Source organism: Chelmon rostratus, chromosome 23 (assembly GCF_017976325.1).
Source record: "Chelmon rostratus isolate fCheRos1 chromosome 23, fCheRos1.pri, whole genome shotgun sequence".
Taxonomy (NCBI): domain Eukaryota; kingdom Metazoa; phylum Chordata; class Actinopteri; order Chaetodontiformes; family Chaetodontidae; genus Chelmon; species Chelmon rostratus.
Genome location: NC_055680.1, coordinates 18,117,447 through 18,184,867, shown reverse-complemented (window position 1 = coordinate 18,184,867; position 67,421 = coordinate 18,117,447). Strand labels below are relative to the sequence as shown.

Here is a 67,421-nt window from a genome sequence, read left to right as displayed (position 1 = left end):
TCTGTCATGCCCTCGACCTCTGGTTCCACCTAGTGGAGCATTCGTTACCCCGTCTCTACCTATTCTGATGAGCTGGAGACACACCTGTTCCTGATCCTGGATCAGCTGTTTACAGTTGCGGTTAGAAGTGGCCTTTCTTCATTCTCTCTTCAGTTTACTATTTAAGAAGCCAGCTGAACGTGACTCAACCGCGGATCGTGAAAGAACATCAGTTAGTCGGTCTGTTGTTTGATTGCACGTAGATTCTCTGGCTGATGAAAACTCTGTTCTAACTCTGGTTTGTTTGTGCTCTGGAAGTCCTCCTCGCTGCCTCGTCTCATCTGCCATTCCTCGACCTGTTCTGCTGCACCTACTGGCTCCATTCCACTATCACCCACCTTCACCCTCCACCATCCAGGAACCTTTCTGTCCTGCATCCAGTCTCTCATCTCCGGCTTTCTCTACTTTATCCTTGTGTTTGCATTTAGTATTTAGCTCGTCCTGTCCATAAAGCTAGGTAAGGTATTTTCTGTTCGTGATTAAAGTATTTTGGTTCTTGCTAAAGCATTTTTCATTAGGTAGTTCCTCCCTTGTATGTGAATATTCTCAGCTTTAGGGCATTCAATCGTTCGCAACTGGACCTCGTCAGTTTGTCTTAGAAGACGTTTCGCCTCTCATCCGAGCAGTAGAGCAATAGAGTGATACCATTCTTGATTTTGGGGGTTGGTCTCACTCAGGGGATAAATACTTGAACCTAACACCATTGCATTGGACTAGAGCTGTCCTATCTAGTCTGGTTGAACTGATGAAGCCTGCTCGGATGAGAGGCGAAACGTCTTCTAAGACAAACTGACGAGGTCCAGTTGCGAACGATTGAATGCCCTAAAGCTTCCTCCCTTGTAGTTTCTCCACCAGACCATTAGAGGACTGCATTGGTTTTCACTTGGTGTTATTCTTGGTTTAGTAGTAGTCTTTCCCCCATCCATTAGAGGGTGCTAATAGTTTGTCTAATTTGTTTTCTTCCTATAACCTGTCTGCATGGCATCTTCTGTTGAAAATCAGCCTATTTATTTTGCCCAACCTGTGTCTGCACCTGACCCTCTGAAACCTGCATTGTGACAACTTGATCAAATTGTCACAGCCTGTCACGTTCACTTGTCGTAACTTATCATGCAATTGTTGTTTAAATTAATGTTGAAGACGCTACATGCGAACAAGGAGAGCCGGGACTCAGTTGCAGAGACATTCAAAAAACTGTTTAATGGAACAAAAAAAATAATAACTTTGCAGGGGAAAAACTCACTCATCGTAGAAACAACAACAAAAATCACCACAGAGTGGAAAGTAGCAAAATAAAGAACAAACAAATCACCATATTGGGAAAAACTCCCTTGGGAACAAACCTAAAGTGTCCAGGAGAAAACTCACTGGCAAAAATGACAGCTAGGCAATGGGTACAAAGAGAGAGGCAAGCGATCACTCAGGAGCGAGACTGGTGAGGGCGGCAGCGTGGAGAATAATCAGTCAGATTGGTAATGGCTTAAGAAGCCGGGCTGATTACTCATGAGGAGCAGGTGAGTCTGGTGGGGTTCGCTCCTGAGGAGATCGGCCCCGCCTCTCTCTCACGCTCCACCTGCCGACTGAGGGGAAGGAGAGAAAACCCTGTCAGACAGGGATGAGGGAAAACACAAAAGGCAGAATCATGAAAGAAGATATTGTAAAAAGATGTAATGTAAAGAGTTGGCATCGTACGCTCCTACAAAACACAGACAGCTGAAATTAGTATGTTTCATACAGTATGTATCATGAAAACATTTCTACAGTAGGTTTCAAAGGGACTTTTCCATGTACTGGTAGCCTGAACTAAAAATCTGCTCATGCACTGATAAGAATTTACATTGTGTCCATTTCATGAAAGCCAAATTATCCAAAATATTTCCCAAATGAGATACGACTTGTGACAGACCTTCAAATCTCTGAGTGATGCTTCCAACACATGGATTGAACCAAATCCTGTTTTAGAGTAAAACCAGACTCTGCTGCCTGGTCTGTCGATATTTATTGTTCATGATCTTTATATGCTTGTTAACCTATTGTCTTAATTCAGTGGAGAACACACAACCCCCTCCTATTTTAGATGTGTTGTTGTGACCCTCCAGGGTCTGTAATATGTCAGCAGAATTAAAAGTTCCTTATGCAGAAATGTGTCCTCTGTGAGTCTGATGGTGCAGTTTGGTGTTTTTAATGGATTATATTTTACTGATTCCAGTCACGAGAGGTTCAGGCCAGTTTTGAGCCTCAGTGGCTCAACCAAGGCAAGATCTGAAAGTGAGTCCAACCATGAGAAATCCACACATGAATTTGTTTAAAATGATGCAATAATCACGTCAGCTCCTCTCGTTGTCACCATTCAAAAGCATCAGCCAGTTTACTGTTGAAAGTGTTTTTCTCTGGGAGGCAAAAACATGAGCGACACAACAAAACAGCCACTGTGACGTCATCCCTTGGTTTGTGGAGTTTTGAAGCCTCAAGTTTGGCTGCCACCATCTTGGTTGTTTGGAGCTTTATCGTGTCTTTCACTCTAAATGGACCACACATTACAAAATGAACATCATGCTTTATTGAAGAAGACTTGAAACTAGTGACTGAAACCAGAAACTAATCAGGAAACTGTTCACTGAGGTCAGAAATCAAGTCGGAAGTGGGGTCACTTTCTCATAAGCTTCCATACAATGGGACTTCTTACTGCAGCCAGTGGAGTCGCCCCCTGCTGACCATTAGAGAGAACGCAGATTTATTGGATTCATTTTTCAGAGGCTACATCCACTATTTATACTGTCTGCATCAAAATTAAATGTCATTCTGTGAGTCCTCTGAAATAAGGTGCTGATCACGACACATGTGCACACAGCAGCAGCATTGACGCAAATATTGCAGCACTAAGAAGCAACAAACCACATTTATTCACATTACAAGAAAGTCACATTTTTCAGCATGTTTAAATATCAGTAATATAACTTGTGCATACGTATCTTTTCCTTTCTATTTTCAAGCACTGTACTCGTCTACTTTTGAGTTGCAGTTGTTACAATAATGACAAAAGTCACATGAAAAACCATTTCTTTGAAAAGAAGCAGCCAAATCAGCAGCTGCAGCTGCAGCAAAGCTCCAGAGAGGAGACGCTGTGCAGCCAGCCGACACTCTGCTACTGATGGTTTACATGTAGCTCAGGTCTGTTTGAGGAGTGTCAGCTGATGGTCTGAGGGGCTAACAGTTGGTGAGCAGGACAAAAATGCACCAAATACACTGTAATTAAGATGACACCATTATTGGTTTTGGTCAAGATTAGGACTGTTGTCCCTCAGCATGGATTAAAAAAAAAGACGTATTTCTCAAATAAATCCTGTTTAAAGAAAGAAAACTGTCCCAAAGGAAACACTGAGTTCCTCACCTGGTGTCACATAGTTCAGTGGTGGCTCATTAAATGGGATCATAAAGTGAGTTTTTACCAAAAAATAAATCAAAATGGATTACAATAATCCAACAAACAGATCGTGATACAACTCAAGTGTGGAGAAAGAAAGCTTACAGAACAAAAAAGATTTAAGATTGCTTCTGTAAACGGTGTTCTCAGTTGGAGTTGAACATTATGCTGGTGTTGTTCTGTTACTGTGTCAGTGGAACTCGTCACACTTCATCCTGTGTTTTTTCCTGAGCTGAGAGTGCCACCTGCTGGACTGCTGAGGAATTTTCATCGACATGTTTTTCATTTCAGCTCTTTAGTTTCTTCAGTTTGAAGAATCAGAGCATGAGTTCCACCACTGCTGACCTTTGTTCCCTTTGAGGACAGACCTTATTGGCAATTAACAAATGAATCACAGTCATGATCTTAATGAATGAAAGATTTTTGTAATTTCTGAGATTGTTTCTTCTGAATCTTCTCTCTCTGTCACGCAGTCTCCTCCATTTGTTTCTCCACCTTGCTCTTCTTCTCTGTCATTCTTTTAATGTCATCACATGTCCTCTTCACTAGTTTGTTTGTATTCATTTGCAGTTGTTGAAGTTCTTTCTTTCTCTTCTCCCAGGTCCATTTGTCCTCTGTAATGATTTCTTTAATTTTTAAGTATCTCTGCTTCTCTGTTACTTCTTCACTCTCAGTTGATTTAACCTTCTTTTCATTCTCCTCCATCAGTCTTTCTCCCTCCTGTATTTGGAAAAAGAGTTTTTCGTTCTGCTCCTCCAGTCCATTCACCACTTCCTTCAGTGTCTCAATGACCGCTGTCATATATTTCTGTTCTTCCTCTATCTTCTCCTGAAGTTTTGCCTTTGTCTTTTCCATCTCCTCCTGAAGTTTCGCCTTTGTCTTTTCCAACTTCTCCTGAAGTTTTGCCTTTGTCTTTTCCAAATCTATGAGCGGCTGTCCTCTTCCTTCTCCTTCCTTCTCTTCGTGTTTAATGTTTTGTCTTCGTGTCCAGACCACAAGGACAGCCGTGAGAATGAGCATGAAGCCAAACAGCACACTCATGGCAATAGAAGCAGTACAAGTGGATGGAGTCATAAAGAAATCATCTGAATGAAGAAAAGAGAGAACAACACACATAAAAATGGACTTCATGTTTGACCCAAAACAAAAAGACGAAAAGAAATGAAACAGAGTATGACATCTGTGTGTGTTTCATGAGTTGGAAGCTGAAGCTTGTTGTTTTTATAACCTGGAACGTGGATGTGTGTCTCTGTGGTCTGGTTGATGTTCTTCTGGTGGACTCTGCAGGTGAAGCTGTTGCTGTGTCTCTTCTCCACAGTCACTCTGCTGCTGACAGTATAGAGACCATCAGGACCTCTGACTGCCTCTGCAGGTCCAGCAGGGAGGAGGTTTCCCTCAGAGTCCAGCCACAGCACCTCAGGCTGTGGATACCAGCCTTCAGACCTACAGTCTAACAGCACTCCACTGCCGTCCTGATGGACGCCTGCTAAGCTGATAGCAGGTGAGGAGACAGCACCTGATGATGAGGAGACATTTCAAACAGAGATTATTAGTCCAATCCTTGAATGATGTACAGCATCCCTTTTTAAAAAAAAAAAAAAAACTCAGTCAGGTCCATCTTCTTCCTGTGGCACATACAGGTGAGTGTACATAGTCAACAGCTAAACACTTTAGCACTACATTCACTCAGGACAAAATGCGAGGGAATAACTGGGATGAGGTCTTTTACTAACCTGACAGATAGCCCGCATAACTAAAAATCATTTCCAACCCTACAGTTCCTTATCTTTACAAAACAACAAGCTTTGGGGTAAGTTTTGTGCCGCTCAGAGGAATGCAAAGTCGGTCACGTGATGAAGCATTTTCACATCATGGATGCCGACTGCTCGACTGAGCTGTTTGTTAACTTTGCAGATTCATGTTTGCTGTTCTATCTTCTTGTCGACATGCTGAAGTCGCCCCCAAATTGTCAATGTACATGTGTGAGAATGGGCCAATGAGAGGCAAATTTTAAAGCAGGTAGGAAAGTTCTATGTGTACGACAGTGCTGTGAATTTACTTACCGACGAGAAGCTCAACAAAATATTCTTCCTGCCGTTTTGGAATGTAGCATCTGTACGTCCCGTTATCAGAGACGTTCACTTCGGAGAGTGTCAGTGAAAGGTCTCCATGCTTCAGCTTGTTGATGGACAATGATGCTCTTCCCTTGTAGGACTTGTTTTGGTCATCCAGAAGTTCCTGACCTCCATGCCACACATAGACAAATCTGGGGTCCAGGTCGGCCCTCCCCCACTCCATTGTCATGGAAGCAGCATCCACAGGAGGGACCAGCTGACACGGCAAAACAACGTCATCGCCGACCATAACCATGACTGGCTGAGGTGGATCAATCTGCTGCGAATGACCTGGACAAAAGTAGGTCTGTCTTAAATTCCTGACCTGTTGATAGCTTCTATTGTTTCTTTCGAGTTTTGAGCAAAATTTTCCTGTGTGTTTTAGAAACGGGAATAAGCTCTGTTAGAGCCATGATTAATATTTAAAATAATTAATAATATAAATGGCTCTAACAAGCTCATTTGATTCATTTGTGTGACGCAAAATCACCTCAGTTTTGATCGATGTTGACACAATTTAAGTGGTTCTAATGTTGCATCTGGGCCCTAAAATGCTGACGACAGTCCTCTTAACACGATCTAATCCAAAACAACGCATGTTCAAACATGTTCGAAGTGAAAATGTGATCAACAAGGACATGAAATATCATTATTATTACTAAAGTGATGAATTTCTACTGAAGGCACTCGCAGGAAGCAGAGTGAGCTAATAAACCAGATGCATGTGCTGGTTTTCATGCTTCAGCTCACTCCACTGTCACATCCCATGGTTTTAATGTTTCACAACTGTTGCAGTACAACTGGTTGCACATTTTTTTGGGATGTAAACCCAAATTACCTTTTATATTTACTGCTGACACAACAAGCCAAGCTCAAAGAAGTAGAACAGAAAAGAGAGACGGATCAAATGTTCAGTCCTGTGATGCCTTCAGTTACAGCTCCTGAAAACCTGCTTTTTATATGCATCCATTTAATATTCATGACTTGATATGACAGACAGAATTCAAGGTGGCAGCCTGACATACATATGACATGGTTTGTAATATTAATTTCTCTGATGATGACGGGCTTGATTCAAAATTACCTCCACAGAAGTGTGTTAGGAGGACGAAGGCAGCCAAACCACTCATGGCTCTGACAAGTCCATCCTGAATGTGAACCATGCTGGTGTGCTAAAAATTCCAATACACAGTTAGGAAATATAAATTAGTAGACCACCCACACAAGTAAATAAATAAGAATTGACGGCAACAAAAGTTTTCTTCTGCATTAGAGTTATCTAGTGATAGTACAAACAAGAACTGCTAATAGCTTTTAACCCTTAAAAGACCCTCGGGACATTTTTTGCCATTCTGTTTTTTATTTTCAAGTCTTTTTGGCTGTGTTGAATGAATATAGCTCATATTTGTCAGATGATATTCATTTATTAAAAAACTTATAATTTTGGTGTCAGTTCTTAAAATTAGCCATCCAGGCTAAGCTCACGCAAAAAACCCCTTATTTGTTCCTCGTGACAAAAAAATGTCCCATTGAAACCCATTGAAAATGCCATTTTTTATCCCCCATTTATCGTAACATAAACTAATGCATTCCTTTTTGTTAAGATTTCATTTTGGACTGCTTCCCTTCAATTTAAAATTTTTATATTTGTCCACCCAATGGTGCCACTTGTTGGTAAATGTGTATTAGCAGGACAATTTTTCAGAATACACACCGCACTGCTAATTTTGAAAAACTTCTAAAAATGTAGAAGTGTTTCTATTGGTCTATTAACCCCCCAAAAACCAAAAACAAACAAAATGCAGCAGATCAGCAGGAATGGCCATCAAGAAATGGGAAAATATTTTGGTCTCACACAAGCTCTGAAGTTCACCTGCGAAGACCACAGTCTGTCCATCTGCAGCCTCTGCCCCACCTGAGATGGACTCTCACGCCCAGACATGCTCTCTATTTCTCTGTCTCTTCCTCTTTCAGTGTCCATTTATTCAGTGTTCATTTTTCTAAAATAAAAGGTTTTCTGGTTCAAGCTGATCTTGTTTGTTTGGAATTTTTTTAGAACATGAAAGTGTAATCACCATTTAGTTGGAAAGAAAACGTTTACCTGTTGTAAGACAAGGGCTTGTGAAAACGTTATATAGCAATATAGGCTTAGATTATGACCTTAAATCTGACACTCCAAAAAATAATAATTATGCATCAAATTCAATCTTGCTGCCAATCATTGACCCATCCCAGGGCCTAATAATAACAATGATCAAATACTCATTGAAATGTATATTATTGAAATTATTTATGTTTTTTGATTTTTTACACCGAAAAACAGCAGGTTAATGTAAACTTACTGGCATTTCAAGGGTTAAAAAAACAAAGATTGCTTAATATTTGATATGTATGTTTCAGGCTGAAGTAGTTTTAAAAGATTCAATCATTTAAAATGGAACAAAATATTAATGTATAATATTTTATAGCAGTTTTTGTGAAAGGGACATTTTTTGCCACGAGGGACAAATCAGGGTTAATGGTGCCAATTTGAAATATGTGCTCAAGACATGGAATTATAATAATAATTATTAGTATTTGTGTAGCACCTTTCATTCAAGAAATGCAGCTCAAAGTGCTTTACAACAAAAAGATCACATGCACCAAGTGCTTCACATAAAAAAAGACATGACAAAATGTTACAGGAATCCAGCGCAGAGCAGCGAAAACTAGACTAATGTGGTCTCGCCCCGTGGTTCTGGTTCATAGTCGTGCTGCAGAGATTTGAATGATCTGAAGTCTCTCAGTGTTTTTTGTTTTTTTTTTGGGAGGCCAGTAAATAATGTGTTGCTGTAATCAAACCGGCTTGAAATAAAGGCGTGAATCAGTTTTTCAGCATCATTTGGATTGATGAATAGTCGTACGTTGGCTGTTTCCTGAGGTGGAAAAATGAAGTTTTCATCACCTTGTTGATGTGCTACTTGAAGCTTAGATCTGAATCCAGGAGAACACCAGGATTTGTAAACCTCAGGTTTAACCCAGCATTTCAATTTTGTCCCAGGGCAACCAGTCAATGTTCATTTAATTTGATCCAATGATTACAACAGCCCATTAAATGGGGCTTGCTCTGCTCATTGCTTCAGATTTTTACACCAAAGTCAAATTTCACACTGAGCTGTAAGATCAAGGAAAAGCAGCTCTTCATACGAGTGAAACAAATTATATTGAACGCATCATTAAAATAGAAATTAAATGTGAAAATCTTACATACCTGTTGTGTGCGCGTGGCCTCACGTCTCAGTAAACTGCACGGTCAAAGTCCGCAACATGAGTTGTACTTTGAACGTGTATAACAGGACAAGGTGTGTCAAAACACGGGGGGGTTGGCACATTGTTATACCAGCTAGATTATGAAATATATATCACAAATACTGAAAGACCTCGATCACTTCTTCACTTCTTTGAAACATCAATTGACAGAAAAACTCTCCTCAACTGAAAGAATTCCCTCATCTCTGGATCTGAACTTTCCCAACAGTTGTCGGGAATCATTAAAGTTAGGCCTTAAGTTGATGACAGGATTTTGGTTGCTTCATTGTTTGACTGGTTAATATTTAATCTGCCCTCTGAATTGGAGTTGAACACCACTTCCTTTTAGCACCCACTCCATATTGAATTGATTCAGTTTCTCATTGAAGAGGTGCAGCCTTGGGCTGTGCACTAGCAGATGTCCGCCACACATTCAAGCCTCCGTCTTTAACCAGTCTGTTCATCTCCTTGTTCAAGAGGAGGAAACCAAGTCAGGAGCCTCACACTAAATAGACTGAGCACAGAGCAGACAAGAAAAAACAAATGCAGCAGACATTCAATGCAAAAAATGTTTTCATACAGAAAATGTTTCACAGTGACATTTACTGCTTTGTCTATGTTGACATATTAGGGGTAAATAAGGGAAAATAAATTGACATTTCTTGTAGATTCAGGGGCAACAAACTCTGTTCTAAAGGCACATGATCTCTCTCCCTCTCCAAAAATGAATGGACGCTATGTGTATTCTATAGGGGCATCAGGTGCAGCAGTAAAAGAACATTTTACTGTTCCTCTTCCCTGTAAAGACGCTGATAATGTTACAACTAAATATGCATTTCTATTGTCTGACCACTGCCCAATTAATCTTCTGGGAAGAGACTTAATGATAGCACTGGGAATATCAATTTTGTCAACAATAGAGGGACTAAAAATCATAAAAACTGAAGCAATGGTCAATCAAATGATGAATGTTAATTATTCTCCATTGATGTTTGCATATCAGTGGCATTTGAACCACACAGAGACAAGCAGCGCTCTAATTGAAGAAGCAGAGACAATCATGACAGCTCCTAATGTTACGCGTATGCATGACTGTATTTCACATATATCTGAGGGTAATGACATGACATATGAAACTGACTGGTACCAGTGTAAATCACCTGACGACTTTGACATACTGACTGTTGATAAAATCTATCGGGATGCAGATAAGTGTGCGACAACCATAAGTTTGCCAAAAGACTTGACGACGTTCTTTGATGTTCCCAATTCAGTCCCACATGTAGCATTAGCAAAAACAAACAAGTGTGAGTGGGACGACATGGGACCATTTGTTACTAACTGCTCCCAAGTGACTGACTGGACAGACACTTCTACTCAAGTGTGCTCACCCAGTGGTGTTCAGCCAACAACCTGGTGCTGAACACAGGGAAGACCAAGAAGGTCATTGTGGATTTCAGGAGGTCCAGGAAGACGGATCACGCCCCCCTCCTCATGGACGGAGAAGTGGTGGAGCGTGTGGACAACATCATGTTCCTGGGCCTCCACATCACATCTGATCTTTCCTGGTCCATGAACACCTCCCGCCTGGTGAAGAAGGCACAACAAAGGCTCTTCTTCCTCAGGAAGCTGAAACGGGCTGGACTCTCCTCTCGGTTGCTCGTTAACTTCTACAGGGCCACAATTGAAAGCATCCTCTGCCTCAGTGTGACAGTGTGGTATGGCAGCTGCACGGCACAGGAGAGGAAACAACTGGCACGGGTGGTTAAAACTGCCCCCTTCCTCACCTAGACTCTATATATGAAGGCCGGGTCAGGAAGGGGGCGAGATCCATCGCCACGGACCCCAGCCATCCGGGCCACAGACTGTTTGTACCGCTTCCATCAGGAAAGCGGTACAGGAACATCCACACCACCACTAACAGACTGAGGGACAGCTTCTTCCCCAGAGCTGCCTGAGCTATCACCCCCAGCAGCCCCTCACTGCAGTGAGAGACTGTGAGAACTGTGAACACTGCACACCACACTTTACACCTCCACCTGCACCTTCTGTGTACTTAACTTTTAAGTACACACACATACTTAACTATATACATTTTAGTATATTGGCACATTTCATTTCATTGGTATATTTTATTGTTCACTGTTTATATACATTTTCGTATATTTCAGCTGCTGTCGGTACATTCCACTGGTATATTTTATTCTGCTTGTGTATTTTTCGGCATATTTTATTGTTTATTGTTTAGTATATTTTCATTCTTGTATATTTTTAATTGCATTTACGAATATTTTTATTGCACATTGGTTTATTTTATTGTAGTTATCTTAATTTTATTCTTTCTAATCTTTCTAATCTTTCTTATTATCTTGTTTCTAACATGGGGGTTGCAATGAAAATTTCATTGACATGTCATGCTCAATGACAATAAAGACTTGAATCTTGAAGGAGTCCAATACTGTGCATGCTTGAACGCCTATAAAAAACATTTTTCTGCTGATGTACACAGCACGCGCAGCGTAACATTTTTGTCAAATGAGAAAAAGAACTTAACCTGCATGTTTCCATGTTTGTCTATTGCAGAGGCACAAGCGCACCCCCTGTTAGGCGAAGTATCAGATAAATTATGGGCCAAAGGAAAGTATGATGTGGGTCTGGTGAGAACCGTGGTCATAGTCCGTAAGTCTGACTACAGACCATGCCAGAACAGTACCCACTTAGACAAGAAGCCATAGATGGCATCACACCAGTGTTTGAGGCCTTACCCTTGTACGCTCTTCACTTTTGGGACCCTCTGGTATCCCTCGGGTCAAACTAACCCGGGACATATTTGGGGTGTTAAAAGGAAGTACAAATCAAAATTTAACTTCATAACCCATTATAATACATGACCTTTATCTCATTTTCAGATAGATATGTGGCAGCAGAGGGGGTCGGGGTGAATGATGGATCTAATCTAGTAACTGTTACGTGAATTTGGATTAGGCCAATCACACCCAAACAGTTGGAGAGATTGATAGTCAAATTGACAATAGTAACCGACAACGCCACCCCAGGAATTTCACCTGGAGAATTATGCTAACCCTTTCCACAGTAGATATAGCACACAAGTTCGTTTTACTGATGACGGCTTGAGACTGGGTCCAGTATAAATAATATGTTCTTTTATTTAACAATTATAAGTTTAACACAATTCATCAATAAAATTGTTACGCACACAAACACATTCAAGCACTCCCGAGACCAACCCAACAAAATAAACACAAGAGCAAATAACTAAATTGGGCTTAACTCATAGTTAACCTAATAAACCACACAAATTAACAAAACCCCACAAAATACACAACAAAGGACAAATAATTATATTGGGTTAAATCAGGGTTAAATTAATTGGACCACACAAATGAACAGAACCAAACCCATGCAAACAAAAGAAAATGGTCAAATAACCCACAGCAGATAAACAAAGATAATCAGAAATAATCTTGAATTTATCAAAAATAATAAACTCCAATAATCATGCAAAGCAATCAAAGAAAGATGATAATAAAGAAGAAGTAAAGCAAATAAACATGCAAAGCAATCCAAACGCAAGGCAAAGGACTAAGATAGTAACTAACTAAACCCCAATACACATGCGACTCAATTAAAAGAGAAATTATTAATAAATATCAATCAAGGTTGGATGAATGGAAACAAATAATTGTTCAGCAGGTACACAAAACGCAGCAGGTAACACAGATCGGCAAAACAGCAGCCAGCTGATGCGGCGTGCCGAGGGGCGGAGTTAGAGCTGGCAGAGTGGACTGCACACACGTGCACCCTGCCATTGAAAGACACCTTTTCAGAAACTAAAACTATCAACTATGCTGGTAACTTTCGCATCGTGAGGTTTACATACCGTCAGGAGAACGACCATCACAAGGTGAGGAAGAGGAGAGCTCCGCGCTGCAGCGGCGCGACCACAAATGCGGCCGAGGACCGCGGACCACCCACCTCCACGCTACAGCACGTGAGACGAGGCGCAGAGGGAGAGACACTATATGGTCCGCGATTGTCTCCGACCATGGAGAGGGGACACCTAAGTGCAGGAACTGCATGAGGGACAAGAGACTAACTTTAATGATGCCCGCAAAACAGCACTACACATACCCGAGGACCGGCGAGCCGAGCGATCCGGCATGAGGTGCCCAGGTGAGCAGCTGGTGGAGGCGGGGCAACCGGAAGCTTCAGACAAGAGAGCTCCCAGGGCACAACCACCCACCTTTATAGACTGCGCCCCAAGCAGAGTCAAGCTGAGACCGCAGCACCAATTAAGGCAGCACACAGCTACAGCCCTACTGCTACAGATAGATAGATAGATAGATAGATACTTTATTAATCTCCAAAGAGACATTTACAAACAACAGAGACAACATATATGTTTAGTTATTGCAATAACCCCTACGAGAACACAATTAAAAAATGGAATTTTTACTATCCACTGTTACTGTCAAATCATGCATACCTCTGAAGAAAAGAAAAGAGACAATATTTTCATCTACATTTTTTTTAATGAAAACTGTCATGAACTTGAGTTTCAACAATCACTTTTATCTCATAAAATGCAAATGAACAAGTGAGGCATTATCCTTGCAACAAAGGGTGTTGGTGAGTAAAACAATACCATAACTCTTTACAAAACACATGCATCACAAAACTTAGCAGTATGTGTGCCACAAGTGGCCATCGCAGTGTTCTTCTTTGACAGCTGTAGCAGGCCGGCAGCTTGTCGAGGTTGTCTACTCCTCCTTCCTATTTTTGTGGATTGTTCCAACCATTGTCGGCTTTCTTTCGAGAAGCTCCTGTACCAGGTTGTACAGTTGTCACAGGTAATGTTGTGACCACTTGTGACCTATCTAGCACCACTCGTGTTCCCTGGTTTCTTTGAGCAGCTCCTCCTTCTGGCTTCCCTGTATAAATCTGCATGTCCATAAGATGCAGCAGCATCACAGGCGGCCCGGATTTTGATGCCATACATTGCTGGTTTTGAGGGCATATATTGCCTGAAAGGGCAGCAGCCCCTAAACCCCACAAGTCGTTCATCCACTGTAACATTGGGCCCAGGGTTGTAAAGGCGGGGAGCCGGTCCACCCACAAGTCCCACACAGTGTGAATTACTGCCAACTTGTCCCCACGCTGTCTTACAGATCTTGATTCCCGGTTGTCAAACCTGATGACTCTTGAAAATACATGGAAGCTCTTCAGAGATATTGTGGCTTTAAAAATCGCTCTCCCTGTCTCAGCATCCCACAGACTTTCAGTTGACTCTCCTCTGGACCTGTAGACACCAGCAAGGATGCCAAAGTAGGCATGCAGATGCATCATATCCACCTTTTTCCACTGCTAACCAAAAGCACATCTTCCCTTCGAGATTGGTCAAATCCAGAACAATTTGAGTTAGGAATCAGCAGCTCAAAGGATGACTTTGTATCCTGAACATGCGTCACTGCAAATCGTGTAGGCCCTGGTACCATCTGTATTATGTTAGCAGCTGACCGAGGGGGTCCTCCCGCTGGGGATGAAGACCATTCAATCTTTCCATTTTTTGACAAAGATGTCTGTGGGCCTATTCCAGTGGCTGGCTCTTGGGCTGCTCCAGCAGCTCCCTGTAGTGCTTCGTCTGGAGCTCTTTGTGGTGCATGTTCCTGGTCATCTTCAAATTCACTCTCAGAATCAGAAATTATGTCTAAATTGTCTTCATATTCTGAGACATTTTTCCTCTTCAACATTGCTGTATGCCTGGCTCTCTTCAAGTATGAGCTCTGAAGCCCTCTGACTGCTGAATTTTTGGTCATATTGAGAGTGGAAGGTTGTACTGTGAAGTAGAGGTATTTATACCTTTTGTCCCCTCCACCTGATGGACAGTGCCTTTGATGACATTCTGTCAATCAAATGTTACAAAATAATTCTCTAAACAAGTAGACACCTGACACAGTGTCAAAAGAGCAGGAAAATGAGATCAGACAGCTTCTCTGTGCTGAGTGTGTGCACATCTATGTATGCGGGTCAAAATGACCCGAATACCATATAAAGGATGTAAATGTGTGGGGTATAGTAGCAAGAGTGCTCAATTATTATTTTTTAATTTGTACATGTTTATCACAGAAAATAAGCTAAGGCCATGGAGTTTCAGGTTGAACAAATGTATACTTGTAACATTTTTATTCTTGTAAAAATTTGAAACGGGTCAATTTGACCCGAATACCATACAAGGGTTAAGGGAAGCAGGCGTTATAGTACAGAGTCAAAGTCCTGTACGAACATCTTACCTGTCAAGAAAGCCAGAGAGGATGGTCAACCAGAAGACTGGAGATTTGTACAGGACCTGCAGGCTGTAAATAATGCTGTACAACCCAGAGCACCGATTGTTTCAAATCCGTACACTATTTTATCACAAATACCACCTACAGCGCAGTGGTTCACAGTGGTAGACCTTGCTAATGCATTTTTCAGTGGTCCAGTACACCCAGACAGCCAGTACTGGTTTGCGTTCACATTTAAGACATTTACACGCCTGTGCCAAGGATATTGTGAATCACCGACTATGTATAACAGTGTCCTAGCTGAATCATTGTCATCTTTAGAACTTACACCAGGTTCAGCCTTATTACAGTACTTTGATGATCTTCTCCTGTGTGCCCCTACACAAGAACAATGCGAGACAGACACTGTTAAATTATTGCAGCACCTTGCACATGAAGGCCACAAAGTGAGTTTGAAGAAGTTACAAGTGGTGCAACAAAAGGCCACATTCTTAGGTCATCTTATCACACCAGAGGGTAAGCAACTGATGCCAAAACGCATCCAAGCCATACAGAAGATCCCTAAGCCTAAAACTCAAAAATAAATTATGTCATTCTTTGGATTGTGTTCCTATTGCCGTGCATTCATTCCTTCACTACTCTGTTATCGCAGCACCATTATTGAACATTACACACCAAGAAGGCCTTCATCCACACAGGGAGGTCACTTGGACATCAGAGGCAGTAAAAGCATTTCATGACTTAAAGCAAGCCTTGATGTCACCACCTACTTTAGGCATACCTGATCCAAACAAACCGTTCATCCAAACTGTGGACAAAAAGGGAAGTTGTATGACATCTGTTCTCTTGCAGCATCATGGAGATAAACTTAGACCTGTTGCTTATTTTTCAGCCAAACTTGATCCTGTAGCAGCGGGTCTCCCTAAATGTTTACGTGCAGTTGCAGCTGCAGAGGAAGCGGTGGTTGCATCACATGACATAGTGGGGTATTCAGATCTCACACGTCTTGTACCACATTCTGTCTCTATGATTCTCCTAGAGCAGAAAACGTCACACTTGTCCACAGAAAGATGGTTACGGTATAATGCTGTTCTATTAGAAATGCCTAATGTCACAGTAAAACGATGTACTATCCTTAACCCTGCAACACTCCTACCTGTTTCAGGGGAAAGCGATGAGGAGGAGGGCTGTGACTGCAACATAGTGTTGTCACAAGTGTGCAGCCCGAGACCCGACCTTAAAGACACACCTCTGACTAACCCTGGTTTGATTCTTTTTGTAGATGGTTCGGCGTCCAGAGATGCAGTCACCGGAAAAAACAATGTCAGATTTGCTGTGGTTGATACACATAGTGTTGTGTGTTCAGACAAACTTCTGAGTAACTACTCTGCACAAGTAGCTGAATTGGTAGCACTAACTGAAGCATGCAACATTGCAAAAGACAAGTCTGTAACCATTTATACAGATTCAAGATATGCATTCGGGGTTGTTCATGAATTTGGAACGTATGGCAGTATCGTAACTTCATGAAATCTGATGGGAAGCCTATCTTGAATGCTAACCATATACCTGTGTTGCTAGAAGCCATCCTGTTGCCATCAAAAATTGCTGTCTATGCATGCCAAGCTCACTTAAATGACAAGGATGATGTTTCTCAGGGAAATGCCAGAGCAGATTCAGCTGCAAAGTCTGCAGCATCGTCCAAGAACTTTATGAATGCTTGTTACCACCACTAACGAATCTCCTTCTGAAGCAGTGTTAGCAGTTCAGGCACGAGCAACGCCTGCTGATGTGTCTTCATGAAGGACGAGTGACTGCAGAAAAACTGATGGTGTGTGGTATGGACCAGATAACAAGCCTTGCTAAATTGACACATGGGTTATACCACGTGTCAAAAGGGGGGATGTATACAGCAGTGACAAAATTTGGGTTTACAAAAGGGTTTCAGAGTTATGCAGAAAAATACTGCAACAGATGCCATATTTGCATGTCACACAATACTGGGAGACCGATGCCTATCCAGCAGGTAGCACACCCACAGCCGACGCAATCGTTTGATCACATACAGATTGACTTCATTGAATTAACACCAAGTGAGGGAAAGTCTTATTGTTTAGTAGTGGTTGGCATGTTTTTTTTAAGTGGGTTCCCTGCATCAGCACACACACACACATACACACACACACACACACACACACACACACAGATTTAGATTGCACAGATTTTTTACTTAGATTGTACAGCTTTTATTTATCTCTTTTTAATATAAGTCCTGTCACAGAGGTTGAAGAGTAACGCAATTTCGATTCTCTGTTTGTCCTGTACATACTGCAGAATTGACAATAAAGCTGACTTTGACTTTGACTTTGGTGTCCAAAGCGTTATTATCAGAAATAATACCCAGGTGGGGGATTCCACACAAAATCAGCTGTGATAATGGAAGACATTTTGCTAACGCCGTCATTGCAAAACTAAGTGAGTTCCTACACATTAATCTGAAGTACCCCTGTGCTTATCACCCGGCTAGTGCAGGGGCGGTAGAATGGGAAAATGGAACTCTAAAAGCTAAGCCATGGACAAAATGTCTGCATATTGTGCCCATGTACATGCGTATGCATATCAGAGTTAAAACTAACTTAAGTCCTTTAGAGATCTTGTTTGCCCGACCACATCTAGGTTGGACCAGCGTGGAGGACCAGCGAAGGAGAGCCTCTCCACCAGCGGCGATTATGGACTCAGCCATGATTCCAAATTGTTTTCACTTGTCCTCTCTATTGAAGCTATATTCACTCACAGGTGAAAGCTGCTCTGCCAGATCACTCGCTTACACACTCATAGCGAGGCAGCGTGGAGCATCCGACAAAAGACATCAAGGGAATGCAGATCTACGTGGAATCATCCGAAAAGACATATGATGGAAAAGAAAACAAAAGAACTAAGCATAGCAATGTGCAGAATTGAAGCTGTAAGCATTTTCTCCACTGACAGATGAATAGTTTATCATAAATGATAAAAAGGAGGGAGTTGTGATGGAATATTTACATGTTTCTATACTTTTCTATTTGTTTTCCTAGTTTATATAGTTGATCTGTAGTCTTAGCTGTTTTACTGTTGTATTGACTAGAGGATGTCCTGGTGGATTTGTTGTTGTAACCTACTGCAATTAACTCCCAGGGTGCCAAAGTAAATGACCTGATGTTATCACACCTAACTGTAAGTTCCTGAGAACAGGACATCATCAGGTTTTATTGCAGACAACTGTTTTTCTGTTGCCATCTGTTAAACCAGTTCTGCTAAGACCAAAGGCTTGTCAGACTATAAGAATGGGGTGAAAACATCTGATCAGAGAGCACAACTCTGAACTGCTTACTGCCGTGTGGTTCTGTGTCTGTGTCTCCTCTCTATAGAGATTAAACACTTCATGCACGTCACTTGCTTTCCAGAGTGGTTTGTTTGGCTCTCTATAGGCAGACCGGGAAAATTTTCCACAACACAGGTCTTTAGTTTCTTCAGTTTGAAGAATCTGAGCATGAGTTCCACCACTGCTGACCTTTGTTCCCTTTGAGGACAGACCTGATTGGGAATTAACAAACGAATCACAGTCATGATCTTAATGAAACTTCAGTACTTTAGATTTTTGTAATTTCTGAGATTGTTTCTTCTGAATCTTCTCTCTCTGTCACTCAGTCTTCTCCATTTGTTTCTCCACCGTGCTCGTCCCCTCTGTCATTCTTTTAATGTCATCAAATGTCCTCTTCATTAGTTCGTTTGTATTCATTTCCAGTTGTTGAAGTTCTTCCTTTCTCTTCTCCCAGGTCCATTTGTCCTTTGTAATGATTTCTTTCATTTTTAAGTATCTCTGCTTCTCTGTTACTTCTTCACTCTCTGCTGATTTAACCTTCTTTTCAATCTCCTCCGTCAGCTTTTCTGCCTCCTGTCTTTGGAAAGTGAGTTTTTCTCTCTGCTCCTTCAGTCCATTCGCCACTTCCTTCAGTGTCTCAATGACCGCTGTCTTTGTCTTTTCCATCTCCTCCTGAAGTTTTGCCTTTGTCTTTTCCATCTCCTCCTGAAGTTTTGCCTTTGTCTTTTCCATCTCCTCCTGAAGTTTTGCCTTTGTCTTTTCCGAATCCATGAGCGGCTGTCCTCTTCCTTCTCCTCGTTTCATGTTTTGTCTTCGTGTCCAGACCACAAGGACAGCCGTGAGAATGAGCATGAAGCCAAACAGCACACTCATGGCAATAGAAGCAGTACAAGTGGATGGAGTCATAAAGAAATCATCTGAATGAAGAAAAGAGAGAACAACACACATAAAAATGGACTTCATGTTTGACCCAAAACAAAAAGACGAAAAGAAATGAAACAGAGTATGACATCTGTGTGTGTTTCATGAGTTGGAAGCTGAAGCTTGTTGTTTTTATAACCTGGAACGTGGATGTGTGTCTCTGTGGTCTGGTTGATGTTCTTCTGGTGGACTCTGCAGGTGAAGCTGTTGCTGTGTCTCTTCTCCACAGTCACTCTGCTGCTGACAGTATAGAGACCATCAGGACCTCTGACTGCCTCTGCAGGTCCAGCAGGGAGGAGGTTTCCTTCAGAGTCCAGCCACAACACCTCAGGCAGTGGATACCAGCCTTCAGACCTACAGTCTAACAGCACTCCACTGCCGTCCTGATGGACGCCTGCTAAGCTGATAGCAGGTGAGGAGACAGCACCTGATGATGAGGAGACATTTCAAACAGAGATTGTTAGTCCAATCCTTGAATGATGTACAGCATCCCTTTAAAAAAAAAAACTCAGTCAGGTCCATCTTCTTCCTGTGGCACATACAGGTGAGTGTACATAGTCAACAGCTAAACACTTTAGCACTACATTCACTCAGGACAAAATGCGAGGGAATAACTGGGATGAGGTCTTTTATTAACCTGACAGATAGCTCGCATAACTAAAAATCATTTCCAACCCTACAGTTCCTTATCTTTACAAAACAACAAGCTTTGGGGTAAGTTTTGTGCCGCTCAGAGGAATGCAAAGTCGGTCACGTGACGAAGCATTTTCACATCATGGAGTCCGACTGCTCGACTGAGCTGTTTGTTAACTTTGCAGATTCATGTTTGCTGTTTTATCTTCTTGTCGACATGCTGAAGTCGCCCCCAAATTGTCAGTGTGCATGTGTGAGAATTGGTCAATGAGAGGCAAATTTTAAAGCAGGTAGGAAAGTTCTATGTGTACGACAGTGCTGTGAATTTACTTACCGACGAGAAGCTCAACAAAATATTCTTCCTGCCGTTTTGGAATGTAGCATCTGTACGTCCCGTTATCAGAGACGTTCACTTCGGAGAGTGTCAGTGAAAGGTCTCCATGCTTCAGCTTGTTGATGGACAATGATGCTCTTCCCTTGAAGGACTTGTTTTGGTATTTTAGTTCCTGACCGCCATGCCACACATAGACAAATCTGGGGTCCAGGTCGGCCCTCCCCCACTCCATTGTCAAGGAAGCAGCATCCACAGGAGGCTCCAGCTGACACGGCAAAACAACGTCATGGCCGACCATAACCATGACTGGCTGAGGTGGATCAATCTGCTGCGAATGACCTGGACAAAAGTAGGTCTGTCTTAAATTCCTGACCTGTTGATAGCTTCTATTGTTTCTTTCGAGTTTTGAGCAAAATTTTCCTGTGTGTTTTAGAAACGGGAATAAGCTCTGTTAGAGCCATGATTAATATTTAAAATAATTAATAATATAAATGGCTCTAACAAGCTCATTTGATTCATTTGTGTGAAGCAAAATCACCTCAGTTTTGATTGATGTTGACACAATTTAAGTGGTTCTAATGTTGCATCTGGGCCCTAAAGTGCCGACCACAGTCCTCTTAACACGATGTAATCCAAAACAACGCATGTTCAAACACTGTTGATTCGAAGTGAAAATGTGATCAACAAGGACATGAAATATCGTTATTATTACTGAAGTGATGAATTTCTACTGAAGGCACTCGCAGGAAGCAGAGTGAGCTAATAAACCAGATGCATGTGCTGGTTTTCATGCTTCAGCTCACTCCACCGTCACATCCCATGGTTTTAATGTTTCACAACTGTTGCAGTACAACTGGTTGCACATTTTTTTGGGATGTAAACCCAAATTACCTTTTATATTTACTGCTGACACAACAAGCCAAGCTCAAAGAAGTAGAACAGAAAAGAGAGACGGATCAAACGTTCAGTCCTGTGATGCCTTCAGTTACAGCTCCTGAAAACCTGCTTTTACATGCATCCATTTAATATTCATGACTTGATATGACAGACAGAATTTGAGGTGGCAGCCTGACATACATATGACATGGTTTGTAATATTAATTTCTCTGATGATGACAGGCTTGATTCAAAATTACCTCCACAGAAGTGTGTTAGGAGGACGAAGGCAGCCAAACCACTCATGGCTCTGACAAGTCCATCCTGAATGTGAACCATGCTGGTGTGCTAAAAATTTAAATACACAGTTATGAAATATAAATTAGTAGACCACCCACACAAGTAAATAAATAAGAATTGACTGTAACAAAAGTTTTCTTCTGCATTAGAGTTATCCAGTGATAGTACAAACAAGAACTGCTAATAGCTTTGAACCCTTAAAAGACCCTCGGGACATTTTGTGCCATTCTGTTTTTTATTTTCAAGTCTTTTTGGCTGTGTTGAATGAATATAGCTCATATTTGCCAGAGGATATAAATTTTTTAAAAACTTTAGAATTTTGGTGTCAGTTCTTAAAATTAGCCATCCAGGCTAAGCTCACGCAAAAAACGCCTTATTTGTCCCTTGTGACAAAAAATGTCCCTTTGAAACCCATTGAAAATGCCATTTTTGATCCCCCATTTATCGTAACATAAACTAATGCATTCCTTTTTGTTAAGACTTCATTTTGGACTGCTTCCCTTCAATTTTAAATTTTTGTATTTGTCCACCCAATGGTGCCACTTTTTTGTCAATGTGTATTAGCAGGACAATTTGTCAGAACACACACCACACTGCTAATTTCGAAAAACTTCTAAAAATGTAGAAGTGTTTCTATTGGTCTATTAACCCCCCAAAAACAAAAAAAACAAACAAAAAAATGCAGCAGATCAGCAGGAATGGACATCAAGAAATGGGAAAATATTTTGGTCTCACACAAACTCTGAAGTTCACCTGCGAAGACCACAGTCTGTCCATCTGCAGCCTCTGCCCCACCTGAGATGGACTCTCACGCCCAGACATGCTCTCTATTTCTCTGTCTCTTCCTCTTTTGGTGTCCATTTATTCAGTGTTCATTTTTCTAAAATAAAAGATTTTCTGGTTCAAGCTGATCTTGTTTGTTTGGAATTTTTTTAGAACATGAAAGTGTAATTACCATTTAGTAGGAAAGAAAACATTCACCTGTTGTAAGACAAGGGCTTGTGAAAATCGTTATATGGCAATATAGGCTTAGATTATTACCTTAAGTCTGACACTCCAAAAAAAAAAAAATAATAACTATGCATCAAATTCAATGTTGCTGCCAATCATTGACCCATCCCAGGGCCTAATAATAACAATGATCAAATACTCATTGAAATGTATGTTTGAAATTATTTGTGTTTTTTTTATTTTTTACAATTTAATACAGCAGATTAATGTAAACTTACTGGCATTTAAAGGGTTAAAAAAAACAAAGATTGCTTAATATTTGATATGTATGTTTCAGGCTGAAGTAGTTTTAAAAGATTCATTAATGTATGATATTTTTACAGCAGTTTTTGTGAATGGGACATTTTTTGCCACGAGGGACAAATGAGTGAGTTTTTTGTTAAATCTGACACTCCAAAAAAATTAATTATGCATCAGATTCAATGTTGCTGCCAATCATTGACCCATCAAAGGGCCTAATAATAATAATGATCAAACACTCATTGACATGTATATTATTGATATAATTTATGTTTTTTGATTTTGTGTAAACTTACTGGCATTTAAAGGGTTAAAAAAAACAAAGATTGCTAAATATTTGATATGTATGTTTCAGGCTGAAGTAGTTTTAAAAGATTCAATCATTTAAAATGGAAAAAAATATTAATGTATAATAAAATATTAAAAAATAATATTTTTACAGCAGTTTTTGTGAAAGGGACATTTTTTGCCACGAGGGACAAATCAGGATGGTCATTTAAGGGTTAATGGTGCCAATTTGAAATATGTGCTCAAGACATGGAATTATAATAATAATTATTATTATTTGTATAGCACCTTTCATTCAAGAAATGCAGCTCAAAGTGCTTTACAACAAAAAGATCACATGCACCAAGTGCATCACATAAAAAAAAGACATGACAAAATGTTACAGGAATCCAGCGCAGAGCAGCTAAAACTAGACTAATGTGGTCTCGCCCCGTGGTTCTGGTTCATAGTCGTGCTGCAGAGATTTGAATGAGCTGAAGTCTCTCAGTTTTTTTTTAGGAGGCCAGTAAATAATGTGTTGCTGTAATCGAATCGGCTTGAAATAAAGGCCTGAATCAGTTTTTCAGCATCATTTGGATTTATGAATAGTCGTACGTTGGCTGTTTCCTGAGGTGGAAAAATTTTTCTTCACCTTGTTGATGTGCGACTTGAAGCTTAGATCTGAATCCAGGAGAACACCAGGATTTGTAAACCGCGGGTTTAACCCAGCATTTCAATTTTGTCCCAGGGCAACTAGTCAGTGTTCATTTAACCTGATGACTGAAAGTACAACAGCCCATTAAATGGGGCTTGCTCTGCTCATTGCTTCAGATTTTTACACCAAAGTCAAATTTCACACTGAGCTGTAAGATCAAGGAAAAGCAGCTCTTCATACAAGTGAAACAAACTATATTGAACGCATCATTAAAATAGAAATTAAATGTGAAAATCTCACATACCTGTTGTGTGCGCGTGGCCTCACGTCTCAGTAAACTGCACGGTCAAAGTCCGCAACATGAGTTGTACTTTGAACGTGTATAACAGGACAAGGTGTGTCAAAACACGGGCGGCTTGGCACATTGTTATACCAGCTAGATTATGAAATCTATATCACAAATATTGAAAGACTGTGTTCACTTCTTCACTTCTTTGAAGCATCAACAGACAGAAAAACTGTCTTTAACTGAAAAAATTCCCTCATCTCTGCATCTGAACTTTCCCAACAGTTGTCAGGAATCATTAAAGTTAGGCCTTAAGTTGATGTCAGGAGTTTCAGCCGGTTGGTTGCTTCATTGTTTGACTTGTAAATATTTAATCTGCCCTCTGAATTGGAGTTGAACACCACTTCCTTTTAGCACCCACTCCATATTGAATTGATTCAGTTTCTCATTGAAGAGGTGCAGCCTTGGGCTGTGCACCAGCAGATGTCCGCCACACATTCAAGCCTTCGTCTGTTCCTCTCATTGTTCAAGAGGAGGAAACCAAGTCAAGAGCCTCACACTAAATAGACTGAGCACAGAGCAGTGACATTTACTGCTTTGTCTTTGTGAATGTTGACATGTTTGAAGGTGCTTTAAAAAAGACGTTATGAAAATAATATTCATACATTTTCAGGATGTGAAGACTTCAAATATTTAAGATCCTTAAATGCAGATGATGAAAATATCATTTTTTTTTCATCTTATCCAAATCTGTAAGTACCTCCTACATGCCCCTCCTTGAACCACCACCTAATTGTGGTGGAGGGCTTTGAGTCCTCAAAGGTCCTAGGTGATGGGTCAGACTAAGAGCGGTTCCACAGCCCCAATGAAAAAAAAGACAACAAGGACCATTACGATGCCCGGATTGGCGTTACCGAGGCCCCACCCTGGAGCCAGGCCTGGGGTTGGGGCTCGCAGGCGAGCGCCTGGTGGCCGGGCCTTTGCTCCTTCACATAGCCCGAAGGAGCGACGTGGACCCGCCCTCCAGTAGGCCCATCACCCACAGGAGGGATCAGAAGGGGCTGATGCGGTGGGATTTGGGGAGCAGTTGTGTGCAGGGGCCCCGACGGCCCAATCCCTGGACTCAGAATCTGGAGCCCGAGCTAGTGCGGGAGGTTGAGCGGTACCGGCTAGAGATAGTCGGGCTCACCTCCACGCACAGTCTGGTTTCTGGAACCCAACTCCTTGAGAGAGGCTGGACTCTCTTCTACTCTGGAGTTGCCCGTGGTGAAAGGCAGCGGGCTGGTGTGGGCTTGCTTATAGCTCCCCACCTTAGCCGCCATGTGTTGGAGTTTTCCCCGGTGAACGAGAGGGTTGCTGCCCTTCGATGTCAGGTTGGGGACAGGTGCCTCACTGTTGTTTTGGCCTAACAGTGTAGAGTACCCACCCTTCTTGGAGTCTGTGGGAGGGGTGCTGGAAAGTTCTCCGACTGGGGACTCTGTCGTTCTACTGGAGGACTTCAACGCTCAAGTGGGCAGCGACAGTGTAACCTGGAGGGGCGTGATTGGGAGGAACGGCCTCCCCGATCTGAACCCGAGCGGTGTTCTGTTATTGGACTTCTGTGCTAGTCACAGTTTGTCCATAACAAACACCATGTTCAAGCATAAGAGTGTTCATCAGTGCACGTGGCACCAGGACACTCCAGGCTGGAGGTCAATGATCGACTTTGTGGTCGTGTCATCTGACCTTCGGCCATATGTCTTGGACACTCGGGTGAAGAGAGGGGCTGAGCTGTCAACTGATCACCACCTGGTGGTGAGTTGGATCTGCTGGCGGAGGAAAAAGCTGGACAGACTTGGCAGGCCCAAATGGGTAGTGAGGGTCTGTTGGGAGCGTCTGGCGGAACCCTCTGTCAGAGGGGTTTTCAACTCGCACCTCCGGGAAAGCTTTGTCCAGATCCCGAGGGAGGTTGGAGACATTGAGTCCCCTGCCAACACTGTTTACAGTGGAGGTGGGGAGCTATTGACTTCGACTGGGGATATTGTCGGGCGGTGGAAAGAACTTTGAGGATCTTCTCAATCCCATTGCCACGCCTTCTGTAGAGGAAGCAGGGGCTGGGGACCCAGAGGTTGGCTCATCCATCACTGAGGCTGAGGTCACCGAGGTAGTTTGGAAGCTCCTTGGTGGCAAGGTACCGGGGGTGGATGAGATCTGCCCTGAGTCCCTCAAGTCCCTGGATGTTGTCGGGCTGTCTTGGTTGACACGCCTCTGCAACATCGTGTGGCAGTTGGGGACAGTGCCCCTGGACTGGCAGACCAGGGTGCTGGTCCCTCTATTCAAGAAGGGGGACCAGAGGGTGTGCTTGAACTACAGGGGGGTCACACTCCTCAGCCTCCCTGGTAAAGTCTATTCCAGGGTACTGGAGAGGAGAATTCGGCCGATAGTTGTACCTCGGATTCAGGAGGAACAATGCGGTTTTCGTCCTGGTCGTGGAACACTGGACCAGCTCAACAGCAGGGTGCTCGAGGGTTCGTGGGAGTTTGGGAGTGTAGGAGGTGTTTCGGGAGTATGGAGTCCGGGGCCCTTTGCTACGGGCTGTCCGGTCTCTGTATGACTGGAGCAGGAGCTTGGTTCGCATTGCCGGCAGTACGTCAGACTTGTTCCCAGTGCATGTTGGATTCCGGCAGGGCTGCCCTTTGTCACTGGTTCTGTTCATTGTTTTTATGGACAGAATTTCTAGGTGCAGCCAAGGGCCGGAGGGAGTCTGGTTTGGGGACCACAGGATCTCATCTCTGCTTTTTGTGGATGATGTCCTGTTGGCTTCTTCGAACCAGGACCTCCAGCATTTGTTGGGGCGGTTTGCAGCCGAGTGTGAAGCGGCTGGGATGAGAATCAGCACCTCCAAGTCTGAGGCCATGGTTCTCGACCGGAAAAGGGTGGCTTGCCCCCTCTGGGTTGGAGGAGAGCTCCTGCCTCAAGTGGAGGAGTTCAAGTATCTTGGGGTCTTGTTCACGAGTGAGGGAAGGATGGAACGTTAGATTGACAGGCGGATCGAAAATGGATGGATGGATGGATGGACCTCCTACATGCTGTCAACCATTTACAAATATTTAAGATTATGAAGTTATTTTTCACTTCTCTAGAAAGCAAAGCTCTATATCAAACAGATTATTATTATTACAACAGACCCAAAGAGCATTTTTTCCATTTTTCTCTGACAACCAGAAGTCAGATTTGCATGTCGACTTCTTTCTTTGGATTTATTCCTGAAACCTGAATTTCTATTGGCTGCAGCAGTCTCTCAGTGTTCAGTAGCTGCCTCTCATTGTCTCTCTTTGTCTGGTCCAGTTTCCACTGGGTTTGCAATGAGCTTTTTTTTTCTTTTAATTATTCCCCCGTTGTGTCAAATGTCATTTCCCTCTCTTATTTCCTGCTCCACCACCTGCAGCTTCTGCTTGTTTACTTCCTTCTCTCCCCACCTCCATCAGTGTAGTAACCATTATTGTCTTTATTGTGATCAAACCAGTGAGAGTATTATTTCCACTGCAGCAGTTCTGCCTCACAGAGCTATTTGTAGATCTGCAATTCAAACCTGCTGCTGCACCAACAGCAGAAATCATTCAAACAGGAAGGGGAGGTTCTGACCTGCATCACGTCTTGGCTGTATTTCAGTGTGGTGCTGACAGTCAGCAGCAAGGCATCATGGCTGTTACAGCTCTCTGCAGCAGACTGTGTGAGTACTGAGACTTTTACTCTATTACTCATTGGTCTGTTTAGCCAGCAGACAAATATCTGTGCACTATATTTGATAGACAGCTCTCTTCATTTGTCTCTCCAGGGATGAAGATGTTGGTCCTGCTGGTCGCACAAGCTGACTACAGTTACTTTGCTGGAAAAGCTGGTAAGGAGGAAAAAAATAATTAGCTAATGTGCTAACAGTGGGTTAGTGCTTGGCCATGTGAGATTCTTGACAGTTATCTTGTGCACTGAACAGTTTTCTCTGAACTCCATGTGTGGACGCACTTGGCCAATAAAGCTGATTGTGATCAAAAGTGTTTCTGGACCAAGAATAAATAAAGTCTGTAATCATGTAGGACAGAGTGCAGCAAAGTGGATCAGACATTATAACCACCATCCAATGAACACAAGCAGAGCCCCCAACCATGTTACCCTGCTGTGTCACAAGCTGCTAAAAGTACATGAATATTAATATTAATAATATAAATATTAAAACATTTTGAAGGATTTGACTTGTTTTTGTAACTGCTGAATATTTCATGTGGACCGTGTCTCTTTATTCCTGTTTCATTTGATTGTTTTCTTTCTCTGTGTCTCAGATGCAGCTTTTCCTCGTGTTTCTCCAGACAGACTGCAGTTTTTTGAATATGAGACCATCAGTATAAGCTGTGAAGAGTCGGGGGGCTTGACCGAATGGAGAGTGATGAGGAAACCCAACACAATAATTCCAACAAATTCTTCAAACTGCAACTCATCAGCACCATCGTGCACCATTGATCCTGCCTTTGAGATACACAGTGGAGAATACTGGTGTGAAGATGCAGAGGGAAAAACGAGCGGTGCTGTCAACATCACTGTCACTGGTTTGTTCAGCAAATCATCAAGAGAATTCAGTTTATTTGACACTTTAACACACTAAGATCATCTTCGCATTTTGGAAGAAGTCAAGATAGCGCTTGTGAAATCAGTGTATTTGAAGAAAGGCAACCAAGATTGGTTTCAACTAAGACATATTCAGGAAGTTACAATTAACAATTAAACTTGTGCCTCACATTTTGTTTTGTCTTTGCCGATTCGCTGCTAACTGTATGACATCTGTCACATTTGGCTGGAGGAGAAGGTCAACAATTCACCACACGGGCACATTTCAGCTGGAAACAGTCCTGATGCTCAAGCAGTGTTTATGGACTCTATGGGCTGTAATTGCAACTGCAACATTTAAGGCTACAATTAATTTGATGATTATTTTCTAAATCAACTGATTTTGTATATAAAAAGTAAGAAAGTATAAAAGCACCTGGATTCGTAAATTCAAATTAAGCAGTTTTCAATCAAGAAACAGTGAATATTGCAAATATTTTTGTTTGAAACTACTTTTAATATAAAGTTTATCTTGTTCTATGATCTCAGTATTTTTAATTTCATTTGCTTTTCTTCCCTTCATTTCCTTAAAAAGCACTTCCTCCTCGAGAAGTCGTGAACAAATGAACTCGTGCTAGTTGCTGTTAAATGCTGTCTTTTCTGCACAGGAATGGACCCTGTGATCACTATTCTGCACAAAGTCCCTCACACTCTTATTATAACCCTCAATAGACTTATTTCATGACTGAAGTTTTCTAGTGAACATCTATAGAAATACTGTTTAATATAAAATACTTTTTATCACATTGTTCAGCTGGTCCTGTGATCCTGGAAATTTCTGCCAGTCCTGTGGAGGAGGGATACGATGTGATTCTTCGCTGCAGAAAAAAGAAAAGTCAGTCAAAACAGATTGCAGATGTCTTCAAAGATGGTTTCCATCTCGGGACCCAGTATCAAAGCAACATGACCATCCAAAACGTCTCCAAGTCTGATGAAGGATTCTACAAGTGCAGATTCTCTGGAGCTGGAGAGTCACCAGAGAGCTGGCTGGCTGTTTTATGTCAAAGTGAAGCTGGCTTGGAAGAGACTCATCCATCTCACGGTCGCCCCCCCAGTCTCCTCTCCCTGCTGTGGATCGTTGGATGTGTGCCTCTGCTGCTGTTGGTGCTGGGACTGCCTCTCTCTAGGAAACACAGAGGTAGATGCATCCTAGAAATGATGATGCCATAGTACCAGTTTTCTCTGTGACATTGTGGTGGCAGATGTCTTCACTGGCTGCATAATGTTTTTAATGAGTGAATGAAGCACGACATTTACTGCCCCCACTGAAGTCTGAGGGATGATCAGCGTACAGACAACAAGGTCCTGTGTGTGTGTGTGTGCATGCGTGCCTGTATGTAGGCAAACAATTTTACATAGATATCACCATAAAACTGCATACATTTACAAAACAGAAATCCAAACACTGGATAAAGCCAGGCCCCTATTTCTTTTTATTTTATTGACTTGTTAGAGTAAAAGGTTTTTAGGGAAGAAAACACTTTGAACAGCCTGAAAACATCATTGAAAGATATATGAATAAAGCCCTCTGTAAAAACATGCAGAATATAGAGAGGAATAAAACTCAAGAGTTTGGTGGATGCAAGAAAAGAAATGACTTTACGATGGCCTGTTCTCTTTTTAATTCACGCCTGCTTCACCTCCTCTGTCTTCAGGCTACAGCGCTGATCACTGGCATCTTAAACGAGCACGAATTCCCTCTTGGTTTTCAGTTTATCAGTAGTGTGGTTTAAATAATATTGTCAGTGATATACAATGTTATGTGAGGAACTGTCTGTTAATGGGTTTTTTTGTTTCAGTGTCGGCTGGTGACGATGCAGTTGCAGACAATGTGACATATGCTGTTATTAGAAGCCAAAGGAAGAAGGAAGGTAGTTTCTGTCATATTACTTCTAAGTGGTTTTTACCTCCTTGCAGAATTAGACTATAGCAAGTCTGTGATGCAGCATGTGTTGTCTTAAGTTATATGGAATGCTCCATTTAAACCACATATTCAACACCATGTTTATGTAAGTTAACCCGCCAGAAATTTTCTCTTAGCAACACTGGTTGGAAATAAGTGTTGAGTAGTTTTGGGTGACACATTTGAGACCCACTTCAGTCTCCATTGATGAAATAGTTTTAGATATTCGTCTGCAGAAGACTGTGTTTCCCAGTTGCAGGTGATAATCTGAACCTCTTGGTCATAAACCACGTGAGAAAACCACAGAGTGAAACAAAGGGCCCCTCAGCTGCTTTAATTCAATCGTCTATGGTTGAGGTTGGAGAGGTTGTGAGGTTTTGTGAGTTGCTATGAGATGGAAACTTTTAAAAAATCAATTTAACATGAAAACACTGAACAGTTTAAACTGATCTCCAGCTGTATGATATGTATCTTCTGCAGCATTTATTCTTTTCTCACATTTCACTGCCGTTTTACTTTGTGTTTCATCGTTAAAAAGGAGTATTTAACAACCTGAACACACAGCACCAAATGATAAAAGCTAAATGAAAATTCCAAACGTAATTATTAAATTATTTGACTGCTTTGCAAGAAATCAGTCAAATCCTACAGTACATTTTGAATACTGTGTATTACAGATGAGTATTTATTTCCTAACCAGGGCCAGACGAGTCCAGAGCAGGTCCCAAACTACATCTACCAGACCAGAGTGTCGTCTATTCTTCAGTCTGCCACAGGTAAGACTGAGGCTGATCCAGAATCTCTTTCCTCTAATATTACAGTGTATGGACTCACACTCAATCAAGTTACAACAGCAAGACTAGCTTTGCATTCCTACGCATAACACGTTGCCTGATACTCGTTTCACCATTTTCAGTTTAGTGGGACGATTCAAAGGCAACATAACACTTATTGTGCCACTGTCACAGCTGAGAAAATGAACAAGCATCCACGAAAAGCTTTACAATGACTTCACTTAAATCTACTCAAAAACAGACAGTTGGATGTTTAAATAAAGAACATCAACAGCTAATTAAACCAACAGTCTTTTGCACTCAAACATTCTAGAATGGAATGGTTGAAGATTCTATAATGAAAAACATTCGTGAACATTCTAGAACGTAACGTTTGTTGTGGATTCTTAGTCTCGTACCCTTTCTTACAAACTTTCACAATAATATTGTCAAAAGTTCATGTAACCTAGATGCTATTTTTCCACACTTTTTTAACATCTCGTGTTTTACAGGCCACTTGCACCTGACTGAAGGACTGAGGAGAGGGTCCGCCCAAAGCTCTACGCAGCTGGATTTTAGCGGTTTGTTAGCAGTTCCACTGTACTGTCATAGTCAGTGATGTTACAGTAACTAAGTGTTATGTCCCGACGTGTCTGTTGAGGGTCTGTTCACTGGCGTCATGTTTTTGTCAAGCACTTCCTGTTTTATTGTGTAACCGAGCTTCTCTCTCATTTCAGACCCCTGACTTCCTGGTGTTCTTCCCACCTGTCTGTTTGCCCCGCCCTGATTGTCTCCACCTGTCCCTTGTTACCTCGTATATATATTGTCTGCATTTCCCTTGTCTTGTGTACTTTGTGGTCCAGGACTTTTTCTGTAATGATTGGTGACCTTTCCTCCTCTGTTGCCTCTTTCTTTTGTGGAGTTCCCCAGGGCTCTATTTTGGGACCTTTGCTTTTTTCACTGTATATGTTGCCGCTGGGGTCAATTATAGCGAGACATAATTTAGCATTTCACTGCTACGCTGATGACCTCCAGCTGTATTTACCAGTGTTCCCAACCAAAAGTGTTGCTCTTCAGTCCCTCAAAGACTGCATCAGTGACATCAAGTCATGGCTGGAGAGCAATTTCCTTCATTTGAACGAGGACAAGACCGAGTTTATTCTAATTGGTGACAATGTTCTTGCAGATTCGGACTCTATGTTTTTGAAGCTAAAACCATTTGTAAAAAATCTTGGAGTTATTTTTGACAGCGGTTTCTCATTCATCAAACAGCCTCCACTGGCTTCCAGTTTCTTTTAGGATAGATTTTACTTTTTGTTTTTAAAGCCCTCAACGGCCTAGCTCCTATTTATTTGACAGAGCTTCTCTCCGTCCAAAACCCAAACAGGGCGCTAAGGTCCACAAATCATTTATTACTGGAAGTCCCAAGGGCCAGGAATAAACACTGGGGGGATCGAGCCTTTTCCATCGCTGGGCCCAGACTCTGGAACAAACTACCACCTGACATGCGCACCATTAAAGACTTTGGCCTCTTCAAAACTCGGCTCAAAACATATCTTTTCAGTCTGGCTTTTAATACACAGTAATGTAGTGACATTTAATTCTATCTTATTTTATTTGCATTTAATCTGTTTTTTATTTCCCTGATATGTTCTATTCTTACTTTCTTTTAATCTGTTTTCATTTCTAATTTCACTGTTTGTTTTTAACTGGAAAGCACTTTGGTCACCTTGAGTGTTGTAAAGTGCTATATAAATAAATTTTGATTGATTGATTGATGTCAGTCAAGCCTTGCAACCTTGCTAAACCTAGTCATAGTTACTCAGAGTTTCTTTGTTCAGTTTTGTAACTAGAGAATTAACCTTAGCGCCTTTTGTTGTATTTTTCATCACTGAACACCATTTGTTGAATTTTGTAATTGAGAGATTTTTGTTATTAAAACCGGCCTTGAGCCTTCTTTGTTTTCCACGTTGGTGTAAGAGTCATGCATTTGAGTCCGGCCACTTTGTGCCTGAGCGCTTGTGACACTAACTACCTTTTTGAATTCTTAGTTTTAAAATTGTAAAAATAATGAAAAAAAAAGTTAGTGAGTGAAAATGTGCAAATGTGTCATTTTGTTATACTTAAAATCCATCGCAAAACATGTGTTTGGTTGTCTTTCCATTATCAGTCCTGTTTAATCACAGTGGTGTCAATTTCACAAACTTTTAGAATCTCCTGAAGGTCTGTGGAACCATAAAACCCCCACTGCATTCACAGACAGGACATTTAGAATGCAGTGGTGAGACTCCTCCGGTCCATAGCACAAAACCTGCTACTTCACTAGATATTCCTCTTACTGATATACATTTCTTTTATGTGAGAACATCCTTCATACCTAATTTTACATAAAACAAGAGTCAAGTCATGAGTAGAAACCAAACTCATCTTTGAATATGATGTGTTAGTGAGTCATTGTGTGGCCATGTGTTGCTCACAGACACAGATTACAGGAGGCCCAATCCAGACACCAATGTGATAGCAGAAATCCTTCAGTTCTTTCAAGAGTCAGTGGTTAAAGTCAGGACCTCATGGTCAAAGAATGAGGTCTTCTTTCTAAAGCAGCCGTGATCACAAAGGGAGAAATCTGTTGGAGAAGAAAAATATCAGACATATCAAATTATTATTATTTTTTTACCTCAACCAAACATTGCACAAGTCAAACTCAGATAAAATTAGACCCAGAGAAGAGGGATAGAGGATAGATGATATTTGATGACTTTGATGAGGTTTTTGCACAAATACTCCACTGTACCTACACCTGCACTCAACCTTAGAAATACGCTGAGTCGGTTTTGTATGAAGCTCTGCTAATGTTATACAGTTCTTGTTATGAGTTCTAATCAGTAATTCTCGTTTAATACAAACATGTTAATGGCAGAAACAGGAGAAAACTTGTGACATTTTAACTTATTTATATTAAATTTGTATCACTTTTTCATGTGCAAATTGAAATGCGCATTAATGGTACAGTTTAAAGTAGTGAAGCTGAAAAGGATCTTGTGGTTCATGGTTCACCTCAGTCTATCTGTGGGGTCTTTGTCACGTCATCAGTGTGTATATTGAAGAGTGAGCAGCTGATTAGAGAGTGACAGTTAAACCACATTGTTATCTCTGCTGTTTGTTCACACGTCGCTGTTAATAACAAAAGAACTGCTGCAGTTTTTAAATACACTCACTGTGGTCAGCTACCGACATAAAGCAGACACACTGAGTTTTTTAAGTTTCCATGAACACACCAAACCACTTGATATCCTGCATGTGGCCGCTAGCCGACGCTGCCTTTGGGCTAGACTTCACAAAACAGAGTGAAATCAATGCCACATATTTGACATCAAAAATGTGCGTGCGTGCGTGCGTGCGTGCGTGCGTGCGTGCGTGCGTGCGTGCGTGTGTTCGTTTGTGGTTGCCGAGACATGTTAGCCAGCCAGTGACTACAACAATCTGGCAAAAACTGATGAGGAGATCTGAGTTTTTATCCTGTGGCTGATGATTATGGATTGGCTGCAGCTGTGGTGGCTGATTGGCATGGGGAGCAGGTGTAGGTGAGTCATGATTACAGTAACTGTCCAGTCCAGACACACATGCACACGCACACACACACACAAGGGACAGGGGAAAGACACAGGGAAACCTGACGAAAGGTTTCCCTGTGTTCTATTTACAAGGAAAAGTACCTAACAGAGGTACTGCAAAAAACATGTTTATCTTGAACAAATCTAAATTAAACAAGGTTTTTCGTCACTTGATTTTATTCTTTGAACTTTGTTCATGTCTATACATAAGCCTATACAACACATAAGGGACAGAGTTTTGCTGTGTGTGTATGTGTGTGTTGCATATGTATTTCTTGCCCTTGATGCATCTATACTGTGTCTTCCTGTCCATCTTGAGTCTACACACATTGCTTTTTGTTGCTACTGGCTGCAACCGAGATGACGGAAATACTTTTTAAATTTTACGAAAACCTCTCTCTCTCAACTGCTGACAGGCTGGTCCTGTGACTGCTACTGATGGGCTGGGCCTGTGGCTGCCTGCTGATTGGCTTGGCCTTTGGCTGGTTGTTGATCAGCTGGGCCTGTGGCTGGTTGCTGATTTGTTGGGCCTGTGACTGGTTGCTGAGAAAGAACACACAGACATGGTTGGTACACTGTTGAAACAAAAGGAGGAATTGAAGAACAGAATAAAATAACTGAATGTGCAAAAGAAAAAGGTAGCGATAGAGGTGGAAGATCTTGAGTCAATGGAGAATGATAAAACACAGTGAAGGGACTTGACCTTACTTGTACTTGCAATACATACTTTTTACATATTTTTCATGTATTTTTTCTACATATATTTTTCTTTTATATAGTCTAATTTAATTTGGTTTGTATAATATGTACATATATATACTACTTTTTATTTTGTATTTTGCTTTTTTCAAATGTTATCTACCTCTACTGCTATTTTTCTTCCCGCTGCTGTCACATGCTGCTGTAATGCCCAAATTTCCCTGGCTGGGGATGAATAAAGTTTTATCATATCTTATCTTACCAGCTGGTACTGAATACAGAGAAACTATTAGTAGATACAGAGCATGTGATTGGTAGGACAACAGAAAAGAAGAATGAGGCAGAGACCTACATGGACAGAAAGTAATGTGGAGCTGAAGGAGGCAAAGATAAAATCCTGAGGTTCACAATGGAAGACTAAAAAAACTGAAAATCATTATATTAATGTGCAATATGTAACATTTCTGCATTAAAATGTTTAAAAAGAACAAGACCTATGCACTGTATTTCATTGATTATCCCAAATACTACAATGGTCAAAACCAGAGAAATACATCTTTTTATTCAACGTAACTGTCATGATCTGATTTACGTCCTGTTTTTTCCCACCTGTGTGATTGTCTGGTTGTTTTCACCTGTGTCTCATGAGTTCTAGTGTATTAGTGTATTTAAATCCATGTGTTCCCTTCAGTGTTTGCCAGTTCATCTTTGTTTCTCTGTGTCAAACGTTCCTGTCAGTGTGAGTTTCCCCCTGAGATTCAGGGATTTTGGACTTTAGACTTTGCTTGTACTGGATTTCCTTGGCTTGCATTTGATTGGATTTTGGCTTTGTGGACTTGTCTGCTACACTGGACTGTTATGAGGATCTGATCCTCACCTGCCTGTAAGTCTTGGGTTTGAGGTTTATTATCATAATAAATTTATTGAACTGCACCAACCCCGCTGTGTGGTCTGTTTTTGGGTTCAATCCCTGTTCCTCGACACATTTACGACAGGAATGGTATGTTTCATTTGCTCACCATGAACATGACAAACCATAACGTGAATAAAACTGATACATCACCTCGTGTGTGAGCATGTCTGAGTCATGTCACATATTAACATCAGTAATGGTCGTTTAACAATGAAGACAACTCCCATGATCCCTCACTACTTCATGAAGAAGTGCTTTAAAGGTTAACAGTAAAATCTTAAACCAACTCTGAAACTCACTGATAATCAGTGAGGAGAGGCTAAAACATGGCTCATCTGTCTTCTAGTATTTGAAAAGCTGAGCAGCTGCGTTTGTATCAGCTGAAGGTGTGAGATTGTTTTGTTTCTAGCTGCAGGTTTGACATTTATGGACAGGTTCTGTACACACAGAACAAATACAATAAACAGGGGGCCAAGGATGGAACCATGGGGATCACCACAGATCACAGCGGTGACAAACATTTTTCTCTGTGAACCAAAGTGAAGAAACTGGCTGGTCAAGGATAGCTTTATGTTACGGTCATTTCACTTTCATTTTTTTTTTTATCTCTATCATTTGTTCCTTCACAAGTAATATACACCTTGTACATATATTAATTATACACACACACACATTTATATGACTAACAACTATAAATGCTGAAGCAGGAAACTGTAACCTTTTTCAAAGGTTATTAACAGACTCTAATGCCGAGCTCAGACAGACTAGACAGGAGACGGGACCATGAACAATAAACTGCTTTAATGAAAGTTCAGCAAGCAAACCGGTAAGAGTTCCAACAGAAGAACAGAGTTCAACGGTGCAAAGTCCAAGAGCTTCCAGATCCCAGTCCACAGGTGGAGCTAAATTAGCTTTGCCAAATCAAGTTCTTGAGCTGCCAGGAGACGATGAAATTTGTATCATGTAATTGACAGAGAAGAGTTTGCAGATACAAGAAACTTTTTCTTGTTTTGTGGGGAAATAACATTTGGCAATATTATGTTTTCAGCAGTACCATCACAAACATACCAGAGAAAGCCTGATCCTGTTCGTTATTGTTTTCAGTCTAAAACCCTGTTTATACCTTAAGGAAGAAGAGGAAGTTGGTAGCCGACCACAGCGAGTGTATTTAAAAGCTGCAGCAGCTCTCTTGTTATTAACAGCATCTTCAGACGTGTGAACAGACAGCAGAGAGAACCATGTGGTTTAACTGTCACTCTCTAATCAACTGCTCACTCTTCAAAATACACACTGATGACGTGACAAAGACCCAACATAAAGACTGAGGAGGACCATGAACCACACGACCCTTTTCAGATGCTGTTAACAGCTCCACTTCTATAAACTGTCATCCAGCTGCCAGTCAGAGCATTTGCCAATAAAAAACTGCCAGAACTTTGTTGAGAAAAGTCAAAATGTTGCAAACTGTTTTTCTGCCTGGATGAGGTGGAAATGCAGCAAAGTGCAACCTGTGTGGAGCGATGAGGAGACTGTTCTTCCTCAGCTTGATGCATGAAAAACATAAATGTCAGAGTTCCGTCATGTTTTCCACATTCCACTTTGTTTTAACGAGATCACCCTGTTGTGTTCTCTTCTTCTGCATCGTCACATGACTGGAGAATTAGCTCCACCTGATGTTTATCTCCGTGCACCAACTCCTAATTAGATTAGATAGATTAGATAAGACTTTACTTTTACAGAAGCTCTTTAGAACACACAAGACATTAATTAATGATTATTTCAACTAAAAATGTTGCTCCGTGTTTTCCAGAGTCCAAGATGACATCAACATAGGTCTTGTTTTGTCCACAGCCTGAAGATATTCAGATTGCTGTCACAGACGAGTGAAGAAACCAGAAAATATTTTCACATTTAAGGAACAGGAATCAGAGAGATTTGACTTTTTAACCTTGAACAATCAAGCTGATTCTAAGTGCTTTCCAAAGGCAACTGGACTTGCTTGAGGTTCTAGAAGATGTTTCGCCTCTCATCCGAAAAGCTTCAGTTCTAACAGACTGGGGAGTCCCTGGCTTTTATCCTCGAGCCGGATCGTGGACCCACTCAGCCATCATGTGAGTCCATAATGAGAGAACCTCAAGCAAGTCCAGTTGCCTTTGGAAAGCACCTAGAATCAGCTTGAGTGCTTTGCAATGAATTTAAACATTTGACATATTTTCATGAAAAAAAAAACACTTTTACAGATTTGAAAATATTTAAGAAATGACAAAACTTCTGAGCTCCTGTAATGTTACTCACTGAAAGTTTGTCTCCATCTCTTCAGTCCTTCAGTCAGGAATCAGCGGCCTGTAAAACACACAGGATTTACAAAGACTGGGAAGAATGGTGAAACTAGAATGCTTGTTGTGTCATTGATGAGAAAAGATGTTGTTAAATGTTTGTCTTTGTTTCAGCCTCCAAATGACCAATTTTGAGTATATTTCCCCGATCTCACTGAACTCGTAAAGCTTTTTCTGGTGGAGCACTTCTTTCCGTAACCTCTCGTAGGTCTTATGCAAATGTCGTGGCTTTAACGTTGTTGAGTGCACGTAAAAGTGTAATATTAGAGGGAAGAGATTGTGGATCAGCCTCAGTCTTACCTGTAGTACACTGAGGAATACATGACACTCTCATCTGGTGGACATGGTTTGGTACCTGCTCTGGACACGTCTGGTCCTGTTTAGGAAACAAATAACCATATCCCTGTAATTCACATAATATTCAACTTTTCATTCTTTTTCTGTATTTTACTATTTTGTTTGTTCAGGTTGTGAAGTTCTCTTTTTTATAGATGATACACAAAATAGAAGAGCAGTGAAATGTGAGAGAAAACCATCATACAGGTGGAGAATGCTTGAAATGGTTCAGTGTGTTTGTGTTAAATGGACAATTTTCAGCTTTCCATCTCATACTGGGCCTCTGGTGTCAGGACCCTGTTCTCTGTACGCTGATCATCCCTCAGACTTCAGTGGGGGCAGTAAATGTTGTGCTTCATTCACTCATTAAAAACATTATGCAGCCAGTGAAGACATCTGCCACCACAATGTCACAGAGAAAACTGGTACTATGGCATCATCATTTCTAGGATGCATCTACCTCTGTGTTTCCTAGAGAGAGGCAGTCCCAGCACCAACAGCAGCAGAGGCACACATCCAACGATCCACAGCAGGGAGAGGAGACTGGGGGGGCGACCGTGGGAAGGATGAGTCTCTTCCAAGCCAGCTTCACTTTGACATAAAACAGCCAGCCAGCTCTCTGGTGACTCTCCAGCTCCAGAGATTCTGCACTTGTAGAATCCTTCATCAGACTTGGAGACGTTTTGGATGGTCATGTTGCTTTGATACTGGGTCCCGAGATGGAAACCATCTTTGAAGAAATCTGCAATCTGTTTTGACTGACTTTCCTTGTTTCTGCAGCGAAGAATCACATCGCATCCCTCCTCCACAGGACGGGCAGAAATTTCCAGGATCACAGGACCAGCTGAACAATGTGATGAAAAGTATTTTATATTAAACAGTATTTCTATAAATGTTCACTAGAAAACTTCAGTCATGAAATAAGCCTATTGAGGGTTATAATAAGAGTGTGAGGGACTTTGTGCAGAATAGTGATCACAGGGTCCATTCCTGTGCAGAAAAGACAGCATTTAACAGCAACTAGCACGAGTTCATTTGTTCACGACCTCTCGAGCAGGAAGTGCTTTTTAAGGAAATGAAGGGAAGAAAGCAAATGAAATTAAAAATACTGAGATCATAAAACAAGATAAACTTTATATTAAAAGTAGTTTCAAACAAAAATATTTGCAATATTCACTGTTTCTTGATTGAAAACTGCTGAATTTGAATTTACGAATCCAGGTGCTTTTATAGTTTCTTACTTTTTATTTACAAAATCAGTTGATTTAGAAAATAATCATCAAATTAATTGTAGCCTTAAATGTTGCAGTTGCAATTACAGCCCATAGAGTCCATAAACACTGCTTGAGCATTGGAACTGTTTCTAGCTGAAATGTGCCCGTGTGGTGAATTGTTGACCTTCTCCTCCAGCCAAATGTGACAGATGTCATACAGTTAGCAGCGAATCAGCAAAGACAAAACAAAATGTGAGGCACAAGTTTAATTGTTAATTGTAACTTCCTGAATATATCTTAGTTGAAACCAATCTTGGTTGCCTTTCTTCAAATACACTGATTTCACAAGCGCTATCTTGACTTCTTCCAAAATGCGAAGATGATCTTAGTGTGTTAAAGTGTCAAATAAACTGAATTCTCTTGATGATTTGCTGAACAAACCAGTGACAGTGATGTTGACAGCACGGCTCGTTTTTCCCTCTGCATCTTCACACCAGTATTCTCCACTGTGTCTTTCAAAGGCAGGATCAATGGTGCACGATGGTGCTGATGAGTTGCACTTTGAAGAATTTGATGGAATTATTCTGTTGGGTTTCCTCATCACTCTCCATTCGGTCAAGCCCCCCGATTCTTCACAGCTTATACTGATGGTCTCATATTCAAAAAACTGCAGTCTGTCTGGAGAAACACGAGGAAAAGCTGCATCTGAGACACAGAGAAAGAAAACAATCAAATGAAACAGGAATAAAGAGACACGGTCCACATGAAATATTCAGCAGTTACAAAAAAGAGTCAAATCCTTCAAAATGTTTTAATATTTATATTATTAATATTAGTATTAATGTACTTTTAGCAGCTTGTGACACAGCAGGGTAACATGGTTGGGGGCTCTGCTTGTGTTCATTGGATGGTGGTTATAATGTCTGATCCACTTTGCTGCACTCTGTCCTACATGATTACAGACTTTATTTATTTTTGGTCCAGAAACACTTTTGATCACAATCAGCTTTATTGGCCAAGTGCGTCCACACATGGAGTTCAGAGAAAACTGTTCAGTGCACAAGATAACCGTCAAGAATCTCACATGGCCAAGCACTAACCCACTGTTAGCACATTAGCTAATTATTTTTTTCCTCCTTACCAGCTTTTCCAGCAAAGTAGCTGTAGTCAGCTTGTGCGACCAGCAGGACCAACATCTTCATCACTGGAGAGACAAATGAGAGCTGTCCATCAAATATAGTGCACAGATATTTGTCTGCTGGCTAAACAGACCAATGAGTAATAGAGTAAAAGTCTCAGTACTCACACAGTCTGCTGCAGAGAGCTGTAACAGCCATGATGCCTTGCTGCTGACTGTCAGCACCACACTGAAATACAGCCAAGACATGATGCAGGTCAGAACCTCCCCTTCCTGTTTGAATGATTTCTGCTGTTGGTGCAGCAGCAGGTTTGAACTGTAGATCTACAAATAGCTCTGTGAGGCAGAACTGCTGCAGTGGAAATAATACTCTCACTGGTTTGATCACAATAACTGTGTATGCTAAAGAAAAAAGCTAGGAGATCAACCTTCAACATTTGCACCAAACTGGATACAGATTTAGTGTCTTGCTCAAGGACAGCTGGACAGACCACAGGACTATAGATTGTTTGAGTAGGGGAGATGAGCCTGTGATCTCTGTATTGAAGTCTGGCCAGAATTGATCTTCCACACTGCAGGACTGAGCACTGTGGAAGGAAGATGTTTTTTCTTTAACATCTGAAAATGGTCTGACTCTGCCCTCTGCAGTCTCTCGACCACTTTTAACGTCTAAGCTCTCGTCACTGCTCTGTCTTTATTGTCTTAATGGACTTCCCCTCTTGTGAAATACAAGTGTGACAGAGCTGCAATAACAGTCTGCTGTTATTTTATGTGACTGTAATTATCTGTTCAAGTTAAGCTTCTGACTTAGAAGTTGTTGAGAAACATTTGGAATCAGACTTTCACCTGGTTAACATGAACTGACAGTGTGTGAGTCTCCCTTTAGATTTCTAAAGCATTACCGGCAGTACAAAGACTGGACAGGCACACACGCTATAGTACCTGTTAATAAAATATCACACGTCATTGTTCAGGATTCAACGAAGAGACAGAGCTGCAGCAGACAGGAAAGCAACGTGGACACACCTTATCTGTCTGCAGTGTGAAAGTACAAATCATTTTATTGAAGGACTTCAGCCCTGGAACTTCCTGGTAACGTGTTGCACATGACAGGTAAGATGTTAGAAAATACAGCATTTGAGGTTTGGTACAAAACCTAAAATGAGATTTGCCATCACAGGTGGATATATTCTCTTAAACACATTTGTTATGTGAATAAACTGCATTGAAAGGTAAATGTGCCCAGTAAAGATTGGACTGTAGTTCATTACTGACTGGTTTACACACTAAATCATTGATTATTTTCATTATTTTCTTATTCTTGATGGTCTCTGCTTTAAAATCACCTTTTTGTTGCTGGTTTGCAGAATGATTTTTCAGAACTCCACTATGTTTCCACTGACAGATGTTTCATTGAACAGTGAGTACTTCAGCACATTTCTTTTCCTTTTCTGTCTCAGTATTGTTGAACCGGACCTAAAATGTGCTTGTGGACTAACAGACATACCAGAAAAACCATGATGTGTGTTTTCAAGCTTACTTTCTGTCTCTCTTGTAGCCTTTTTTCAAAAGTATGACTGAGAGTCACCAAAGTCAAAACATTTCACATTTTTATTTTTATGGCTGTACATCACTAACTGCTGTCTCTTCATTCCAGCTAAACTGGGTCGATCCAGTCCTACCTCGGACTTCTGCATTCCCAAGATCTGGGTTTACGTTGCGGCTGCCGTGGCTGCTGTTGGTATTTTAATACTGATCGTGATCTGCATGTGTAAATGTAAGTCACAGCTTGTTGGTGATTACAGTTATTGCATATTTCACCGACCCAGTGTTAATTTTAATGATATTAGATAGCAGTTTTATGTGGTGTGTAATGGACAAACTAGAAACTACATCATGCATTTTGCTGTAATTGTTCAGATTCAAATGCTATCAGGAGGAGGAAATATTACTCCACTGAAATATTGCTTCTTGGTTTATAACCGTGTTTTGATCTCTCTGTTTGTTCGTCATCACATCTTTCCTTCACAAAAGGTAACAAAAAAAAAAGATTGCTTCTAACTGAAGCACAAAACGTGGAGAAAGAACGGGATGACATGGCACGGGCGGTTAATACCCTGAGAGAGATGAATGCTAAACTGGGGGAACTGGGAAATCTAGTCAAAAAACAACTTGAGGAAGTCGAGAAAGAGAAGACGGAGAACAAGAGGAAGCTTCAGGAAGTGGAAACAGAAATAACACAGAGCAAAGAAAGATTTGACATACCTGAAGATTTACTCAGCAAAAAGCAAAAGCTGTTACAGGATCAGTGGAAACTGGACCAGACAAAGAAATATTGTGGGCAACAGATGCTGAACATAGAGAAATTGCTGAATGACAGCGAGGACTTAATTTGGGATGGATATCATGAGATGAACTAAATTTAATTGCTTGTGTGCAGACATTATGTAAAAAATATGTTTAAGGATAAAATTCTTTCAAACATCCTTGTTTATATGAGATCTGAATGACATGAGCAGAGCTGCTTTGTGATTTGTTTTGTTTGCAACGATGTTCAATCATGTTTTGTTGTTGCTTTTCAAAATTTGTTGATTATTGTAAACATATTTTGGAGGTCAAAATAAAATCCAGTTTGACTTTTTTTTCTCTGTGTGAAAACTTATCACTCTTGGATCATAGTGTGAACAACATGAATCCAAACTGGCCACATCTGACCTTCAACTGACAACTTTTAAAGGGAAAGATGTGGAACGCTCTGAAACATTCCACAGGTAAACAGGTTGATTGGTAACAGGTGATAGTATCATGATTGAAAGGCTCAGTGGTTCACAGCGAGGATGGAGCGAGGTTCACCACTTTGTGATCACATGATTGGATAAAGGAGATTAATACCTGGACTCAGGAACACTTAAACAATAAAACTTTGAAATCAGTCCATTTCCAAGTCCAAGCGACAGAGAGCCAGTGGAGAGAATCAGACACTGGAGGAATGTGTGATTGATGTGTTGTTGTAGTTAAAAGCTTTGCTGCAACATGAGTCATCTAATACATGTACATAAAAGCTGCAACAAACACGCCTTAGCTGATAAGAAATGATTTTATTGGAGGACTTTGACTGGGCAACTGACAGTGTGTGACTTTGAGAGGAGGCGACTTTAATGCAAACAGCAGGCATGTAAGCTTCTGAAAATAAATTCTTCTAATTTTGTCATTCTGTTGAAGTTGCACGATATGCAGCATTGTTACAAACATCATCACTGTTGGACCAATAGTACGTGATTTTATCACAAGTCAAATATTAAAGAAGAAAATGTGAAATGAATTTGGCTTGTAGTTTACGAAGATTTCGGTCTCTTTTGTTGAATTTTCACATTTCTCCAGTGGGGAAGAAAAATGCACAGCTTCAGAAGGAGCAACTGACTCAGAGCGCTACTGGAGGAGGTGGAGAGAGAAGGAAGTAAACAAGCAGAAGCTGCAGGTGGTGGAGCAGGAAATAACAAAGTGAAATGACATTTTGACACAACGGGGGAATTATTAAAAGAAAAAGAAAGCTTATTGCAAACCCAGTGGAAACTGGACCAGACAAAGAGAGACAATGAGAGGCAGCTACTGAACACTGAGACTGCTGCAGCCAATAGAAATTCAGGTTACAGGAATAAATCCAAAGAAAGAAGTCAACATGCAAATTACTCTACTTCCTGAGGAAACTGAGATCCTTCAACGTGTGCATCAAAATGTTCTACCAGTCTGTGGTCTCCAGCGCCATCTTCTTTGCTGTTGTTTGTTGGGGGCAGCAGCATCAGAGCCAGCGACACCAACAGACTTGATAAGATCATCAAGAAGGCCGGCTCTGTACTCGGACTCAGACTTGAGTCTTTTGAGACTGTGGTGGAGAGGAGGACGCTGAATGAACTGCTATCCATCATGGACAATGATCAGCACCCTCTCCATCACACAGTGGACAGACAGCGGAGCACCTTCTCCCACAGGCTGCTACAGCTCCGCTGTCGAAGGGACAGATACAGGAAATCTTTCCTGCCACATGCCAATACAATACTTCTTATCACTACTGTTTGCTACTTTTGCTATTTTATTATTATTATATATATAATCTTTTTACTGCTGGCTATTTTGATATTTTATTATGTATAGTTTGTTCTTTATAGTCTTATTTCACAATTTTTCACTTATTTCACTGTGTGTAATGCTGCTGCTGCACTGCAATATTCCAGCTTGGGATAAATAAAGTCTATCTATCTATCTATCTATCTATCTATCTATCTGACTTCTGGTTGTCAGAGGAAGGAAAAATGGAAAAAAAACACCAACAGTCCAAAGAACAAAGTTCCAAATTACAGCTGCCTTAAATGTAAAACAGATGAATTGATTCATGCTCTTTGGGTCTGTTGTAATAATAACTAGAAAATTCCCTCTGGGAAATTTTGAAAGGGACACGGGGGGCTACTGCCGGGGGAACCATCTCTGTCAACATACACATGATCATCTTTCACTGAGCAATGATTGAGGAGCTGTAATCACATTAAGTCTTCTGTGTGTGTGTATCTCTGTAATCAAGTTACCTGTATGTGTGTGTGTGTGTGTGTGTGTGTGTAATCACATAAAATTACCTTTGTTGTGTGTGGGGGGAGGTATGTGCACACTGGTGTGTGTGTGTGTATCTATTACTGTATGTGTGTGTACCTATAACACACACCGAGTGTGTGTGTGGGCATGTGGGGCTCAGCAGTATAAACAGCAGATATCAGAGTTAGTCAGTCCCTGATTAATGAATTGGTCCCAGCTGGGGCTCTGGCTTTAGCTCAGAGGTTGCCATGAAATAGCTGCAGGGGTCAGTGACTCGGTATGTTGCCCCGTGTCCCTAATAATAATAATAAGAAGAAGAAGAAACGCGCAGAATAGCAATAGTGACTCAATAGTCACTATTGTTATGGCCCCTACAGCTGGCCCATAAAGCTATGAAATAGCTGTAGGGGCCAGCTTTCGCCTTGTCTGTCTCTGTTGATCACCTCAGCTGTCTGTGTCTGCTTCTCTCCTCTGCTTCATGCCTCTGTTAACATGAATTAATGAACTGAATCAATAAACATGAATGAATGGAAATGAACCATCTCTATTATCATCCAAAGTTTCCTTTTACTAACAGAGCTAACGGAGCTAACAGAGCTAACACTAACGGAGCAAAAAGCTAACGGCGCTAATAGAGCTAACGGCACTAACGGTGCTAACAGAGCTAACGGTGCTAACATTTCTAATAGAGCTAGCAGAGCTAACGGCACTAATTCTAATGGCGCTAATGGAGCTAACGGCGTTAACAAGGGGGCGGGGGGATGGGGTTTTCATTATGCATTTGTCTGTGTGTGTGTGTGTATGTATCTGTCGTGTGTGACTGCATATGTGTGTCTTTGTGTGTGTGTGTGTCTGCTTGAACTACACATTTATCAAACTGTCCCAAGTATTTTGAACAGGCAGCCCAACCAGTTCCTACATGGAGATGTGTCTGGTACATGTGTGTCTGAATGTGTATGTGTGTGCGTGTGTAACTTCTGCCCCACCTGCTGATAATTGCCTCTCTATCTCTCCCACTTTTTACCTGTTCCTGTTTTTTTCGCTGTTGGTTTCTTGTGACTGTGACAAAACGGTAGCTGCTTACACTGTGAGATGTGGACAAGTCTGGGCCAGATGTACATGTGTTTTATGTCCAGATATTATTTAGAAAAATGAGTAAATGGTTGATTTAAAAAGACACACTCCGGCAGGCTGCGACTCAGAAAACAGGAGATTGTATGGGTTCAAATGGAGCAGCAGAGCAGGGCAGCTGGTGCAAGATCCCTCTTTATTTAAATTTGGTGGGGGCTAACCCACCAAACTGAACTTTGACGAGAGAAGAAAGGTTTGTCTACAAAAAGATCCAAAAATTATGTGTCTCCTATTCACTGTTTGGATTTTACGGCAATTTTAGAAAGAAAATTCAGGCGATTTCTCACTGGCTCTTTCACTCTAACTGATGAGGTCATCCACTCTAGGGGGAGAAATTCTGAGCATTTTTTGAGAAACTTTATGGTCTTGAGATGGTCATAGCTTGAAAACTGTAAGAGATATCAAAACATGTGCCGAGGTTCATTTTGAGCCGACAAAATTATCTACGTTTTAAAGTTTGAATGAAGTCTCTAGGAGAAAGTATGGCGAAGCAGCGGACAATTGAAAAAGGCTGATGAATGAATTGGTCCCAGCTGTGGCTCTGGCTTCAGCTCAGAGGTTGCCATGACAGCTTGAGGTGGTTAGAAGCAGGCAGCATGCGGTGAGATTTGGGTTCCGCGCACCTCCTGAACTAAAGCCTCCTGTGAGAGAACTGTACCTCCTATCTGAGTGTACTATAGATCATCGGACTCCTGAGACCTTCCTGAGTAGACTGTGTGCGAATTGTTTTCCTTGGACAACAACTTTTCTTTTTATGGCAATCTAAAGACAGGAGGCATTTCTGCTTTTCTCCAAAAACAGCTCTGAATTTTAACATTAGAGTTAATGGAGAGCAGGGGGGAGCTGGCTGCACAAAAAGTCTCACTATTTAAATTCAGTAAGTCTCTCTGCTTTTTTGAGGACATCACATGAAAGAAGACAAGTTTGTCTACAAAAGTCTATAAAATCATGCGTGTAGAGTGTAATTTGTGGCCGTAGGGATGAGAGAAAGAGAACATTTTCAGAGAATTTTTAGACTCTCTCCCACTCTAGCTGGTGATGTCACCCACTCTAGCACGAACATTCCGCCCAATACACACCCATTATAATCTCAAAGTTTCACCCATTGAACAGTGACTGATCAAAAACTATAGGACCAATCAAAATGTGGATGAATACACCAATATACCAGACTGGTGTCTACAGTTTAAAGTTTAAATGAAGTCTTTCGGTGAATGTATGCCTGAGCTATAGACGTTTGCAAAACTCCAATTTCAATCTGTATTTTTTCGCCCGTCCCACTCATTCTTATGGAAAATTTATTGCAGTTTTTCGCGTCTTACGTCGCAAATAATGCGTATTTCGTAGAGAAAAGTAGTAGCACACCGATCCTGATCAAACCACATGTTTTGATATATAATTTTTCCTACAACTCTTCTTTCTATTCTGCTTGTATATTTTATTCTGTTGGCACATTTCACTGATATATCTTATTTTGTTGGCACATTTCATTGGCATATTTTATTGTTATTGTTTAGTATATTTTATTGCCTTGGTATATTTTCATTCCGGTATATTTTTAATTGCATTTACGAATATTCTCATTGCACGTTGGTTTATTTTATTGTAGTTATCTTAATTTTATTCTTTCTAATCTCTCTTACCTTTCTTATTGTCTTGTTTCTAACATGGGGGTTGCAATGAAAATTTCATTGACATGTCATGCTCAATGACAATAAAGAATCTTGAATCTTGAATCTTCAAGCTGTAGGACGAGTTAGGGGACGAAAAATTGGAGGAAGATTAAAAATAATAATAAGAAGAAGAAACGCGCAGGATAACAATAGTGACTCGGGGCTTTGCTACAGCTATGAAATAGCTGCAGGAGCCAGTGACTCAGTGCGTTACCCTGTGTCCCTAATAATCTGTCTGATATAGAGCTTTGCTTTCTAGAGAAGTGAAAAATAACTTCATAATCTTAAATATTTGTAAATGCTTGACAGCATGTAGGAGGTACTTACAGATCAGAACATTTTTTCATCAACTACATTTTAGGATCTTCAATATTTGACATCACATCCTGAATTAATCCAAAATGTATGAATATTATTATCATATCTTTTTTAAAGCACCTTCAAATATGTCAACATTCACAAAGACAGTGTTGCAGACTTTGACCGTGCAGTTTACTGAGACGTGAGGCCTCGCGCACACAACAGGTATGTGAGATTTTCACATTTAATTTCTATCTTCATGACACTTTCAATATAGTTTGTTACACGAACACACACACACACATACATATAATTTATTAATACCCATTTTAGATTTGATTTTTCTGGAATCACCTGCATCAGGATACGTTGGTCATACCACATAACCCTCTTACCAATGGCAGCTTTTCAAAATAAACATTTAAAAAGTAACTAAACATATATTTCTCTCAGTAATGGTGGAAGTAATCAGCGAAATAATTGGACTACTTTTTAATGAGGTAACTAGGAACTGTAACTAATTGCCATTTTTCAGTGACTACAATACAGATCCAGTAATTACGTAACCTTAGATAACCCGTATATACACACTAATACTAGCAGAACTGTTTCTAGATAGTATGTACCTTCAAAATGGAATGAACTAATCCTCCACCTCTGGATTAAATGACTACAGGCCAGTCTCTTTTATGTAGCAGAGAGAATCTGAGCTAGAAGGTAGGTCAGCTCTTCCCCATTCCCAACCCATCCCAATTGGCAGCCTACTTAAGACACCTGTGGCATGAAGGCTGCCTTTCTTTGTCTGTGCCTGCTGGCTGCCACATGGTCATGTCTCTGAGGTGGGTAATGTGGCCTGGAGGTCATTTTAGACTTTTATTGAGTAGTGACTTTTATCTTAACAGAAGCATTGTGAGCATACATTGTGTTTGTGTTCAATAGTTTACTGTCTGTTGTGCACTGATGCCGTTGTCGCGGTGTCCATTAAAATCGATTTGAGGTTTGTTAACTTTTTTAGCAATGTTTAACTCCCACAAACCACACCAAATGTGTTAACATTGTGTTTGCCTCTTTTTGTAGTGGTGAATTGTTCCAGACTGAAGGACATCAGGGTAACTGTAGTACCTGCCCAGACAAAAATTAGCGTCATGTGCTTCATGGAGACGTGGCTGAACGAACTCACGCCGGACATGCATGTCGCTTTGGATAATTTTCCAAGCAGAGAGCAGACAGGCGAGCGACGGAGCGCGGTAAGAGGAGGGGTGGAGGCATAGCGATTCAGCACCAGTGTAAAGTATTACGTAATACGTGCTGTATTACCTTCTGAGGGAGTTCTCGCATGTCATCGTGATAACTGTGTACATCCCCCCCTCGGCTGATGCGGCAGCAGCATATGAGCTCTTACCTCGCTGTGAGGCTCTTACCTCGCTAATTGTCTCCACCTGTTCATTGTTACCTCGTGTATATATAGTCCGCGTCTCCCTTTGTCCTGTGCCAGATTGTCTTGTGCCATGTCTTGTACTGCCTTGCTATCTAGCGTTCCAAGATCCTTGTCTCGTGTTTCCCTTGTAAGTTTTGTGATTAGTCTAGTCTTGTATCTTTTGTTTGTCACTTTGTTATCGAGCCATTTTTGAGCCATTGATAGTTTTTGCTCTTTGCCAGTCAAGTTTATCCTTAGCGCTTTTCATTGTACTTTGTTGCATTACCAAGCCTATATTGGGGTCTTTTGTGAATAAATTTTCCCTTTATTTTGAAACCTCGCTGTGGTGTCTGTGGTCTGCATTCTTCAGTCCTGAAACCTCGTGCCTCCGGGCTTGTCACTTACACACTGGTCTCACAGCTGCAAACATCGCACCCCCAGGCCTTCGTCCTCATCTCAACCACAACCACACTACCCTGTCTTCAACTCTCCCCACCTTCACCCAGTATGTCAAATGCCACACAAGTAAGTAGCCGACTGATAATTGATTAATTGTGTCATGTGATGAATATCGGGGTATGCTTCTTACTATGATCACTGGGCAGTGGTGAAAACATCTACTGCATCTGCAATATCAGGGAAATGTCAGAAAATTAATACAAATACAAACGAATAGGCAATTACAGTACACAATACAAGATAGAAAAACATTTATTCCCACGGGATAAGGGAAGTCCGTATTTCACTCTTTACTTTACCGTAAAGGTATTCATGTCTGCAGAAATGAACGAATGTTGGTCAGTCTTTTAACTAAACAGCCACCCGAATGCTTCATGCAACATGTTAAAATCACAACATGTTTCTTCTGGAGCAGGATGCTCCCAGACCTGCTACAGGGGACTGGTTTACCAACATGTCACATTTTTCTCCTCTTATGAGTTTTCAGGTATGTATTAAGTAATCAAAAAATACCGATAAGAGAACCACTAAAGTACAACAAAACCAATAAAAACAGTGTTAGTTTTGGACCCTGCACACTGTGTTTCAACTGGGTGTTGAATTAGCCTAACGTTAGACGGTAAAATGTTACACAAACTATCATAAAGTTTCATTAATGCACTGACAAACGTTAACTTTGTAGAAATTAAAATGTGTTCCTTATGTTGTCTGCCTATCATTTCTTAAAAATTTAGCTACAGTATGTTAACCAAAATCATTCTAGCATGTGCACATGCTGTAAGTTAGGCTTCTCATCATCAGTGCTAGCAAAACTAATCAAATCAAATCCAACAATAATACAATATGTAATATAAAACATTTTATTTATTTATTATTTATTTAGGACAGTGCACATTGATGAACATTGCTGTAAATGTGCCAGTTTACAGCTGATTAGCTAATTTGCAACTGTAGTCCTTGGGCAGAATGTTAGTTGCCTAATAAAAATACATGGAAGTACACTTTAAAAACATGGAAGTACACATTACATAAAAATACACATTTCAAAATTACATTCACAAGCACGCAATTTAATACAGTCCAACTTCACCAGATCCAGTGGTCTCAGTCTACTTAATGGACACACTTCTGGGCATCCTTTAACCAGTCTTTAAGCTTTCCTTTAAAAGATGAATATGTAAGACCTTCCCTTACTGTGGAGGGAAGACTGTTCCAGATGTCCCCCCAAAAAAACAGACAACACATTTCTACCAAAAGTGGTACGTCTGGAAGGGATCTCTACGTCTCCTCTGTCACAGGCCCTGGTGTTCATACCCCTCATAAGACCGTGAAGACTTTTGTATATAGCGCAGGCAAATTTATAGACCTTGAAACTATGAAAACTTAGAAAACCATACTTTTTAAGGATATTACAGATGTGATAAGAGTAAGGTTTTTTGTCCAGTGTCTTTAAAGTTTTTTTTATAAAGGGATTCTATTGGTTTGAGTGCTGATGAACATGCCAGTGCCCAGTTAGTGAAACAATAGTCAATGTGTGAGAAGATCATGCAATGTAAAAACATGATCTTCTCAAACAATCAAAGACAGTTTCTACTTACCAAATAAGTAGTAAGATGGAGATGGATTGAACAAGCTGTAGCAAGGTAAAAAGCTGTGCACATGTGCAGCTCAGGCAATTTTTTCCCAGAATGCCAAAAATATTGCATGATACTGTTATCTAAGACACTTAGATAGCACGGTAAAGTGCTGTACAATAGGAATACATTAGAGTTCAGTTAAAAAAAACAGTAAATGAGCTGTAATTTCACAGATTTTCTGTAATATTAACAGTAAATCACTGTTTGTTGAAACTGCCGTAAATTTACAGAAATTATTTACAGTGTGGATCTGTCCTCGACTGCCCTCTGGACACCACTAAGGATGTAGGTGAGAGGAGGATGTTAGCAAAGCTGACATCCATCATGGACAACCCCTCCTACCCCCTGCATGACACAGTGGGGGCCCTTAGCAGCTCCTTTGGTAACAGACTGCTGCATCCAGTGTGTAAGAAGGAACGCTACCGCAGGTCCTTCATTCCATCAGATGTCAGATTATTCAGCTCCAGCATCATTTAACATAAGACGGTGTTGATGTTGTTTGACAAATTAAGCTCATATCCATACAGTTTGTGCAATATTACATATTTTCTTTTACATTTTGTGCAATGTTTACGTAGCATTTACTGTTTTGTATATTTTATTCTTCTGTGCAGTAGTAGTAACACTATTATTTTTGATCTGAAGGCAGTTTACATTGTTCTTTTTTTCCACAGCTACTGGGGCAATACACACTTTTTACATATTTTTTATATATTTTTTCTACATATTTTATTTTTCTTTAAAATAGTCAAATTTAATTTTGCTTGTATAATATGTACATATATATAGTCTACTTTTTATTTTGCATTTTGTTTTTTTTTTTCGAATGTTCTCCACCTCTGCTGCTATTTTTTCTCCCCACTGCTATGATATGCTGCTGTACTTCCCAAATTTCCCCGGCTGGGAATAAATAAAGTTTTATCTTATTGGTGCCAACCTGCCCTTATTCTGGACTTGCACACCCCCAGTCTTAGGATACGGGCAGGAAACATCACTGCAGACCCCTCACATCCTGGACACAACCTGTTCCAGCTTCTCCCCGCTACCGTTCACCGATCACCATGACAAGCTGACATAAAAACAGCTTCTTCCCACAAGTCGTCACCCTGATGAACAAATTCCTTGTATGTGCGCACATACTTGGCCAGTAAAACCCATTCTGATTCAGATTCTGACCTACAAACTGCCCTTGGACAAGAGTCTACATTCCCCTTGAAGATTTTAAAGCTTTATTATGATTTTTATGATTCTTCTAATTGTTTTGGTAAATTCCTTGTTTATTGTGCAGTTGTGTTGTTTTGGTGCTCTTGTGAATGTTGTTTGTTCTCTCAGGTCTCTATTGGAAAAGTTATCGTAATTTCAATGAGATTTCCTGACAAAATAAACATTAACTAAAAGGTAAAACCTGCTCAGAAATGTTACAGTCTTGATTTTGAACAAAAGTTACCTGAAAACGTGTTGTTTTTTTTAAAGACAAGCAACTGTGATATTGGAAATTAATTTAAGTTATGTTGGCTATTTGTCAGGTTCAAAAAATACCGAATCCAAGTTATTTCCTCACATTTTGTCCCGAGTGAATGTAGTGCTAAAGTGTTCAGCTGTTGACTATGTACACTAATCTACATGTACCACAGTAATACAATGGAATGAATGAAGTAACCATAATTAAAATACTGAAGTTTCATGAAGACAACACATTTTTCATGTTACTTTTCTCATTATTGTAACAATTGCAACTCAAATGTAGAGAAGTACAATGCTTGAAAATAGAGAAGATACGTATGTACAAGTTATGTTACTGAAATTTAAACACTGAGGCTCAAAACTGGCCTGCACTGGTTTTACTCACCTCTCGTGACTGGAATCAGTAAAATATAATCCATTAAAAAGACCAAACTGCACCACAAGATTCACAGAGGACAAATTTCTGCATAAGGTACTTTTTATGCTACTGACATAGTACAGTCTCTGGAGGGTCACAACAACACATCTAAAATACGAGGGCGTTGTGTGTTCTCCACTGAATAAAGACAACAGGTTAACAAGCATATCAAGGCCAGGAACTATAAATATTGACAGACCAGGCAGCAGAGTCTGGTTTTACACAAAAACAGGATTTGGTTCAATGGGAGATTTGCAGATCAGAGCGTGTGAATCGGTCAGTTTGTTGCAAGTCCGATATCATTTGAGAAATATTTTGGATAATTTGGCTTTCATTAAATGGACACAATACAAATTCTTATCAGTGCATGAGCAGATTTTTAGTTCAGGCTACCAGTACATAGAAAAGTCCCTTTGAAACCTACTGTAGAAATGTTTTCATGATACATACTGTATGAAACATACTAATTTCAGCTGTCTGTGTTTTGTAGGAGTGTATGATGCCAACTTTTTACATTACACTTTTTTACAACATCTTCAACAATAACTTCAACAAATTCACAATAAGTTATCACAAGTGAACGTGAGAGGCTGTGACAATTTCACCAAGAAGTGGCCTCAAGTTTCAGAAGAATGAACCCAACTCATAGTTTTGATTTTCCCACAAACTCATTTTATTTATTTTTTTGTTGCTTAATAATGAACAATAATAGTAACATAAAAAAGATGATACAGCATAACTCGTATCTCAGCTATATGAAGGCCACAGTTTTGGATCATATTTTGTTGGCTAGTTAAATCACATCATGTTGAGTTGTAAAAGAAACCATTTTGTTTTTATGATTCAAAAAGTTTATGTTTACAAGTGACAATAATGTCGCTAAAATTCCGACATTATTAAAAACATTTCATATTTAGTTTTCGTTGCTGTCCTGAATTTAAGCTTGTATTAGAAAACTTGTCAGTGTCTTTGGGCGTGACAGCAGGATCCAGTCTTGTGTTTAGATTGTCAGTGCAGTGAGGCTACACAGATCACTTCTGACTGACCTGGAATCTGTAAATCATCAACATGTTGATGCTGCATTTGCACTGAATTCATTGTTTTCCTCAGAGTGAACTTCTAAACCTCGTTGTGGCAAAGCTTCAACCATCAACCATGGATCAAACTGAACTGATGTGATGAGCTGATATCATGTTACAGGCACAAGCTGACAGAAACTGCTGTCTCCAGAAAAGAATGAAAAGGTAAATATTATCAGGATTTATAAGGATTTTAAAGTTATACAGTGTTGTCCACTCCATGTCACACACTGTAATATGCAGACAACACTTAATCATTCATGATCATTAGTTGTTCCAAATAACATCTGATTATTGTTAATGATAGGAGTGTTGATTCACGATAGAACGAATAACATGTTGATACATATATTGTTAATCCCAAGCTTCCCAACACACACTTTCCTTCACCATATTGTTTTTGATTATGTTTTTTATAGTGTTTCATATTTCAGGAAATAAAAAGGTGCTGTGTTTGCAGTGTGGAAACCAGTGAGGAAGGCACAGCAACACATTCTGCTCAGAGACGCTCCATCAAAGATTAGCTCAGGTTTGTTATTGAGAAATGAGTCACGCTAACATGCTCTGCTCTGATGGAAGATTCACTTTTAAAGGATCCAATCAGTGAAATCATTTCTGCCATCTGAGGGGAATCTGGACTGAATCAACCCAATCTCAGCTGGAAGAGGGGCAGAAGTGTCTCTTTATTACTGTGTGAGCGAGCATGGCTTGTGAGCTAAGTGAGCTAATCTTTCAGGACACGTCATTCGAAAACAAAAGCATTCACACAATCAGGCTCTGGATTAGGACGACGTAAAACTCAGGAATCAATGTGAAGGTCGATAGCCTGTCGGTCAGAGTTACCGTGGAAACAACCTGAGAAGACAACCAGACCAAACTGTGAGTGACGTCTTTTCTGCAAACCTGCATCCTGACTGAAACCAACATGTTTGACTCTTGAACTCTCTTCACTCTGTTGTTTGTGATGAGTGTGAAACCTGAGCAGAAAAACCTCCCTGTCAGACTCACGTCTTACTTTCAACATCAGATCATCAGATATCACTCATGTCATGGTTCTTCCTTCTTCTTCCACTTATTAATGAGCTCAGACTACCAGTTTGATGTGTATCAATGTGGTGATCCTAAAGCAGGCTGGTACTGATTTCAGGTCACAAAGGTCAACAGTTTTGTTATGGCCTACATGCACAGATGACCTATGTGGCTGTTTTTTGACTGAGGACGGGCTTTGGCACTGAAGTGTTGGCACAGCACTCTGGCTGCAGATTTATCAACACGTGTGTCCTGCTACCTTCAGATGGCTGCAGGGTTTCAAGAACTGATCAGCAGAGAAACTATTTCCACAGTCTAAAGCAGCTGTAGACAACAGATACTATAAGAATCACTCACGTACTGATATAGTATATATACTCTGATGTCACCAGTCAGTAGCAGAGTTGTGTCTTACTTAATTAGTCCAGGTCATGGAGATGAAGGTCGGAGCTTCATCTAAATATTTGGACCCAGCAGATCTGCGTTTCCGAAGACCTCCGCTACAATCCTGGAAGTGAAAGACAGAGAGAGATAAAGTGCAGGTTGAAGAGGACCAACACTGATCCCTTCATGCTGGACTGTTGCTGGTGATCGACAACATCTCACCTTCTGGATCCTTCAGTTTGATAGTTTACATGTTGAATAAGAACTCAAACAATGAGCAGAAAGTGCTCCTTTGTCCTGCCTTTACAATTCTGATTGCAATAAGAGAAAATATATAGAAATCTGATGGAACATAAAATACACACAGTGAAAGGCCACCATTCTGATTTCTGGAGATTAACCAAATCTTGTCTGGGAATATTTGCTCTTTGGACAAGGACCAAACCATGTTGCTGCATCGCCACCTGGAGGCAAAATGCCATCAAATGTTGCTGGATGATCTAAATGTTGTTTCAGCTGCACAGAGTGTTCAAGAGTGCCATCCATCCATCCATTGATTTCCGCTTATCCGGGGCCGGGTCGCGGGGGCAGCAGTCTAAGCAGGGATGCCCAGACTTCCCTCTCCCCAGACACTTCCTCCAGCTCTTCCGGGAGGACCCCGAGGCGTTCCCAGGCCAGCCGAGTGACATAGTCCCTCCAGCGTGTCCTGGGTCTTCCCCGGGGTCTCTTCCCGGTGGGACATGCCCGGAACACCCTCCCAGGAAGGTGTCCAGGAGGCATCCGGTAAAGATGCCTGAGCCACCACAGCTGGCTCCTCTTGACGTGGAGGAGCAGCGGCTGTACTCTGAGCTCCCCCCGAGTGACAGAGCTCCTCACCCTATCTCTAAGGGAGCGCCCCGCCACCCTGTGGAGGAAACTCATTTCAGCCGCTTGTATCCGAGATCTTGTTCTTTCGGTCATGACCCAAAGTTCATGACCATAGGTGAGGGTAGGAACGTAGATTGGCCGGTAAATAGAGAGCTTTGCCTTTCAGCTCAGCTCCTTCTTCACCACGACGGACCGGTACAACGACCGCATCACTGCAGCTGCCGCACCGATCCACCTGTCAATCTCACATTCCATCCTTCCCTCACTTGTGAACAAGACCCCAAGATACTTAAACTCCTCCACTTGAGGCAGGATCTCTCCTCTAACCTGGAGGAGGCAAGCCACCCTTTTCCGGTCGAGAACCATGGCCTCGGACTTGGAGGTGCTGATTCTCATCCCAGCCGCTTTGCACTCGGCTGCAAACCCCCCCAACACATGCTGGAGGTCCTGGTTCGAAGAAGCCAACAGGACAACATCATCCGCAAAAAGCAGAAATGAGATCCTGTGGTCCCCAAACCAGACTCCCTCCGGCCCTTGGCTGCACCGAGAAATTCTGTCCATAAAAATAATGAACAGAACCGGTGACAAAGGGCAGCCCTGCCGGAGTCCAACATGCACTAGGAACAAGTCTGACTTACTGCCGGCAATGTGAACCAAGCTCCTGCTCCGGTCATACAGAGACCGGACGGCCCGTAGTAGAGGGCCCCGGACTCCATACTCCCGAAGCACCTCCCACAGAATGCCACGAGGGACACGGTCGAATGCCTTCGCCAAATCCACAAAACACATGTGGACTGGTTGGGCAAACTCTCATGAACCCTCGAGCACCCTGCGGAGGGTGTTGAGCTGGTCCAGTGTTCCACGACCAGGATGAAAACCGCATTGTTCCTCCTGAATCCGCGGTTTGACTATCGGCCGAATTCTCCTCTCCAGTACCCTGGAATAGACTTTACCAGGGAGGCTGAGGAGTGTGATCCCCCTATAGTTGGAGCACACCCTCCGGTCCCCCTTCTTAAATAGAGGGACCACCACCCCGGTCTGCCGGTCCAGGGGCACTGTCCCCAACTGCCACGCAATGTTGCAGAGGCATGTAAGCCAAGACAGCCCCACAACATCCAGGAACTTGAGGTACTCAGGGCGGATCTCATCCACCCCCGGTGCCTTGTTCAAGAGTGATGCAGCTCATGTCAAACAGTTCAGGACTAGAAGAGTGAACAAACAAAGAGCAAACAGAAAGTCTTTGGTGGAGGTGATGGAAGCTCCGCAGCAGTCTGACACATCTGTAAACTGCTGTTCTAACTGCTTTTCAGAAGAACTCGTGGGGGCTAGGGCCTGTTTTCAGTGATGAGCAGCTTGTTTCGTGTGTGTGTGTGGTGTGTTTGGAAGGCGTACCGGGGTGCAGGTCTGGTTCAGGCTGGCACACAGGTTGACTTTGCAGTGCATGGAGACCTCAGAAGAGCTCCTAGAGAACTGGAACATGTTGAAGAAGAAGTAGTTGGACGTTCCCTCTCCGTTTCCCACCACATTCACCGTCTGATCATCAGGGTTCGCACAGCTGTTGACAAACAGGAAAACACACATCACATCAGAGCACACTTTGTTTTCAGGAATCAAAAAGCAGTCCCTGCTTCTGATTCATTTGGAACAGCAGCGAGCAGCGACCACCTCTGTGAGCGTCTCACCCGTCTACAATCAGGTTGTATCTCAGACTCTCAGCCTGGTTGGCTGCCCAGCAGGAGTCGGTCACCAGGGCGACCAAACCGTCACCCAGCCCGTCAGTCTCCAGCTCCACCCAGATCTGCTGGTTCAACTGGACTTCAGTGTTGGAGTCCACAGCTTGCGTGCGTCCGGCGTCGGTATAGGCCTTCATGGTCAGAGTGTAATTCCAAGTTCCAGATGTGATCGTCTCAATCACAGAGCTGCAGAGAACACACACACACACACACACACACACACACACACACAGCTCAGCTGTCTTATACTCACAAACCTCTTCACAACAAGCTTCACAACACAAAGTTAACAGCCTCCACTCACCTGTCTTTGATTCTGAAGGTCACAGTGTTGACATCTGGCTGAGTGAAGACGCAGGAGAAGTCGATGAAGACTTGGTCCTGGCGAGTGATGTTGTCAGAGACGCTGTTGTTGCCTACGATGCTGTTCATGTAGATCAGTTGGCTGTTGTTGGCCTGCAGGATCACAGAGATTCAGATGTTGTTCTGGCACAAATTCATCACAACTCTTTACATTCAGCTGTGCAGTGAGACATTTGTTAGGTGTTGACTGGTGAGAATCAGCTTCATAGATGACCAATATCTCTAGAAACCAAGGAGGTCACAGCTGAAACCAAACCACAGAAAGATCCCAAACCAGAGGAGAGCAGGAGAAGCTCAGCAGAGTGCTGGAAGAGATTTGGCTGCTTGTTGAGAGTAAAGACGTGGTGGAGAACCCACCATGACCTCCGTCCCACAGGTGTTGCTGCCGTTGTAGCTGAAGGTCACCATGTGGTCCAGCTCATCTCTCTGACCCGTGCAGGTGGGGTCATTGAGGTGTAACAACGTATAGTCGATGCCTTTCTCCTCCAGGAGACACCCGACCAGAGTAACTGAGGCTGAGTTCTCCTCGCAGACCGTCGGGTGACCTGAATGTCCAGCAGGACAGACGAGGGAAACAGGAACATGACCATGAGAGAGAGGACAGACTGTACAGACATTTACACCATGTGGGACACAACAAGTCAAACCATTCAGTCCTGCTTTGCTGACATTTGTCTTTTCTTTCATTCAGAGCTGCTCTACAGGCAGAAATAAAGGAGGGAACCAAACGACCAGTTTTTATGGTCGTTTGGTTCGTCTGTGCTCCTGATGACAAACATTCAGTCAAACTGAGTGTTGAAGGTCAGTTATCAGCAGCTCCACAATTTGTGTGAAACAACTCTCCCTGTGAGAAAACCCTGCAGCCTCTGAGGATCAGGACTCTGCACAAGTCAGTCGTGTTGTTGTGTCACAGCTGACGTACCCAAAGCGTCATTCGATCTGTACGGGAAGGCAAAAATGGCCCGACAGAAGCAGCCGATTCCACCACTGATGGTCTCAGCACAGAACTCATGATCGCTGCAGATCCTTCCCTGACAGAAGGGCTGAGGGGGGGCTGAGAGAGACACAGAGAGATACACATGTATACTATAATGGTACAAAGTGAAATAATAAAATGGCACTAAAGAAACAGTGTTCAGTACAGACACTGGCTGTTTTTAATGCAGATGACTGATTGATTCTGTCACAAACACACAATGACTGCAACGCCAATTTAATCAATTCTCCACAAACTGCTGTGAAAACTGAAAGTTTCACTCAAAAAATTACAGAGAAAGACTTTTTCCTGTCAGACATTTGTTGTCTTTCAGTATTTCAGTTTGAATGAAAGTAGAACAAGTTCCCATTTGTTTAAATGTGAATTCTGTCATTCAAAGCGACTCGTTGATAAAGCTTCACTCAATTGAACTGAAGTGAGAGAAGTCTTACAGCAGCCGACCGTTGACCTCCAGCTGTCCAGTGTGTCGTTGCTGCTGCGCAAGCTGCAGCTTCTGGCATAGGCCTCCTGGAACTGACAGTTCAGACCGTCCACCGCAGGGTATTTGCACAAAGTGTCGATGCAGGCGTTTACGTAGGACTCTGGGTCGGTGTGGTTGTGACAGGCGGTGAAGGGCTCCTCCAACAGGAGGTTACAGCTGTTCCACAGATGTGAAGAGACAGAAAGGGAGACAGAAGGATGAAGTCCAGTCAGCGCTGTGTTACGTTCTATAACTGGGAATAAACCTAAACACGGGACAGCTGTTGAAGCTTCATGTCACACAGATTTCTGTTCACACAAAATGTGATTAACTCTGTTCCCCAAATGAGTTCAGGTGTGTTTATCTCCCATCCCTCCTCACATCACATGACATTCAACATGTGATGGAACATGTCATTCAGCACACAGATGGAAGTAGAATACAGAGAGATGTTTCTTCTGCTCACCGTTCAGTCATCATGGTGCAGTTGATGGAACTGTCAGCAGTGTCATTGTACTGCACCTCACAGCTAGAGGGCGACACACAACACAAGGTGAGGACTGTTCCCCTGCTCTGACTTATTCAGATAAACACAAACACACTTTCTGAGTGTTATAGATACACATTAGCTTTGTGTCTTTGTTTCAGTCCACAAGTCAAAAGGCAGAAGAACCTTTCTTCTTTTTCAAGAGGCGTCCAGATCATTTCAAAGTCAAGTCCTGGAAATGCTCATTGTTGTGAGACAACCAAGAAATCACAACATACAGAGTCAACCAAAATATTAAGAGTCCAGACAAGTTAAGATGTGTTCAGGAACTGAATTTCAATATGAGACTACAAAGTACATTGAACCCGGTGATCAACAGCATTCAGTGGGTTGTGATTGAGGTCTCACCTGCTGCCAATGTCCTCAGTAAGTCTCTCATCACTCACAGACGCGCTGGAGTTGGCACACAATCCCAGCAGTCCTGAATCTAGTTCTGCAGGTCCTGGACAGGTTCAGTACAGGATGTGGGTCAGATCAGTGTCAACGTTCATACTGGGTGAACAGCAGCTCACTAAAGGACAGCTGAGTTTAGTCCTGATGCCCCAGATGAGGGCTGAGCACCACAATTACTAGTCTTATCCTGTGTGGTGAGTGGCAGGATTTCAGTTTCTGTACCTATGAAGATGATCTGTGCAGTGTTCCCATCAAAGAAGACCAAAGTAATGGACTCGGATTGCCACACGTAGACTGCGACTCCAGTCGGGTCCACAAAGATCAACACACTGTTTCCCAGAAAAGCCAAGCCGTTGATGGTCAGTGTTGTGTTCCCCTCCTGCATCACAGCAGAGAGACAAAGTGGAGGAAACACAGCTCAAACATCACAAACACACACAAACAGACTGTTTTCACTGCAACAACCACTGAGTTCACCAGAATTCAAACAACTGCTTCTAATGTGACTGAGAAGAAAGATGAGAGCTGACTCAGCAGAGGATGTGACGAGGATTTGGGATCACAGTCCACACTGACACCAGACTGTGGCTGTAGGTAGCTTACCTTAACTATCCCGCCTTGTTCCAGGTGAACATCATCCTGCCCCTGCAGCCGCAGTGTCACGCTGTCCAAAAAGCTCACATCTCTACGACGACGTTCCTGGAAGTTCGCCACCACAGTGAGGTTTTCGATTGATGAACCTGTCAGCAGGGTGTACCCACACCGATCCTCCACAGTCTTCAGTTGGTCGTTAAAGTCAATGACAGCGGGGCCGGTCACAGTGCAGATGGGGACAAACTTGCAGCTGATGGAGGCGGAGAGGGACAGAAACAGCAAACACCATCAGCAGCTGCTGCTGAGGGCCGCGGCCACCAGGGGGCCCTCAAACAAACAAACTACAGGAGTGAAGTCTTCTGTTCATGTTCATGTCATAATTGAGGCATTTATCTCCTGAATATTTGATTGTCATGTTTTCAGGTCTGGCCCACATGTCAGCCAACAGCAGTTACAGATATCAGCCTCACTGTTCTCTCATCTCTTTGCTCCTATCAGAGCTGCATTTGAGCTGCGTTGAGTTCCTGCTGATGCAAACCCAACATTTCCTGCTGCTGCTGCTTCACATTAAAAGCTTCCTGCAGTCAAATCTGTTGCTCTCAGTGACGCGTCCCTGAATAAAGATTCCTCATCAAGTTCCTGTATCATCACAGCTCCTTCTCGTCAACGTGAAGCACACATACTTACGTGTTGTTGCCATGACAACGCTCCAGAGGGCCACATATGTCGTTGGGCTGAATGGTTGCCACACTATCACAGTAAACAGTGGAGCAGGTGTCTGGGTCAGAACTGATCTCATCATCATAGTAATACACAACACCTGTGAAGTGAAGAATCAGGTTCAAATGTCATAGTTCACTTTATAGTTTACAAACTGTCCAATAACAAGAGACAGCAACATATTAATACTACAGTTCAGTTTTGAATGGTAGATTTATGTAGATTTATGGATCCAGTGGATTTCCCAACCTGACTGTCTGCATGCGCTGATGTCTTTGTAGATCGGGCCTGTGTTTGTCAAATTCACTGAACCTACAGAATCATCGTTGGCCACAAATTCAAACTCCTAGACAGCAACAAACACAACCAATGTTAGGATCACAGAGCAGAGATCATGATTTCAGACATGATTAAAAGAAGCTAAACTCAGTAGAAAAATGACTCTGTCTTGTCCGCTTGTTCAACTAAACATGACGTGTTGCCTTATTTTTGTTCAACTGATGGTAAAAAGTAACTGTGTCCAGATTTCTTCAAGTATTTGTAGTTTGATGTTTGTCTTTATTTAGATAGCCAACAGTAGAAAAGAGGGAGGGTCGCTATGCAACAAAGGTCCTGGACTGGACTCAAACTGGGGGTGTTGGGATCACATGGTTGCATGACGCTGTGTGGAGCTTTGATGTGATTCCAGCATCTTGAAATGATTCTGGTATCATACATTTTGGTGGAGAAATGAAACAATCCTGCTGAACTCTGGTGCAGTCTATGTGCTGCCTTCAATCCTTTGGTGTCAGTATCACTGGGTCACTTTGGGAGGGTGAGGGGTGATGGGGGAGCAGTGTGCATTGGTTTCTCCAAGTGTCTTTCTTGATATCGCCACTAGGAGTCAGAAATGTTCAAATCCTACACACATCAGCTTGAACATGAAATTCACTTCACACACACACACACACTCACACACACACACACACAACAGGTGACAAATTAAAAAGAAAACCTGAATTAACGAGTGGAGAAACATAATGAATGCAGATGCTTCTGCACAGGTTCACTGCATGGTGCAATCAAACAATGAACATCCAATCATGTTCAGTCTCGTTGACTCTGATTTTGAATCAAGACGGCAAAAGGATCTAAGTGACTTTGAAAGAGGGTTCATTGTCGGGGGGCTGATGGCAGGAGCTCAACTGACCGCTGTTTCAACAGGCTGGGAACATTTAATGAGCGTGACGCTCGTGCGTTAGTGTTTTTTATCTGTCAGGAAAAACAGAAGATCATCTCCTCCTCAGACGACTGAGAATGATGAAACATTTCTATCCTGATGGGAGTGGTCTCTTCCAGGATGACAGTGCCTCCATCCATCGGGTACGAGGACTCACTGAATGTTCTGATGAGCATGAAAATGATGTGAATCATGTGCCGTGGCCTTCACAGTCAACGATCTAAACACCAAATGAGGGAATATCTTTTGGAAGAATGGTGTTCATCCCTCCTGTAGAGTTCCAGAGACTTGTAAAATCAATGGCAACAGCTCACAAAGACACTTTATGTTGGTTTTTCCTTTCATTTGACACTTCATACTCACATGTGGACCCGGGTCTTCTGCTTCTAATTTCACAGCTGCTTGTGAGCCAAAGCTGCTTATTGTCAGAGAAAACTGTAAAGAGCCAACAGAGGAGTTACTGTCAGTATTAGGAAATTTACTCCAAGAGATTTCAGAAAAGTTCTTGATAATTTGTTCTTTTGAGTGTTTAAACAGTTAAATTTCCATTTATTGAGTCATGACAGTGAACAACACTCACAGGAAGTGAACTGATATTCCCACTGAACTCCAGTGAGCATATCAGTGGCCTGGAAATATTCAAATTCTGATGGTAATGTGTTTCATTGTCAACCACTGCATTGTAGAAAAATGTATTATCATCGAGTGCAGGCCCAACAATACAGTCCATACTCATGTTGAAACAGGCTTTGAATGATTCATTCGTGGCAGTCACCTGTTAAAATGAAAGAGACACAACGAGTGAATTAACAAAAGAACTTTTCTACAAAGAGCTCTGGCCAACTTCACTTCACTCAGTGAGTTGTGGAGGTTTCAGTCAGAGCTCTCACTCTTCTGGATGTTACATCAGTTGATGTTCAGACATTCAGTGTCACTGCACTGGACATTAATGAGACACTAGATGGACAAAGACAGATATTCTCAAGCATCAGGCTCCTTCCTACTTACATACAGCGTTGTGAACTGCTCTCCATAATATGAGATGGGACAAGAGGAGATGTTTAATGTTGCAGAACCAACATACTGCTGCTCAGCACCTGAAGACGATGGAGACACATGAGACGTCAGAACTAGAGTCTGTGAGCTGGTTGGACAACAGGGAAGGATTCAAATGTTGACTTCATGAAGGAATAAAACAGAGTTTGTTTATCAGTCAATCAAAACTTTTCATATCACATCATGAGGTCCCACTTCTTCTTAGAAACAAAGAGGTGTCAGGAACATCTCTCCATATTTGGCAGATTATCAGCACTTAAAGTTTCTGACTGACTTCAAGTCTTTCTGCTCTTTGTCCTCAGACTGTTTGCTAATTTATTATGTTGCTTCTACTGAAGTCCCTCAACTCGTCTTGTGGGTGGAGTTTCAACATGGCTGCCTCGGGCGTGTGTGCTTACCAGGCAGCAGCCCAATGAGAGCAGACAGGAGGAGCAGGGGGCGGAGCATGTTGGAGGAGGCCAATCAGCTGGCAGAGAGCTGGAAGACACACAGTTGGACAGAAAGTCACAGCCACATTCAAAGTTCAAGTCTTTTCCTGACAAACTCCATCCATCCATTATCTGTACACCGTTTAATCCTCTGCAGGGTCACGGGGGGGCTGGAGCCTATACCAGCCATCTCAGGCGAAGGCAGGGGACACCCTGGGCAGGTCGCCAGCCTATCACAGGGCTACACATAGAGACAAACAACCAAGCACACCTCTCATTCACACCTACGGACAATTTAGAGTCATCAGTGAACCTCAGCATGTTTTTGGACTGTGGGAGGAAGCCGGAGAACCCGGTGAAAACCCACGCTGCACAGGGAGAACATGCAAACTCCACACAGAAAGATCTCAGGCGTCCTTACCGGGACGCGAACCGGTTGTCAGGCTGTGAGGCGACGCTGCTACCCACCAAACCACTGTGCAGCCCTGACAAACTCCAACATTTTTTAATATTATATTATATGATAATATAATACAACTCAAACATTTCTCCAGTTTACCAGCAACAAATAATTAATATCAATGATGAGAATAAGCTCTTACTAAAACTTGTTAAATGGAGAAGCACAAAAAATGACCTCTTATATTCTAACTGTATCTGAGATCAAGTTGTGACCGTAATACTGACGTTCTCCTCGGTTGTCTGCACCGCGCTCACCTGGGTGGTGGTGGATTTTCTGTCTTGCCATTTCCTGTTTTATTTTGAAGGTCTAACTCTCCTCTCGTTTCAGTGCACTTCCCCTTCCTCATGTGTCACCTGTGTGTCCGACCCGATCACCTGTTGTCTCCACC

At 41.8% G+C, this 67,421-nt stretch overlaps 3 protein-coding genes and 1 long non-coding RNA gene across 4 annotated transcripts; 1 reads left to right on the top strand and 3 right to left on the bottom strand.

Annotated features, from left to right (window-relative positions):
* Positions 1 to 14,473: 14,473 nt before the first annotated feature.
* On the bottom strand, positions 14,474 to 21,634 carry LOC121626988 (butyrophilin subfamily 2 member A1-like). Its single transcript, XM_041965747.1, has 4 exons — positions 21,556 to 21,634; positions 20,420 to 20,758; positions 19,592 to 19,879; positions 14,474 to 14,571 (listed from the first exon to the last, which is right to left on the bottom strand). Exons 1-4 carry the CDS (start codon positions 21,632 to 21,634, stop codon positions 14,474 to 14,476), a joined length of 804 nt encoding a protein of 267 aa, XP_041821681.1.
* Positions 21,635 to 27,735: 6,101 nt separating this feature from the next.
* On the top strand, positions 27,736 to 33,978 carry LOC121626987. Its single transcript, XM_041965746.1, has 6 exons — positions 27,736 to 27,766; positions 27,872 to 27,934; positions 28,371 to 28,634; positions 29,447 to 29,830; positions 31,273 to 31,371; positions 33,848 to 33,978. The coding sequence occupies exons 1-6, from the start codon at positions 27,736 to 27,738 to the stop codon at positions 33,976 to 33,978; spliced, it is 972 nt and encodes a 323-aa protein (XP_041821680.1).
* A 25,278-nt stretch (positions 33,979 to 59,256) lies between these two features.
* LOC121626986 lies at positions 59,257 to 65,226 on the bottom strand. The gene is made up of 14 exons (XM_041965744.1): positions 65,212 to 65,226; positions 64,117 to 64,213; positions 63,835 to 63,967; positions 63,157 to 63,397; positions 62,776 to 62,932; positions 62,509 to 62,602; positions 62,080 to 62,142; positions 61,585 to 61,790; positions 61,079 to 61,210; positions 60,514 to 60,701; positions 60,098 to 60,249; positions 59,743 to 59,979; positions 59,453 to 59,615; positions 59,257 to 59,262 (listed from the first exon to the last, which is right to left on the bottom strand). The coding sequence occupies exons 1-14, from the start codon at positions 65,224 to 65,226 to the stop codon at positions 59,257 to 59,259; spliced, it is 1,884 nt and encodes a 627-aa protein (XP_041821678.1).
* A 498-nt stretch (positions 65,227 to 65,724) lies between these two features.
* On the bottom strand, positions 65,725 to 66,620 carry LOC121626783. Its single transcript, XR_006007974.1, has 3 exons — positions 66,541 to 66,620; positions 66,095 to 66,183; positions 65,725 to 65,861 (listed from the first exon to the last, which is right to left on the bottom strand). It is a non-coding gene; the product is annotated as an uncharacterized LOC121626783 (long non-coding RNA).
* Between the last annotated feature and the right edge of the window lie 801 nt (positions 66,621 to 67,421).

Bases quoted from the DNA above. Each gene is read 5' to 3' on its own strand.
- LOC121626988 (XM_041965747.1), bottom strand. From the start codon at position 21,634: ATGGTTCACATTCAGGATGGACTTGTCAGAGCCATGAGTGGTTTGGCT. The intron at 19,880-20,419 runs GTAAGTAAATTC...CCTCATCATCAG, and splicing joins TTTTGTTGAGCTTCTCGTCG to GTGCTGTCTCCTCACCTGCT. The intron at 14,572-19,591 runs GTTATAAAAACA...TGATTCTGAGAG, and splicing joins GACACACATCCACGTTCCAG to TGAATTTGAAGATGACCAGG.
- LOC121626987 (XM_041965746.1), top strand. From the start codon at position 27,736: ATGGCTGTTACAGCTCTCTGCAGCAGACTGT. The intron at 27,767-27,871 runs GTGAGTACTGAG...TTGTCTCTCCAG, and splicing joins AGCTCTCTGCAGCAGACTGT to GGATGAAGATGTTGGTCCTG. The intron at 31,372-33,847 runs GTAAGACTGAGG...TGTTGCTCACAG, and splicing joins TATTCTTCAGTCTGCCACAG to ACACAGATTACAGGAGGCCC.
- LOC121626986 (XM_041965744.1), bottom strand. The intron at 61,791-62,079 runs GTGAGCAGAAGA...TCTGTGGAACAG, and splicing joins TGCACCATGATGACTGAACG to CTGTAACCTCCTGTTGGAGG. The intron at 59,980-60,097 runs GTGAGTGGAGGC...TGTTCTCTGCAG, and splicing joins ACCTTCAGAATCAAAGACAG to CTCTGTGATTGAGACGATCA.